The 60,948-nt window shown below is 30.0% G+C and overlaps 2 protein-coding genes across 2 annotated transcripts; both read left to right on the top strand.

Annotated features, from left to right (window-relative positions):
- The first annotated feature begins 18,156 nt into the window (after nucleotides 1-18,156).
- Nucleotides 18,157-20,835, top strand: LOC142241289 (uncharacterized). The gene is made up of 4 exons (XM_075313045.1): nucleotides 18,157-18,323; nucleotides 18,383-18,483; nucleotides 20,212-20,368; nucleotides 20,592-20,835. Exons 1-4 carry the CDS (start codon nucleotides 18,200-18,202, stop codon nucleotides 20,681-20,683), a joined length of 474 nt encoding a protein of 157 aa, XP_075169160.1. The 5' UTR covers nucleotides 18,157-18,199; the 3' UTR covers nucleotides 20,684-20,835.
- Nucleotides 20,836-25,159: 4,324 nt separating this feature from the next.
- Nucleotides 25,160-32,347, top strand: LOC142241220 (uncharacterized). Its single transcript, XM_075312967.1, has 4 exons — nucleotides 25,160-25,353; nucleotides 25,424-25,524; nucleotides 25,585-25,741; nucleotides 31,929-32,347. Exons 1-4 carry the CDS (start codon nucleotides 25,218-25,220, stop codon nucleotides 32,048-32,050), a joined length of 516 nt encoding a protein of 171 aa, XP_075169082.1. The 5' UTR covers nucleotides 25,160-25,217; the 3' UTR covers nucleotides 32,051-32,347.
- Nucleotides 32,348-60,948: the final 28,601 nt, after the last annotated feature.

Raw genomic sequence — 60,948 nt, 5'->3', positions numbered from 1 at the left:
TTGAGTGAAAATGTCCTACATTGTGGCCCTACGTCCCTAGGAGACGCTAAATATTAGAAAAACCCTATATATAGGGAATTTCCCCTACTTCTAGCAACACTGGCTGTGTTGATATTGCACCTACGGAGTTAGTATGCCACTAATATTGAGCCCATTATTAAAAAAGAGAAAATCGTTAAATTAGTATGGGTAATAATACAAATTTGTAAAAATCGAGCAATATTCTTATGTAAGAGCTACAAGTACGTATAAGTACGATCGGCTAGTATATCAAAATTTGAAATTTGAGTAACATTGGTTAATAAATAAGAGTACTATGGCCAAATTTGGGAAAATCGAGCAATGCATATATATGGAAGCTATATCTAAATCTGTACCAATTTGCATAATATTTTGCGGGTTTGATTAATACCATAAAAGGTTACCTTGTACCAGATTTGAGTAAGATCGGTTAAGAAATGAGGCCTGTATGGTCAAACATAAGGTTATTAGGGGCGAATTTTTCAAAATCAGGTGATACATATATGGGAGCTATATCTACATCTGAACCGATTTCGATGAAATTTTGCACATATAGTTAGTACTATAGAGGACTGGATCTAGCCAACTTTTAGTAAGATCGGTTAATAAATAAGGGTTCTATGGCCAAATTTGGGAAAATCGGGCTATACATATATATATATGGGAGCTATATCAAAATATCAACCGATTTCGATGAAATTTTGCACATATAGTTAGTACTATAGAGGACTGGATCTAGCCAACTTTTAGTAAGATCGGTTAATAAATAAGGGTTCTATGGCCAAATTTGGGAAAATCGGGCGGTACATATATATGTGAGCTATAGCTAAATCTGAACCGATTTCGATGATTTTTGCACATATAGTTAGTGCTATAGAAGATTATATTTAGCCAACTTTGAGTAAGATCGGTTTATAAATAAAGGTTTTGTGGCCAAATTTGGGAAAATCGGGCGATACATATATATGAGAGCTATATCTAAATCTGAACCGATTTGGATGAAATTTTGCAGACTTGAAGGGCGATGGAAAAGATTACCTTTTGCCAAATTTGGTGACGATCCGTTTGAAAAAACGCGCAACGTGACCCCATTTGTCGCAATCGGGCGATACATATATATAGGAGCTATATCTAAATTTGATCCGATTTCTTCCAAATTCAATAGCGTTCGTCCTTGTGCCCAAAAAACTCCCTGTACCAAATTTCATCAAAATCGGTTAATAATTGCGACCGGAATCCTGTGAACAACAAATACATGGACAGACGGACGGACGGACGGACGGACACCAAGCGCTAGATCGACTCAGGAGGTGATTCTGAGTCGATCGGAGTATATTTTACGGGGTCTAAAATCAATATTTCTGGTAGGCACATTTTTTGGCCGATCAAACTTATTATACCCTGACCACTATGTGGTTTAGGGTATAAATACATTGATATATTTTGTTGCAACAACTCATATCAAAACACTACATACACATAAAAAAAAAGTATCTGTTGTCTTCCATCACGACATTAATTGGTCCAATTAATTTTTAATTGAAATGTCTTCAATCACAGAAATGATAGTATCAATTAAAAAAATAATTGAAAATCAATTAAAAAATTAATTGATCGAATTAAAAAATTAAATGATACTATTAACTTTTGTGATTGATTTTTGTTTCAATTATCAATAAATTAAATTTTTAACTGAATATTTTGTTAAAACTCAATTAAGACTTTAATTGGAAAAATTTTTCTGTGTAGAAAAAAAATAACACCAACATTTTTGCAATTAAAATTTTAATTGAATTGAATTTGAAAGAAAATATCCGTCGCCAATATGGATATTTGAGTATTAATTTGAATTATTTTTTAATAAAAAAAAATAAATTAACTGAATGAATTTAACTGAATATTTTTTAAAACTCAATTAAGACTTTAATTGGAAAAAATTTTCTGTGTAGAAAAAAAAATACCTCCAACATTTTTGCAATTAAAATTTTTATTGAATTGAATTTGAAAGGAATTTTTCCGTCGCGAATATGGATATTTGAGTATTAATTTGAATTAATTTTAATAAAACAAATAAATTAACTGAATATTTTTTAAAACTCAATTATGACTTTAATTGGAAAAATTTTCCTGTGTAGAAAAAAAAAAATACCACCAAAATTTGAGAACCGACACTTTTTTCAGAACATCGAATTTTTTCAACAACAATAGAACCAGAAGTAAAACCAACGGTATTTTTGTTTTATTATGTATACTCTAAGCAATGATGTAATAAAAAACAAAGATGAAATAAACCGTTAGTGGAAAGAATAGAAGAAGCAGAAAAAAAAATCAGCAGAGCACAACTATTATTTTGAGCGCAACTGTAAAAGTGAAGACATTCCCTAAGCATTATGGCGCGAAACATGTTTTATGTCGATGACAACACTACAATATAATTGAGCAACAATATAGGGGTTCATTTGTATGGATGGTTGGGTGTTGTGTTTGGTTTTTGTCATGCTAGCATTGTTGAAAATAGTTTGAGAGTCATTGACAGCAAGAGAGTGAGCTAAAGCAATGAGAGTACTACAATTGTTTTTTTGTTGTTGTTTATCTTAACGATGGTAATAGATAGGCTGAACTGGGGGAGTGTAGTGGGTGATTTAATGCCATACATATTTTCAAAAGGCTATAGTAGTAGTAATTTTATAAAGTATTATTTTACATATTTCGTTTAAGAAAATTTAAAACAATAAATTATATTGTTTTAACTTTAATTTGTATGTGTTTATTGCTATAGGGATGCAATCTACGTATATGTATGACAAGGTGAACAAAAGACAATTTTGATGAGATTAATAAACCGAATATAGAGAATGATTTAACTGTGATAGTATGATAAACAATCGGACCGAAAAATCGAACTACTCGTATACTTGCCACACAGAAATACATAGGTTAGGTTAGGTTATGTGGCAGCCCGATGTATCAAGCTCACTTAGACTATTCAGTCCATTGTGATGCCATAGTGGTGAACTTCTCTCTTATCACTGAGTGCTGCCCGATTCCATGTTAAGCTCAATGAGAAGGGACCTCCTTTTTATAGCCGAGTCCGAACGGCGTTCCACATTCCAGTGAAACCACTTAGAGAAGTTTTGAAACCCTCAGAAATGTCACCAGCATTACTGAGGTGGGATAATCCACCGCTGAAAAACTTTTTGGTGTTCGGTCGTAGCAGGAATCGAACCCACGACCTTGTGTATGCAAGGCGGGCATGCTAACCATTGCACCACGGTGGCTCCAGAAATACATGGACAGAAAGAGAAAAAAATGAAATCAATTGCAGAAAAGTGTCACAAAAATATTATCGCTGAAAAAATTGTGACAAATGTTAGTGTCACATAATTGCAACACTGGTTCATAGTTGCATTGACCATACTATATAATTTTGTGGTCATGATCGCCTTTACATATAAAGATAACCAATACAATGTTGTAGTTTGAAGGGTATTTGAACAATTTAATTGTGGATATCATAACAGTTGTAAATTGAGCCATTAACGAGAACTTTATAGTGCGGAACAAATTTTGTTGAAATCTAAATACATATATCGTCAGATATGATTTATAAAAAATATGTAAAGTATAGTCTGGGAGTAGCATATTTGTATATGGTCATATCGGTTTTTCAGATTATTTCTTTTTTATGGAATGTAGTACCTATGGATGAATCTAGCTTAGACGGTAAGCAATGCCATATTGGCAATAAAAATAAATATTAATTTTTTTTTTTGTTAATTTGTTAATATTCTCAATGAGAAAAGTTTCTTATTTCTGGGGTACAATTATGGAGATTGGAATCCTGGTCTATTTAATGGTTTGGTTTATTCTATCTAGATTCTTTATGAAGGGAATTGTAGAGGTAGGGAATTACCATATTAATAATATTAGATACTATTGAAAAAAAAAAAAAACTTTACAAATTTTTTTTCGATTTCTTTATTTCCATAGCATCTCCATAGCTATATGTCTCCTTTTGTATATTTGTATTTATTTCATATGATCATATTGGACTTTCTAATGGTTATTGATCTTATATTGACTATGATAAATGGTTGTTCCACAGGATTGCAAATAATTTGCAATTTTCTGCTACTAGGTTGGTTAAATGGATATGTTATTTCGTTATACCATATGAATATGTTAACTTTGAATTTATTCTTTTATAGGATTTTTTCATGTCTGTTGGTATCCAGTAGGCAAGCTGTTTCTATATATGCGATGATATAGAAAGGAAAACATGAAAATAGAAGCTGCGTAATAGAGCAAATAAAATCATTTATAAATTTCTCTAATAATGCACTCAAAAAAAAAAAAAAGTTTACTTGGATCCAAAGATTTTGACGTTCCTTTAAGGTTTTTGGTATTGATTCTGAGCCAAGATGCGGGTTTTTTAAAAAAGGAATTTTTTTTGACATATCTGGCTTTAAATCTAGGAACTATAAAATTAAAATTAGGATACTAAAAAAATTAATATTAATTAATAAAATAAATTAAAAACAAGTAAGTAAAGTAGAAAGTCGGGCGGGGCCGACTATATCATACCCTAAACCACCCTTACTGAATTAGTAAACATAAGCATTTGTGGGGTAACATTAATGTAGGTCTGGGAGATAAATGTCTGGGAGATTATGGGTGCTTTGTATCAATCTGACTATAGCTCATAGTCATTGTTGCCAGGGAAAAATTTCGGTTTATCCTACAACGACAAAAAAAAGTTCCCTACTTTCTCATATATTCCCAAACAATTTTCTCTACAATATTTTTCGTTAAATTTAAACAAATTTTACAAAACAAAAATGGTTGTAAGTACTTTATTATCTTAAAACATGAATATGCAACTTATATAACTTAGAATATAAATTTGTATTACCACCATGGTTGCCACAGTTGGTAGAATTCTACCCAAAATGGTATTTTTTTTTTGTTAAATCTCTATAAAAATAAAATTTTGAAAAAAGTTTCTATAAACAAATTTTTGTGAGAAATTTTTCTATAGAAATAAAATTTTGACAAAAAATTCTATAGAAATAAAATTTTGAGAAAAAATTCCACAGAAATAAAATTTTGAGAAAATTTTTTATAGAAATAATATTTTGACAAAAATTGCTATAGAAATACAATTTTGACAAAATTTTCTATAGAAATAAAATGTTGACAAAATTTTCTACAGTAATAAAGTTTACCACACATTGTTAAAGATCAAGCCTTGCCGGCTTCTAATTTCCTCCTCTAGAGCCACCAAAATGTAAAAATACATATATGGGAGCTATATCTAAATGTGAACCGATTTCGATGAAATTTTGCACATATAGTTAGTACTATAGAGGACTGGATCTAGCCAACTTTTAGTAAGATCGGTTAATAAATAAGGGTTCTATGGCCAAATTTAGGAAAATCGGGCTATACATATATATATATATATGGGAGCTATATCAAAATATCAACCGATTTCGATGATTTTTTGCACATATAGTTAGTGCTATAGAAGACTACATTTAGCCAAATTTGGGTATGATCGGTTTATAAATAAGGATTTTATGGCCAAATTTAGAAAAATCGGGCGGTACATATATATGGGAGCTATAGCTAAATCTGAACCGATTTCGATGATTTTTTGCACATATAGTTAGTGCTATAGAAGATTATATTTAGCCAACTTTGAGTAAGATCGGTTGATAAATAAAGTTTTTGTGGCCAAATTTGGGAAAATCGGGCGATACATATATATGAGAGCTATATCTAAATCTGAACCGATTTGGATGAAGTTTTGCAGACTTGAAGGACGATGGAAAAGATTACGTTTTGCCAAATTTGGTGACGATCCGTTTGAAAAAACGCGCAACGTGACCCCATTTGTCGAAATCGGGCGATACATATGTATGGGAGCTATATCTAAATTTGATCCGATTTCTTCAATAGCGTTCGTCCTTGTGCCCAAAAAACTCCCTATACCAAATTTCATCAAAATCGGTTAATAATTGCGACCGGAATCCTGTGAACAACAAATACATGGACAGACGGACGGACACCAAGCGCTAGATCGACTCAGGAGGTGATTCTGAGTCGATCGGTATATATTTTATGGGGTCTAAAATCAATATTTCTGGTAGGCACATTTTTTGGCCGATCAAACTTATTATACCCTGACCACTATGTGGTTTAGGGTATAAAAATTATTCTCATTTTCATTCTATTTTTCCGGTATATTAATAAAGCTATTCATGTACAAACAAATACCAGTTTAAAAATCCATATTATGACGGATATTTCGAAGTAAAAAATATTTTCTTAATTCCAAAAAAAACTTTAAACCAAAGATGCTAAATCCTCAAAATAAAGGGTGATACGGTCAAAATTTGGTCAATATAAACTTGACGTATTTCTTTCAATTTTGCATTTAAAAAACACAACCCTCATTTTGAATGTTGCTCCTATTTTGATTTTGGAATTCACTCTTCAGTTGTCAAAATGGCGTCCAAGCAAGAAGAGCAGCGTATCAAAATTTTGCTCGCGCATCGCGAAAATCCGAGCTACTCGCACGCAAAGCTGGCAAAAACGTTAAAAGTTGCCAAATCAACCGTTACAAATGTAATTAAAGTGTTTGGGGAACGTTTGTCGATAGCCAGGAAGTCTGGATCGGGGGGAAATCGAAAACCGGAATCCGCTGAGACGACAAAGATAGTTGCCGGTAGTTTCAAGCGAAACCCTAACCTCTCTCTCCGAGATGCCGCAAATAAGCTGGGTGTATCGTCTACAGCCGTGCATCGAGCCAAAAAACGAGCCGGACTATCGACTTACAAGAAGGTAGTGACTCCAAATCGCGATGATAAACAAAATACGACGACCAAAGCGCGATCCCGGAGGCTGTACACGACGATGCTGACGAAGTTTGACTGCGTGGTAATGGACGACGAAACCTACGTCAAAGCCGACTACAAGCAGCTTCCGGGACAGGAGTTTTATACGGCAAAAGGAAGGGGAAAGGTAGCAGATATTTTCAAGCACATAAAACTGTCAAAGTTCGCAAAGAAATATCTGGTTTGGCAAGCCATCTGTACCTGTGGCTTGAAAAGCAGCATTTTCATAGCTTCCGGGACTGTCAACCAAGAAATTTACGTGAAAGAGTGTTTGAATAAACGTCTGCCGCCTGTTCCGTACTGTTTTGGCCGGATTTGGCATCTTGCCATTACGGTAAAAAGGCCATGGAGTGGTACGCCGCCAACAACGTGCAGGTGGTTCCCAAGGACAAGAACCCTCCCAACACGCCAGAGCTCCGCCCAATTGAGAAATACTGGGCTATTGTCAAGCGGAACCTAAAGAAGACAAAAAAAAAACTGCTAAGGACGAGCAGCAGTTCAAGGCAAACTGGCTTTCTGCGGCGAAGAAGGTGGACAAGGTGGCTGTACAAAATCTGATGGCAGGTGTCAAGCGTGAGGCCCGGCAATTCGGATTTGGAAAAGCGAAAGCCTAACTGAATATTTTTCCTGAATTTTATACTAATTGAACTTGAAAAAGAAATTTAATTTGATTTTTTAAATAAACGATTTCACCGATTTACACGCGTTTTCCCTTGACCAAATTTTGTCCGTATCACCCTTTCAGTCTTAGCCTATAATTGAAGCGTTTTTATCTTAAATCTAAAAATTCAATATTTCAGTTAATTTAATGACGATTTCTTTAAATCAAAAATGTGTCTCTTTACTTTATCGAAAATTTGCATCTGTTTGAAGTCATGCAACTTTAACCAGAGATGGTCTGTATCAAACATTTTTAGGTTTGCGACTGTCGCAAAGTTGTAAACGTCGTAAACGTCACATACGCGTCGTAAATGTAGAAAAAGTAACAAAAGTCGCAAACTCAAAGTACTTTAGTCGCGTCAGCTAGGTAGCGAATTCGATGATAGCCAAGACGATGGTATGTGCGAAGAAGTTGCAGTTCTTAGGAATGTTAACAATTTTCGGTTTTAGTCCTCACATTTTCCCTATTGCCTTTTGCACGAGTACAGGGTAACCGTGGATTTTCTCGTCCTTTCTTAGCTTTAAGTTCAGTCTCCAGTCCAATATAACCCCAAGGTATTTTGCACACTCACCAACGGGAATTTCGATACCACCTAAGAAAATAGGCTTGACCATGGAAAAACTTTCACACATTTCTGCAGAAACTAACAGCGAATGCTGTTAATCTAAATTAAAAAATTTTCAGGATTTCTTCTATTCAAAATTTGGTTTTCTACAGTAGGTTTACGACTTTTGCGACATACGTATTATACCGTCGCAAATGTATGTCGCAAAAGTCACAGTTTGTGACAGGCCAACCCTGACTTTAACGAAGGGACGCAAATTTTCAAAATATGTGTCCTAAATATAATGAAAAAAAAATTTTTGAAGCAAAGATTATAAACATTGTTAAACCCTCCACCATAGGATAGGGGTATATTAACTTTGTCATTCCGTTTGTAATACAACGAAATATTGCTTTAAGACCACATAAAGTATATATATTCTGGGTCGTGGTGAAATTCTGATTCGGTCTGAGCATGTCCGTCTGTCCGTCTGTTGAAATCACGCTAACTTCCGAACAAAACAAGCTATCGACTTGAAACTTTTCACAAGTAGTTGTTATTAATGTAGGTCAGATGGTATTGTAAATGGGCCATATCGGTCCACTTTTACGTATAGCCCCCATATAAATTTCCCAAATTTGGCTTGGGGATCCTCTAAGAGAAGCAAATTTCATTCGATCGGGATGAAATTTGGTACATGGTGTAAGGATATGGTCTGTAACAACCATGCAAAAAATTGGTCCACATCGGTTTATAATTATATATAGCCCCCATATAAACCGATCCCCCGATTTGACTTGTGGAGACTCTAAGAGAAGCAAATTTCATCCGATCCGGCTGAAATTTGGTACATGGTGTTAGTATATGGTCTCTAACATCCGTGCCAAAATTGGTCCACATCGGTCCATAATTATATATAGCCCCCATATAAACCGATCACCAGATTTGACCTCCGGAGCCTTTTGGAAGACCAAAATTCATCTGATTCACTTGAAATTTGGTACGTGGTGTTAGTATATGGTCTCAAATACCCATGCAAAAATTGGTCGAAATCGGTCTATAATTATATATAGCCCCCATATAAACCGATCCCCCGATTTGGCTTGTGGAGACTCTAAGGGAAGCAAATTTCATCCGATCCGGCTGAAATTTGGTACGTGGTGTTAGTATATGGTCTCAAATACCCATGCACAAATTGGTCGAAATCGGTCTATAATTATATATAGCCCCCATATAAACCGATCCCCCGATTTGGCTTGTGGAGACTCTAAGGGAAGCAAATTTCATCCGATCCGGCTGAAATTTGGTACATGGTGTTAGTATATGGTCTCTATCAACCATGCAAAAATTGGTCGAAATCGGTCCATAATTATATATAGCCCCCATATAAACCGATCCCCACATTTGACCTCCGGAGCCCCTTGGAAGAGCAAAATTCAACCGATTCGGTTGAAATTTGGTACGTAATGCTAGTATATGGTATCCAACAACCATGCAGGAATTGGTTCATATCAGTCCATAATTATATATAGCCTCCATATAAATCGATCCCGAGATTTGGTTTTGGAGCCACTTGGAGGAGCAAATTTCATCCGAGTCAGGTGAAATTTGGTACATTGTGCTAGTATGTGGCCGTTAACAACCATGCCTAACTAGGTCCATAACGGTCTATAGTTATATATAGCCCTCAGATAAATCGATCCCCAATCGCACAAAAATTGGTCCATATCATAATTGTAGATAGCCCCCATTCATAATTGTAGTTACTCCCATATAAGCGACCCCCATATTTCATTTCTGGCTCTCTACGTGCCGTGCAAAAGTCCATATCGATTCGTAATTATTTGTAGACTTACCTATACATACCTTGTTTGTCTAAGATATACCACGTATGGACTAACTCACAATTTAGAAAACGATGTTATTAAGAAGTTTTAAGATACCACAACCCAATTAATTCGATTGTGGATGACAGTCTTGATGACAGAAGTTTCTACACAATCCATGGTGAAGGGCACATAAGATTCGGCCTGGCCGAACTTACGGCCGTATATACTTGTTTTAATTAAAATTTCATTATTTTAAAGAAATTTTTCCTTAATAGTGTGTAAAATGCGCATCCTAAAATTGAGGTTGCGTAATCTTTAATATCACGTAAATATTTTTTTTTCAGTGTGGGCTGCAAAAGTTTACTTTAATTTGTTCAAATAACAATTGTAAACATTAAAATCTGGCATCACGAAAATTGCAAAATTTTTTAGTATTTGGAATTTTGATTTGCTTGAAATAATTAATATACACTGATAAGATTTTGACCTTCCTTTAAGGATTTTGATACTGATTCCGAACAAAATATGGGGCTTCTTTAAAATTAAAACATTTGCTAGCGACCTAACTGGCTTTAAATGAAGAACTAATAAAATTAAAATTAGGGTACAGATCTCAATTTGCTCCTCCAAGATGCTGCGGAGGTCAAATCTGGGGATCGGTTTACATGGGGCTATATATAATTATGGACCGATATGGACCAATTTTTGCATGAATATTTACGACCATACACTAACAACACGTACCAAATTTCAATCGAATCGGATGAAATTTGCTCCTCCAAGTTGCTCCGGATGCCAAATATGGGGATCGGTTTATATTGGGGCTATATATAATTATGAACCGATATGGACCAATTTTTGCATGAATATTTACGACCATACACTAACAACACGTACCAAATTTCAATCGAATCGGATGAAATTTGCTCCTCCAAGATGCTCCGGATGCCAAATATGGGGATCGGTTCATATGGGGACCATATATATAATTGATCCGGTATGGATCAATTTTTTCAGGAATGTTAAGAACCATATTTTTACAGCACCTACAAAATTTCAATAGGTTCAGATGAAATGTGTTTCTCTATGAGGCTCCGCAAACCAAATCTGGGGATCCGTTTATATGGGGGCTATGCGTTAAAGTGGACCTACATGACCCATTTGCAATACCATCCGATCTACATTGATAACAACTACTTGTGTCAAGTTTCAAGTTAATAGCTGGTTTCGTTCCGAATTTAGCGTGATTTCAACTGACGAATGGACGGACATAGCTAGATCGACTGATAATTTCACCACGACCCACAATATATATACGAGATGGGGTCTTAGACCAATGTTTCGATATGTTGCAAACGGAATGACAACATGAATATACCCCCCATCCTATAGTGGAGGGTAACAAAAATTAATTTAATACATTGAAACGTATATTGTCCTATGACCAAAACTGTTCTGTCAATTGAATTATTGCAATTTTGTTCTGAAAATTTTAAAATTGTGTTTGCCATTTTCTCCCCCACTGTTCGTTACGCTTGTTTTAGGACATTATTTCTATCATCAAACATCGTCATACATATTACGGCTCGAACTTATGCAGATATTTCTAAAGGGTGATTCTTTTGAGGTTAGGATTTTCATGCATTAGTATTTGACAGATCACGTGGGATTTCAGACATGGTGTCAAAGAGAAAGATGCTCAGTATGCTTTGACATTTCATCATGAATAGACTTACTAACGAGCCACAACGTCGAATTTTCAGTGAATGGGCCCTAGAAAAGTTGGCAGAAAATCCGCTTTTTTATCGACAAATTTTGTTCAGCGATGAGGCTCATTTCTGGTTGAATGGCTACGTAAATAAGCAAAATTGCCGCATTTGGAGTGAAGAGCAACCAGAAGCCGTTCAAGAACTGCCCATGCATCCCGAAAAATGCACTGTTTGGTGTGGTTTGTACGCTGGTGGAATCATTGGACCGTATTTTTTCAAAGATGCTGTTGGACGCAACGTTACGGAGAATCGCGATCGCTATCGTTCGATGCTAACAAACTTTTTGTTGCCAAAAATGGAAGAACTGAACTTGGTTGACATGTGGTTTCAACAAGATGGCGCTACATGCCACACAGCTCGCGATTCTATGGCCATTTTGAGGGAAAACTTCGGAGAACAATTCATCTCAAGAAATGGACCGGTAAGTTGGCCACCAAGATCATGCGATTTGACGCCTTTAGACTATTTTTTGTGGGGCTACGTCAAGTCTAAAGTCTACAGAAATAAGCCAGCAACTATTCCAGCTTTGGAAGACAACATTTCCGAAGAAATTCGGGCTATTCCGGCCGAAATGCTCGAAAAAGTTGCCCAAAATTGGACTTTCCGAATGGACCACCTAAGACGCAGCCGCGGTCAACATTTAAATGAAATTATCTTCAAAAAGTAAATGTCATGGACCAATCTAACGTTTCAAATAAAGAACCGATGAGATTTTGCAAATTTTATGCGTTTTTTTTTTTAAAAAGTTATCAAGCTCTTAACAAATCACCCTTTATATGCTCATATTTGAAGTATGAGTTGTGAGTTCGTAATGTTATCGCTTTCCATTAACACCATATTTGAATAATTTGCAAAAGATCAACGATGACAAGTTCAATGACGTATTCCTTCGCAGCATTACGAATTATCGAATCGAATGTTCGCACAGTGAATAAAAACTATCACAAATAAGGAACAATAAAATCAAAATCAAGGCCCGTTTTGTCACTTGACCAAAACGGGGATTTTTTCAACAAACTACTCCTAAGTAATAAACCTGAGAAAAGTATACCCAAAAATAGAAAGTCGATTTTTTTTTGTTAAAAAAAAAAAAACAAAAATATATTTTAGTGGGATTGCCACATTTTTGGCACATTTTTATTTAATATATTTATTAAAAAAATTATTAATGATACTAAATGGGAGTGGTACTAAGAACAAAGGTTTTCGAACTAAAGTCACTTTTTGTTTTGCCAAACAATTGTCAAAAAATTTACATTTTTCTTCCTCTGTTTTTCTATGATGTGACACTTTTGATTGAATTAATTTTTTGATAAACATTTTCGCAAATTTTGAATTTTGAAATTACTGATGTGATCGGTACTTTAATTTTGAGCATTATTTCCTTATCAAGACGTAGTGTAATCAAGTGGACAATTGCGACGCCTGAAAATATGCAACAACTTTTTTTGTATTAAGTAAACTGGATCTTCACATGAAGTGTTAATTACAAGGATTAATTTTCTATCAAATTTATATAAAATGGATTTATTTAGATTTAGTTTAAAAAAAGCAACTATATAATTTCGTAGGAAAATTCTATATAAAAAATTGTTTCAAAATTTTGTGCCTTTCAACGGTAACGCCAATTGCAATAACAGTTGCAACAGTTGGTATAATTCTGCCAAAAACTGGTAGATTTTTTTACTGTTTGGTAGAATTCTTTATGTTTTGGTAGATTTCGAAAAATATTTCTCTCCAACATAGAGGTACAAAATTTTCTATAGAAGTAACCTAACCTAACCTAACATTTTGACTACAATATTTTCTATAGAAATAAAGATTTGACAAAATTTTATATATAAATAAAATGATGACAAAATTGTCTATAGAAATAGAAAGACTTGACAAAATATTATATATGTAAATAAAATTTTGACAACATTTTATATAAAAATAAAATTTTGACAAAAATCTATAGAAATTAAGATTTGACAAAATTGTATAAAAAATAAAATTTTGACAAAAAAAATTATAGAAAATAAAAAATTTTCCATAAACATAAAATTTTCTTCAAAAATAAAATTTTACAAAAAAAAATCTATAAAAAATAAAAATTTTCCATTAAAATTAAATTTTCTATAAAAATAAAATTTGGCAAAATTTTTTACAAAAAATAAATTTCGACAAAATTTTCTATAGAAATAAAATTTTGATAAAATCTTCAATAAAAATAAAATTTTAATAAAAACTTCAATAAAAATAAAATTTTCTATAAAAATTAAGATTTGACAACATTGTATATATAAATAAAATTTTGACATTTTATATAAAAATAAAATCCAGACATAAATCTATAGAAATGAAGATTTGACATTTTTTTATAAAATAAAATTTTAAAAAAATTTTATAAAACAAAAATTTACAACATTTTCTATACAAAATAAAAATTTTCCATAAAAAATTTCTTTTTTGACAAAATTTTGTATAGAAAATAAAAATTTTCCGTAAACATAAAATTTTCTAAAAAAATAAAATTCGACAAAAGAAATGTATAAAAAATAAAAATTTTCTATTAAAATTAAATTTTCTATAAGATTTAACAAAATTTTTTACAAAAACTAAAATTTCGACAAAATTTTCTATAGAAATAAAATTTTGAAAAAATTTTCTATAGAAATAAAATTTTGATCAAATCTTCAATAGAAATAAAATTTTCTATAAAAATAAAGATTTGACAAAATTGTTTATATATACATAAAATTAATTATACAATTATTTTTCGAGCTTTATGGACAGATATAGATTAAGGAACATGGTTAATAGAGCCATTGAAAAGAAAACGCTAGATGCCAATCTATACACGCCTGGACTGTACATGTTTCGGTTCGGGCGAATGAACCTTTCCACAGCCTTTAGTATAGATCTGGCTGGGAGAGATAACTCAATTTTGGGCCCTTTATGCTAACTCCTTATGGAGAAAACATTTGGGAAATTTCCTCTTACAAATTGAATCATCTTTTCTCCCACTGTACATCATCTTTTCATATAACTTACAAGTCCCTTAATCTTATTTTTATTTCGTTTTGTTACATAGTAATGCAACAACACGAAATTTATTTTTAGAAAGCTAATTTGTTAGAATTCATCTAAGTGGTGAACAGTCGAACAATGCTTATTGTTTCTACAGTCAACTACAACATATGACAATTAACAGAAACTGGTTTCCAGGATACAACAACAATTCTAACGCGTACATTAGTCGTGTTTTTCCTAGTTTTACGACGGGCTCATCGTTGCTTATTATATTACATGTTAGCCTGATACCGAAACAGGCAATTGACGTCCAAATGCATTATATCTAATTATACAATTATTTTTCGAGCTTTATGGACAGATATAGATTAAGGAACATGGTTAATAGAGCCATTGAAAAGAAAACGAATTGTTGTTGTATCCTGGAAACCAGTTTCTGTTAATTGTCATATGTTGTAGTTGACTGTAGAAACAATAAGCATTGTTCGACTGTTCACCACTTAGGTGAATTCTAACAAATTAGCTTTCTAAAAATAAATTTCGTGTTGTTGCATTACTATGTAACAAAACGAAATAAAAATAAGATTAAGGGACTTGTAAGTTATAAAGGGTGATTTGTTAAGAGCTTGATAACTTAAAAAAAAAAACGCATAAAATTTGCAAAATCTCATCGGTTCTTTATTTGAAACGTTAGATTGGTCCATGACATTTACTTTTTGAAGATAATTTCATTTAAATGTTGACCGCGGCTGCGTCTTAGGTGGTCCATTCGGAAAGTCCAATTTTGGGCAACTTTTTCGAGCATTTCGGCCGGAATAGCCCGAATTTCTTCGGAAATGTTGTTGTCAAAGCTGGAATAGTTGCTGGCTTATTTCTGTAGACTTTAGACTTGACGTAGCCCCACAAAAAATAGTCTAAAGGCGTCAAATCGCATGATCTTGGTGGCCAACTTACCGGTCCATTTCTTGAGATGAATTGTTCTCCGAAGTTTTCCCTCAAAATGGCCATAGAATCGCGAGCTGTGTGGCATGTAGCGCCATCTTGTTGAAACCACATGTCAACCAAGTTCAGTTCTTCCATTTTTGGCAACAAAAAGTTTGTTAGCATCGAACGATAGCGATCGCCATTCACCGTAACGTTGCGTCCAACAGCATCTTTGAAAAAATACGGTCCAATGATTCCACCAGCGTACAAACCACACCAAACAGTGCATTTTTCGGGATGCATGGGCAGTTCTTGAACGGCTTCTGGTTGCTCTTCACTTCAAATGCGGCAATTTTGCTTATTTACGTAGCCATTCAACCAGAAATGAGCCTCATCGCTGAACAAAATTTGTCGATAAAAAAGCGGATTTTCTGCCAACTTTTCTAGGGCCCATTCACTGAAAATTCGACGTTGTGGCAGATCGTAAGTCTATTCATGATGAAATGTCAAAGCATACTGAGCATCTTTCTCTTTGACACCATGTCTGAAATCCCACGTGATCTGTCAAATACTAATGCATGAAAATCCTAACCTCAAAAGAATCACCCTTTATGAAAAGATGATGTACAGTGGGAGAAAAGATGATTCAATTTGTAAGAGGAAATTTCCCAAATGTTTTCTCCATAAGGAGTTAGCATAAAGGGCCCAAAATTGAGTTATCTCTCCCAGCCAGATCTATACTAAAGGCTGTGGAAAGGTTCATTCGCCCGAACCGAAACATGTACAGTCCAGGCGTGTATAGATTGGTATCTGGCGTTTTCTTTTCAATGGCTCTATTAACCATGTTCCTTAATCTATATCTGTCCATAAAGCTCGAAAAATAATTGTATAATTAGATATAATGCATTTGGACGTCAATTGCCTGTTTCGGTATCAGGCTAACATGAAATATAATATACATAAAATTTTGACATTTTATATAAAAATAAAAGCTAGACGAAATTCTATAGAAATTAAGATTTTGTTTTTTTTTTATAAAATACAATTTTAACACAATTTTATAAAACAAAAATTTAAAACATTTTCTATACAAAATAACAATTTTTCCTAAAAATAAAATTTTCACAAAATTTTCTATAGAATAAAATTATGACAAAATTTTCTATAAAAATAAAATTTTGACAACATTTTCTATAGAAGTACAATTTAAAAAAAAAAAACAAATTATAGAAACAACAGTTTGACAAAATTTTATATATAATTAAAACTTTGACAACATTTTATAAAAAAAATTGACAAAATTTGCTCTCAAAAATAAACATTTTCCATAAAAATAAAATTTTGACAACATTTTCTATAGAAATAAAATTTTGGCAGAATTTTCTATAGAGATAAAATTTTGACAAAATTTTATTTATGAATAAAATTTTGACAAAAATCTGTAAAAATGAAGATTTGACAAAACTGTATATAAAATAAAATTTTGCCAAATGTAAAAAATTAAAATTTCCCATAAAAATAAAATTTTTACAAATTTTTTTATAAATTTTGACAAAATTTTATTTATGAAATTTTGTCAAAATTTTATTTCTATAGAAAAAATTTATTTCTATAAAAAATTTTGTCAAAATTTTATTTTTATAAAACAAAATTGTCGAAATTTTATTTTTATAAAAAATTACTTTATAAAAAAAAGTTTTATGGGAAATTTTAGTTTTTTTTATATTTGGCAAAATTTTATTTTATATACAATTTTGTCAAATCTTCATTTTTACAGATTTTTGTCAAAATTTTATTCATAAATAAAAATTTGTCAAATTTTATTTCTATAGAAAATTCTGCCAAAATTTTATATTGACAAAAATCTGCAAAAATGAAGATTTGACAAAATTGTATACGAAATAAAATTTTAACAAATATAAAAAAATAAAAAATTCCCATAAAACTAAAATTTTGAAAAATTTTTTTATAAAAGTAAAAATTTGATAACATTTTTGATAAAAGTAAAATTGTGACAGAATTTTCTATAAAAATAAAATTTTGTCAACATTTTCTATACAAATAAAACTTTGACAAAATTTCTTATAGAAATAAAATTTGGACAAAATTTTCTATAGAAATAAAATTTTGACAAAAATTTTAATAGAAATAAAATTTTTACAAATTTTTTACAGAAATACAATTTTTAAAAGAAATAAAATTTTGACCAAAAAAAAATTATTTTGTTTGGTAGTTTGGTAGATTAGATTTGGCTCGAGTGGCAACCGTAATTGTGCTTCCTTCTATATTATCTAATGGTTAGCATGTGTTTCCTAGTATATGGTAAGTACACTTCAACAGGGCCCCATTTTCACCCTTCAAAACACTGTGCCCCCAATTTTGTTGTTTTCTTTATAATGTTTGCAAACAAAAACCATTATTTTGGAATTGCATATCATGCCAAAATACTTGTGTGAACTTTTGCAAAATCAAAAATTGAGATTTAGTCTGTCAACGGAATACAAAGAAATCAGAAGACATTTCACAGTGATAAGAAAATGTGTTGGACAAGTCAAAGAAATTTTGGATTGATAACAGCATGGCTGAATATAATACTGTCCATGGGGATATTTATAACGATTTTTGTCTCATGGTTGGTTTACGATTTTCCAGATACAAAGGGTGAGTAAAATTGAATGAGAATTAAGACCTTTTAATTTATTTTTCTTCATTTTTTACAGGAGTTGAAAGTGGGGAAAATATTACTATTTTGGCTTTAGTATCCACATATTTGATAACATGGTTCATCCTGTCGGCTTTATTGCTCAAAGGGATTTTAGATGTAAGTTCACAATAGTTTTCTATTTTGATTTCATTAAATGTTTTGTTATTTTTATACCCTGCGCCACACTGTGGAACAGGGTATTATAAGTTAGTGCATATGTTTGCAACACCCAGAAGGAGACGAGATAGACACATGGTGTCTTTGGCAAAAATGCTCAGGGTGGGATCCTGAGTCGATGTAGCCATGTCCCTCTGTCCGTGAACACATTTTTGTAATCAAAGTCTAGGTCGCAGTTTTAGTCCAATCCACTTCCAATTTGGCACAAGTATATGTTTTGGCTCAGAATATATCCCTATTGATTTTGGAAGAAATCGGTTCAGATTTAGATATAGCTCCCATATATATATTTCGCCCGATATGAACTTATATGGCCCCAGAAGCCAGAGTTTTATCCTAATTTGCTTTAAAATTTTGCACAAGAAGAACAATTAGTACTATAGTCAAGTGTGCCAAATTTTATTGAAATCGGTTCAGTTTTGATATAGTTCCCATATATATCTTTCGCCCGATATGGACTAATACGGTCCCAGAAGCCAGAGTTTTACCCCAATTTGGTTGAAATTTCACACTAGGGGTACAATTAGTAGTGTAGTCAAGTGTGCCAAATTTTATTGAAATCGGTTCAGATTTAGATATAGCTCCCATATATAGCTTTCGTCCGATTTACACTCATATGACCACAGAGGCCAATTTTTAACTCCGATTTAGTTGAAATTTTGCACAGGGAGTAGAATTAGCATTGTAGCTATGCGTGCCAAATTTGGTTGAAATCGGTTCAGATTTAGATATAGCTCCCATATATAGCTTTCGCCCGATTTACACTCATATGACCACAGTGGCCAATTTTTAACTCCGATTTAATTGAAATTTTGCACAGAGAGTAGAATTAGCATTATAGCTATGCGTATCAAATTTGGTTGAAATCGGTTCAGATTTAGATATAGCTCCCATATATAGCTTTCGTCCGATTTACACTCATATGACCACAGTGGCCAATTTTTAACTCCGATTTAATTGAAATTTTGCACAGAGAGTAGAATTAGCATTATAGCTATGCGTATCAAATTTGGTTGAAATCGGTTCAGATTTAGATATAGCTCCCATATATAGCTTTCGTCCGATTTACACTCATATGACCACAGAGGTCAATTTTTAACTCCGATTTAATTGAAATTTTGCACAGAGAGTAGAATTAGCATTGTAGCTATGCGTGCCAAATTTGGTTGAAATCGGTTCAGATTTAGATATAGCTCCCATATATATGTTTTTCTGATTTCGACAAAAATGGTCAAAATACCAACATTTTCCTTGTAAAATCGCTGCTGCTTAGTCGAAAAGTTGTAAAAATGACTCTAATTTTCCTATACTTCTAATACATATATGTCGAGTGATAAATCATAAATAAACTTTTGCGAAGTTTCCTTAAAATTGCCTCAGTTTTAAATGTTTCCCATATTTTTTTACTAACATTGTGTTCCACCCTAGTGCATTAGCCGACTTAAATTTTGAGTCTATAGATTTTGTAGAAGTCTATCAAATTCTGTCCGGATCGAGTGATATTTAATGTATGTATTTGGGACAAACCTTTATATATAGCCCCCAACACAATTTGACGGATGTGATATGGTTTCGAAAATTTAGATATTCAAAGTGGTGCAGGGTATAATATAGTTGGCTCCGCCCGACTTTAGACTTTTCTTACTTGTTTTTTTTTTTTACTTTCAGGAAAGTTATAAACTCATGGCCCCTTGGGTTTATATGACTGCCTCCTTGGTAATAATTTTGACATTCCTAATGATTTATGTTATAACAGCCAGTATTATAACGGGGTTCTCTTTCATTGAGATTCTATTGGAAGTAATAGCATTTTCTTTGCTTTTAAGTAAGTTGTCGAAAACACACAATTTTATTTAAATCCAAGTCAATTTATTTTTATAACATATCTGACCAACAAGTTGCCAGCAAAAAAGAAATTTCTTTAATTGAATTTTTTATAATAATTTGGAAAAGCCAATTTTTAATTTTTATTTACTTTATTGATTGCTTATTACAACAATTTATTTTAATAACATTATTTTTGTATATATTTTTTTCTTCCCATACAGGTGTGATAATGGTTCACTTCTTCCCAGTACTAATGTTGTACATCAAAATTCGTGATGATGCGAATGATATTGAAAAAGGTTTTACCCTTTAAAGGCTGACAAAATATTTCCAAAATATTTCCTTTGTAGTTAAGTATACGATATTTTTGTAAAAAAAAGAAGTATTAAAGATTTATTCCCCCAAAGTGTTGGTAAGCGCAAGATAAAATTTAGTGAATGTGGATTTTATAAGACCAAAACAAAAAAAAAAGAAACATTTGTAAAAAAAAAACTCTTTACAATATTATTAAGTATACTTTGTTAAGAATTAACGATAATAAACTTAATAATAATTTAGATTTTATATAAAATAATACCATTTGTTTCCATAAAGGCTAAAATATACTACCTAGGACGTAAATAACTAAAGTCCATATAAGAAGAGATCACACTCTTTAATACTCCATAAAGATATGAACCTTGAATTTAATTATAAATAACCTTATTAAAATATTCTTTGGTTAATTCCATAAATCTTGAAAAATTTAAGGAATATCTCCCAAATTAACCTATATGCTAATATATACACAAATTAAATAAAACAAATGCAACAAAACTAATATCACGCATAAGCCTAAAATATTTATATTTTGTTCCACATCTCATGCATTTATAAAATAATATTCGTGATAAGAATTATGATTTCCAATTTGTTTTACTTTATTTTGGTTTAGGGAGCCCTTATCAATGTTGACATTTGACAATTAACAAAGTTTCAATGTCAAAATGTTAAAAAAACACAACAACAACAAAAAACTCATTAACATCAGACATTTGGTAAGCTACTGCAGAATTGGTTTATTTGAATTTTAAGCAATGGATAAAACATGGTTTACTTTCGCACCATTGAAAACAAATGTAACTCAAACTAGGATACATAGTGAAACCTCTGAAAGGTGAACACTCAAGGTCCTCTAAATTTTGTCCACATTTGGGAGATGTCCACGTTGATTCTAATGTGTTAATATAGCAAACTTCTCCAGACAACTGGCCACATGTGGGAGATGTCCGGTTTTCAGAGTGTTCAAGTTTGAGAGGTTTAACTGTACCTATAAATTTCGTAATATTCGTTCAATCGCTTTTCTCTCAAAAAAAAAAAAACGCTGTAAAGATTATGTAGGCTATTACTAAGTCTACTCTCTTCGACTAAAACTCTTCTTTACTTTCTTTCTTGTGATTGTTTTATTTAAAAAAAAGAAATATTTATAAACCTATAAATTTAAATGTAATTAAAAATTTGTGATTCTATTGTTGTCTCTTGTTCATTTAATTACATCTTTTAATTATAGTATATACAATAAATTTGATTGCTTGCTCTCACATACTATTTTGTTGTGGGGTATGGTGGCTCTGTGAGTCCTTCACTATTCAATTATCTCACCCTCTCCATATAATTCACCACAATTCCAATCAAAGCAACAGTTGCTCTAGTGCTTGACCCCCTTGTGTGTGAGTGTATGTATGTGTGCGTGTGGAAATTTTGAACTTCGTTTAATAACTGGGATATATGAATTGTTTCATGTTTTCGTTTTGTTCGTTGGTGGCTGGAAACAAGAGAAGAAATAGCATCATAGGAAATTTACCAGAAATGTAAACAAACAGACACTGAGAGAAAATATTTGTAGAATAATTTGAGAGAGACCAAAACAATAACAGATTAGATAAGCTATATACTAAGGAACACTTACTTTTTCAATTCATATAGCCTTTGTTGCGTTGCATTGAATATCTTATATTTGGCTTTTCTTATGCTTGCGTGGAGAAACAATTTGAGAGATTTTAGAAGAGCATCTAAAGCAAGAGTAGAGTCTAGGATTGTTTTCTATATGGTTATATGGAGGAGTAGATATTTTAGGTGTTAATATAATCAGTTTAGTATAGCAATATTTCCAAGAGAGTGAGTATAGCATAAGATTGTATTTTATATGCACATGGGATTGTAGAGAGAGGAGAAATATTTTAGGTGTTGAAATGATCAGTTAGAAAGATATTTTTCCCCCATAAAGTCTAAGGACTACTACTCTTCTAAATTAATATTGCCTTTGTTGTTATTGTTGCGTTACATTGAATAGTTGTTGTTTGGTTGGTTTAGTGTGTGTTGCTTTGTATTTGGTTTTTCTTATGCTTGCATGGTGGAATACTTTGAAATATTTTAGGAGAGCATTGAAAGCCTAGGATTGTTTCCTATATGCATTTGGTGTTATGGGGAGGGGGGATATTTTAAGTGTTAATTTGATCAGTTCGGATAGCAATGATAGCAAGAGAGTGAGGTAGAGCATAGGATTGTATTTTATATGCCCATATGCAGAGAGAGGGCAAGTATTGTTAAAATGAGCAGTTAGTAGGATATTTTCTATAAAAACAATAATAGCTCTGTTCGCGTAATTTAATTGGTTTAAAATCTGTAAATCAGTTCATGGAAAATTGCTACCCGAAGGTTTTAATGTAAATTTCTTCAAAATTTAGAAGATAGTGTAAAATTAATTTTTACTGTTTTGTTTTTACTGGATAATTTTTATTCGAAAAGTAGGCAAACATACCTAATAATTGTAATAGTAAGGTTTATTTATTTTAAGAAAATTTAGAGAAATGATTTACTCTAGACTAAATGCTATTGCAATAGGCATGTCATATAGGGATATATGACCCTTGCAAGATAGTTATATATTGGAGAGGAGGGAAATTTTTTGTATTACCATTTATGAACAATGTAGTTAAGCAGGGCATTTCCTTAAATATGAATGTATTTTCTAACTAACTCGAACTGTAGTAGATTAATGTTCGGAAAAATTTATTCAAGGCCTGTTAAATTATTTAAATCATCCACAAAAAAAACTGTTTTATGGGAAAAATGAAAAACATCTTGTGAAAGCTGCATTCCATGTTTTGAAAAGTATTTATCATTGATTATTATACAAAAAATTAATTCATAAAAGTGTTAAGGCATGGAGTAGATTAATGTTCGGAAAAATTTATTTAAGGCCTGTTAAATTATTTAAATTATCCACAAAAAACTGTTTTATGGGAAAAATGAAAAACATCTTGTGAAAGCTGCATTCCATGTTTTGAGACTTCCACAATAATGTTAACAAAAAAGAAAATTTATTTATCATTGATTATTATACACAAATTTAATTCATAAAAATTTTAAAGCATGCCTTGTGGGGGGGGAGGTAAATTTCGAAATCCACATTTCTGGACTTTCACATACATACATACATGCAATTTTTTTCAAGTGTATTTGAGGGGCATGCAAAAATGTTGATAAACATCCAGATGAAATGGAACAAAAGAAGAAACAAAAATTAACACACACACATTGTGGTTTATGACACACTACTGTCGGCGGATGTCATCGCATTTATCTTAATGTTCGTGTTCGTGGTGTATGTGTCCTTCTAAAGGGTGATTCTTTTGAGGTTAGGATTTTCATGCATTAGTATTTGACAGATCACGTGGGATTTCAGACATGGTGTCAAAGAGAAAGATGCTCAGTATGCTTCGACATTTCATTATGAATAGACTTACTAACGAGCAACGCTTGCAAATCATTGAATTTTATTACCAAAATCAGTGGCAGAAAATCCGCTTTTTTATCGACAAATTTTGTTCAGCGATGAGGCTCATTTCTGGTTGAATGGCTACGTAAATAAGCAAAATTGCCGCATTTGGAGTGAAGAGCAACCAGAAGCCGTTCAAGAACTGCCCATGCATCCCGAAAATTGCACTGTTTGGTGTGGTTTGTACGCTGGTGGAATCATTGGACCGTATTTTTTCAAAGATGCTGTTGGACGCAACGTTACGGTGAATGGCGATCGCTATCGTTCGATGCTAACAAACTTTTTGTTGCCAAAAATGGAAGAACTGAACTTGGTTGACATGTGGTTTCAACAAGATGGCGCTACATGCCACACAGCTCGCGATTCTATGGCCATTTTGAGGGAAAACTTCGGAGAACAATTCATCTCAAGAAATGGACCGGTAAGTTGGCCACCAAGATCATGCGATTTGACGCCTTTAGACTATTTTTTGTGGGGCTACGTCAAGTCTAAAGTCTACAGAAATAAGCCAGCAACTATTCCAGCTTTGGAAGACAACATTTCCGAAGAAATTCGGGCTATTCCGGCCGAAATGCTCGAAAAAGTTGCCCAAAATTGGACTTTCCGAATGGACCACCTAAGACGCAGCCGCGGTCAACATTTAAATGAAATTATCTTCAAAAAGTAAATGTCATGGACCAATCTAACGTTTCAAATAAAGAACCGATGAGATTTTGTAAATTTTATGCGTTTTTTTTTTTTTTAAAAGTTATCAAGCTCTTAACAAATCACCCTTTATAAAGAAATTCCAGTACGAAGAGTTATCCTCTCGTTATGTCGAAAATATCTGTTGAAGGGACTGTTGAACGAATCAAGAGGAAAAAAAAACAAAACCCATGTGGTTTTTGGCATTGGTTAGATGAGCATTAAAACAGTATGTCAGAGCATCACTAACAATCACCGCCATCAGTTCCATGTGTGAATAACGAAAGAAAAATCAGCGGAAATTTTCAATTCATAGGACGCGGTTTTTTTCACAGAATTTCTAATGTGCTGCCTCAGTTTGAGGACTATTAGCCTATTGGTGGGATGGATGCATATTTTATATGCCAGCACTGCCATTTGCTTGGCCATATATTTGGATTATTATGCCAAAAAGAAATTGGCCAAAACTCCAATTTTTGGTGAGTATAAAGATTTTTTAAAAATTTTGTATTGGTTTTAAATAAATATTTGTGGTGTTTTTTCCATTAGATGAATTTGTTCAAGTGGAAACCATTGTCTTTGCCTTATATTTGATGTTGAATATATTTCGTTTGGTTATAGCTGCTTGTCTTATTAAAGGAATTTTAAATGTGAGTCTGATTTTTTTGAATTAATTCTATGAAAAAAAATTATTATTTTTTGTCTCTTAGAATCGTCGTTCATTGTTGGCGCCTTATGTCTATGGCCAATGTGTCATTTTGATATTATTTGTCAGTTTAGTTGTGGTCGATGCCCTCTATGACCTGAAAAATGGTGAAGACTATGTCTACAGTTTTCGGGATTTGGTTTTGGATGTCACTTATGCTAGTAAGTATGAGAAATGTGTACCAAAAGAAAGGATATATTTTTGGCTTTTCTGGAAAAAAGGGAAAATAGTATTACTGTTAATTTTTTGTTAATAATAGAAATTGAAATTAATAGCAATTACAGCAACTATTATCTCAATGGAATTTTATTTGTTTTTAAAGATTTTTTTTTGGGGGAAAGAAGAAAGGAAAATGTGACATAAAATATGAATTTTGCAATTAAGATTTAGGTTTCCTTAAAACTCCTCTTTGTGATTGACTGTTTATCGTTAGGCTGATTAAAAAAACTCCTTTGCATAGTTTTAGGCAGATACAATTAATTGTACCTGTATGAAAGTTGATAGTGGAAAACGTTTCTTAAAATTAATGCAATACACGAAATCTCTTTTATTATTTGCGATACGAATTATAACCGTCATCTTCATGAGCAACGGAATGAAAATACTCAGAAAGTGATGCTGCAAGTGAAAAGTGGGGCTAAATCATTAAGTGGTGGTCAACATTTTTCGGTTTAAGTAAATTATTTTTTTTTTTAATGTACTTAGGATTTTGTAGAAAATGGACATTGCTAGTGCTAAAGTATTAAAGTTGGCTTCAATGGACAAGATCACAAAATTGGGCAAATAGGTTCTTGTCAAAATGGTATTCTTACTATATAATTTATGCAAAAATTCGGAGTAAAATGTTAATATATTCTAAACGGTTTCATTTGAAATGAAAATCGGTTCATTTTGAAGGAAAAATAGGTTTCATGTGAAGTAAAAAAACTAAAGATAAGAAGATATCAGAATATGCATCAATACAGCTTTCCACTTGATTTCTCTGCAATTTTTTTCATCAGGGCCTAACCCACATAGAGAAAATATGCGTTTGGATTTTTGTCACAAATTATATTTTTTCTCCCCAATTTAGAAATTAGAAAATATTGGTCCATTACCGATCTTACTTCTAGAGGTTGTTGAAGCATTAGTTTGAATAGCTGTTGCTTGACTGTTGGTGGTGTGTGCATGTGTTGCTTTACTTTCGGCTTTTTATGCTGGCATGCTGGCAACAGTTTGAGAGGTATTAGGAGAACATAAAAGCAAGAGAGTGAGTAAAGCAAAGGCTGCATATATGTTATGTACATATCAGCGTTGCCACAACGAATTTTTCTTTTGGACCAACATTTTTCCAAAATTCGTTCCAGCGGACCATTTCTCAAAAACTAATATAATTTAAAAGTTAAAATTTGTCCAAAATTTTACTTGGATAGAAAATTTTTATTTCTATAAAAAATGTTGTCAAAATTTTATTACTATAGAAATTTGTGTCAAAATTTTATTTTTATAAAAAATTTTATCAAATTTTTATTTCTATAGAAAATTTTATCAAATTTTTATTTCTATAGACAATTTTGTCGAAATTTTATTTTTATAGAAGGTTTTGTCAAAATTTTACTCCTATAGAAAATTTTGTCAAAATTTTATTTCTATAGAGAATTTTGCCACAATTCCATTTATTTAGGAAATTTTGTCAAAATTTCAGTTCTATAGAAAATTTTGCCAAAATCTAATTTTTATAGAAAATTTTGTCAAAATTTCATTTCTGTAGAAAATTTTGTCAAAATTATATTTCTATAGAAAAGTTTGTCAAATTTTTATTTCTATAGAAAATTTTGTCAAATTTTTATTTCTATAAGATTTAGTCAAAATTTTATTTCTATCGAAAATTTTATCAAATTTTTGTTTCTATAGCAAATGTCATCAAATTTGTATTTCTTTAGAAGATTTTGTCAAAATTTCATTTCTAGAGAAAATTTTGTAAAAAATTTGTTTCTATAGAAAATTTTGCCAAAATTTCATTTCTATAGAAAATTTTGTCAACAATTTATTTCTATAGAAAATTTTGTCAAAATTTCATTTCTATAGAACATTGTCAAAATTTCATTTCTGTAGGAAATTTTGTCAAAATTTCATTTCTCTAAAAGATTTTGTCAAAATTTCATCTCTATAGAAAATTTTGACAAAATTTTATTTTTATAGAAAATTTTGTCAAAATTTCATTTCTGTAAGAAATTTTGTCAAAATTTCCTTTCAATAGAATTTTATTTCTATCAAAATTTTATTTCTATAAAAAATTTTGTCAAAATTTCATTTATTTAGGAAATTTTTTAAAAATTTCATTTATTTAGATAATTTTGTCAACATTTTATTTTTATAGAATTTTTTTTTCAAAATTTCATTTCTATAGAAAATTTTGTGAAAATTTCATTTCTGTAGGAAATTGTGTCAAAATTTTATTTCCATAGAAAATTTGGCAAAACTTTATTTCACTAGAAGATTTTGTCAAAATTTTATTTCTATAGACAATTTTGTCAAAATTTCATTTCTATAAAAATTTTTTTCGAAATTTTATTTCTATAGAAGGTTTTGTCAAAATTTTATTTCTATAGAAAATTTGTCAAAATTTCATTTCTAGAAAATTTTGTCCAAATTTTATTTCTATTGAAAATTTTGTCAAAATTTCATTTTTATAGAAAATTTTGCCAAAATTTGATTTCTATAGAAAAATTTTTCAAAATTTCATTTCTTTAGGAAATGTTGTCAAAACTTCATTTCTATAGAAGTTTTTGTCAAAATTTTATTTCTATAGAAAATTTTGTCAAAATTTCATTTATTTAGGAAATTGTGTAAAAATTTCATTTATTTACGAAATTTTGTCAACATTTTATTTTTATAGAAATTTTTTTCAAAATTTCATTTCTATAGAAAGTTTTGTGAAAATTTCACTTCTGTAGGACATTGTGTCAAAATTTTATTTCTATAGAAAATTTGGCAAATCTTTATTTCTATAGAAAATTTTGTCAATATTTTATTTCTATAGACTATTTTGTCAAAATTTCATTTCTATAAAAAATTTTGTCGAAATTTTATTTCTATAAAAGGTTTTGTCAAAATTTCATTTCTATAGAAAATTTTGTCAAAATTTTATTTCTGTAGAAAATTTTGTCAAAATTTCATTTCTCTAGAAAATTTTGCCAAAATTTCATTTCTATAGAAAATTTGGTCAAAATTTCATTTCTATAGAAAATTTTGCCAAAATTTCATTTCTATAGAAAATTTTGTCAAAATTTCATTTCTGTAGGAAATTTTATCAAAATTTCATTTCTATAGAAAATTTTTTCAAAATCTCATTTCTATAGAAAATTTTGTCAAAATTTCATGTCTACAGAAAATTTTTTTCAAAATTTCATTTCTATAGAAAATTTTGTCAAAATTTTATTTTTATAGAAAATTTTGTCAAAATTTTTTTTCTTTGACTAAACTACAAGTGTAGCTTAACCAACAGAGGAAAATTTCATTTCTGTAGAAGATTTTGTCAAAATTTTATTTCTATAGAAAATTTTGTCACAATTTTACTCCTATAGAAAATGTCGTCAAAATTTAATTTCTATAGAAAACCTTTTCAAAATCTCATTTCTATAGAAGATTTTGTCAAAATGTTTTTTCTATAGAAAATGTTGTCACAATTTTACTTCTATAGAAAATGTCGTCAAAATTTTGCCAAAATTTCATTTCTATAGAAAAATTTGTCAAAATTTCATTTCTATAGAAAAATTTGCCAAAATTTCATTTCTATAGAAAATTTTGTCAAATTTTCATTTCTATAAGATTTTGTCAAAAGTTTATTTCTATCGAAAATTTTATCAAATTTTTATTTCTATAGAAAATTTTGTCAAAATTTCATTTCTATAGAAAATTTTGCCAAAATTTCATTTCTATAGAAAATTTTGTCAAAATTTTATTTCTGTAGAAAATTTTGTCAAAATTTCATTTCTCTAGAAAATTTTGCCAAAATTTCATTTCTATAGAAAATTTGGTCAAAATTTCATTTCTATAGAAAATTTTGCCAAAATTTCATTTCTATAGAAAATTTTGTCAAAATTTTATTTCTATAGAAAATTTTGTCAAAATTTTATTTCTATAGAAAATTTTGCCAAAATTTCATTTCTATAGAACATTTTGTCAAAATTTCATTTCTATAGAAGATTTTGTCAAAATTTTATTTCTATAGAACATTTTGTCAAAATTTCATTTCTATAGAAAATTTTGTCAAAATTTAATTTCTATAGAAAATTTTGTTAAAATTTTATTTCTATTGAAAATTTTGTCAAAATTTCATTTTTATAGAAAATTTTTGTTAAAATTTCATTTCTATAGAAAATTTTGTCAAAATTTCATTTCAATAGAAATTTTTTTTTCAAAATTTTATTTCTATAGAAAATATTGGCGAAATTTTATTTCTATAGAAAATTTTGTCAAACTTTCATGTCTATAGAAAATTTTGTCAAAATTTCCTTTCTATAGCAAATTTTGTCAAAATTTCGTTTCTATAGAAAATTTTGTCAAAATTTCATTTCTATAGAAAATTTTATCAAAATTTTATTTCTATAGAAAGTTTTGTCGAAATTTCATTTCTATAGAAAATGTTGTCAAAATTTTATTTCTATAGAATTTTTTAAAAAATTACCGATTTGACGAAAATGGACCAAAATCAACCAAATTCCATTTGGGCCAATTTTGGTCCGATCGGACCAAAATGCCAACCCTGGTATACATATGCATTTGTGGCTGTGGAGAAGGGAATATATTTAAGGCATTAAAATGATCATTTAGTTAGGCAATTATAAAGTAAGGAAATTCAGAGAAACGAATTACTCAATTGTATTTCAAAAGAGATGGCATATAAGGATATGTGTTTTTTACAATACAGTTATATTGTCACTAATGGAAAATTAGCTCGATTACTCTCTATGAGCAATATGGAAAAATTTGAGAAGCAGCGGGTTTCTTTAAATTTGAAGTTATATTCTCTCTAATAGGAACTGAAGTAGACTAATATTCGGAAAAATTACTTTTAAATTAAAATTTTTAATTTTAAGGTGGGTACTAAGTTCGAGTTTAGCCGCTAAAATCGCTAAAGTGAAAACTAAATCAGTAAGAAAAAGGCATAAAATTATAAATATTTGTTGCAAATTTTTTTATAACTTGATGGGGAAAAGCCCAAAGCTAGTTTTCACAAAGTTTGTATTCCTTAAAATGGATTATTAAAGAAAAGTAATCATGAAAAATGACGATTTTAGCGGCTAAACTCGAACTTATACCCACCTTTACGGAAAAAGATAACAACACCGTGCGAAAGTTGAACTGGCATTCTGGAAATATTGCACTGATTTTTATACTCAAGTTTAGCTCATAAAAATCTATAACATACATTAGAATTGGGAAAAATTCGAAACTTATATTTTGCATACAAATCATATGAGAGGTGCAGTATGAAGTGATTTGCCTAAATTTTAAATAATTTGTATTAGGAACGTCAAGTAGATGTAAGGAAAATGGTTATTATTGTGCCATATTGACAATAACAATTAGGCAATACAGCCAAAATTTCGGTCAGAAATGTGTAGGTGTTGTAATAGTAAATCGGAATAAATCGGTAATCAACCATTAAAGATTTAAATTATGTGGTTTATTTTTGCCCAGTCCTCAATATTTTGTATTAAAAAATTAAATAGATACAATAATTAACCGTTTCACTTCCAAAATAAACCTGATGTTAGAAACTTTAATTTTTTATCTATTTTTACTAGTACTTACAGCATGTAGAACAAAAATGGTCATTTTGAGAACCTACCTCAATTACTTCAAGAGCTATATGAGTTTGTTCTAAAAACTTGATTCTTGAATTGTGACCTAATGGCCTTACGAAAATAAGCTCTATTTGGCCTATAATATCTTTTAAAGTGTGAAAAATAATACAAAAACGATCCCGAAAAAGTATCAGTTATAGTTTTTGAATGAATGTCCATTTACTAGAAACATACATTAGAAAAATTGTCTCAAAATTTCATATTTTTCGTTTATTGTTAAAGAAGTTTATAAAAATGTATTTTAGTGCTCACCAATATAGAAAATATTTATAGCTTATTTAGATTAAAGCCTCTACCTTAAAATAACATCAAGAAATAAATCGAAACTAAGTGGAAAAATAGAACTTGGTGTCTTTTTCGAATGTCCTTCTAAGTGGACATCGGCAGTGAAAGGGTTAAAAAAAAAAAACAAAAATACGATACTTTAGATCGTCTATATATACGAAAAACATGCCTTTTGCCTATTTATTAAAGTATATATGTATCTTCTTTGTAGCCCTTACCACTTTATTCCTTTGGCCAGTTTATGCCCTCTATCAGAAAATGGATTATTCTCGTACTGGCAGTACATACATCACAGATTCTACGGCCAATCATGTACAGAGCACAGAAGTTTAACTAAATGTTGGCTAAGTCAAGTCAACTTCTAAAAAAAGTTGGTTTTTATAAAACATTTGAATTTGATATGATAAAGAGGAAGATTTGAATAACAAAAAAAAAAAAAAAACAACAAAACATCAGCCGTCCTTATTATATTGGCCCATTGTCGACCCATTAAAACATTAAGACAACTAAAAAGGCCTATTTCAGAAATCTATACCCTCCGAAAAAATGGCTCAATTTATATTTAAGTATTCTATACAGGAATGTATCAATAGTTACCCAGGTGTACCGGAAACTTTAGGAAAGACCAAAGCCCATGCGAAAAAATTGTTAAAATTTTGTTAAAAAATTTACTATAATTAAATAAGTGTCTATAGAATATGCCTTAACTTAAATAACTATTTCGTAATATTTTTTTTTTGTTTTAAATAAAATATATGAATTTTTGTAATCATAAGATTTCACTATATATCTATAAACTTTTTTATAATCTAAATATTTTTGTTATATAAAATATATATGTATTGACTGATAAGAACCGACCATTGTTTCGTGTAACGAACTCTTAAAGAAATCAATAAAATAAAAAATAAAATTAAAACTATATAAGTTAATTTTTTTAATATAATTTTTGTGGTGGATCATACAAAATATTGGACAAGGTATTGTAGAATATCATAAAATTTGTTTTTTTTTTTATTATTTTAGTGCATTGATATCCTATTACCTGGACTGTTAATGTCAATTTCCCATGATATACCCAGCAAAAAAAGAGCTTCCAAAAAAGTAGTTTGGATCCCCAATTTGTGATCCGGAAGTAGTGCAAATTTGGATCATCTCCAATGAAATTTAACATGGGCTTGTCATAAGATGGAAGTACTCCATCTTCGGATCCTTAGCATTGCTTTAGAAATTTTGCCTTGGAAGTTTATTTGGATAAAGAATTTTAAAAACTAAAAAAAAAAACAAAATTTTATTTTCCAATTTCACCACTTTTTATTTTTATCAGTATTTTTTGTAACATTTTTATTTTTTTATTATGTAAGTTTTACAAATTGAAAATCTTCTTCGCATCCACCGGGGGTTGAACCTGGATCTGTTGGCACCATAACATAACGCCTTAGCACACTCAGCCACAAAGCCATTGAACACGATGCATCAAAACGTCTATTTAGATGTTTGTGATATGAACCTCGTATAACACCACGGCATGACAATCTAACTACTTCCTGAGATGTTCTTTATTATTATGAATGAAAAAAATAAAGAACGCTAGTTCAAATCTCACTAACGGCAATTTTTTATTAAATATTTATCTAATAAATTATTTTTATACCCTTCACCACTACTGTGGTACAGGGTATAATAAGTTTGTGCATTTGTATGTAACGCCAAGAAATATTGGTCATAGACCCATCTTTTAGTATACCGATCGGCTTAGAATTAAATTCTGAGTCGATTTAGAGATGTCCGTCTGTCTGTCTGTCCGTCCGTCCGTCTGTCTGTATATGTAATTTTGTGCACAAAGTACAGCTCGCACTTTAAGTCCGATCATCATCAAATTTGGCATAGGGCCGTTTCTTGGGACAGAGACAATCGCTATTGGTTTTGGAAAAAATCGGTTCAGATTTAGATATAGCTGCCATATATATTTATCTCCGATGTGGTCATAGTTAGTGTGTTTATCAACCGATTTTCTTGAAATACCGTACATCGAAATATTTTATGAATCTCGAAAATCTTGCAAAATATCAGCCAAATCGGTTCAGATTTAGATATAGCTACTATATATATCTTTCGTCCGATTTGGACTCATATGACCACAGAGGCCAAAGTTTACTACCGATCTTCGTGAAATTTTGCACAGAGGGTAGAATTGACATTCTACCAATGCTTGGTAAATTTGATTGAAATCGGTTCAAATTTAGATATAGCTCCCATATATATCTTTCGTCCGATTTGAACTTATATGGCCACAAAAGCCAGAATTTTGCCGTGATTTGCTTCAAATTTTGCACAAGGGGTACGTTTAATAGTATCGTTAAGTGTGTCAAATTTTGTTAAAATCGGTTCAGATTTAGATATAGCTCACATATATATCTTTCGCCCGATTTGGACTTATATGGTCTCAAAAGCCAGAGTTTTGCCCTGACTTACTTCAAATTTTGCACAAGCGGTACTTTTAACGATACTATTGTATGTGCCAAATATGGTCAAAATCGATTCAGATAGCTCCCATATATATATAGCTCCCATATATATTTCGTTCGATTTAAACTTATATGGTCTCAAAATCCAGGGTTTTGCCGTGATTTGCTTCAAATTTCGCATAAGGGTACGTTTAGTAGTATAAGTAATTGTGACAAATTTGGTTGAAATCGGTGAAACGTGAAATCTTGCAGAGATTGCAGAATTATTACTCTAACTATGCGTGTCAAATTTAGTCAAAATTGGTTCAGATTGTATATAGCTCCCATATATACTTACACCAGAGTTGGGGAAATATGGTAGACTGTTTCATATTTTAGACCCATTTTCAATGGGATTTTCCTCCAATTGACTGGATAGTTTCCTCAGAGAATACAAATATGGCCAAAATTCTCACAGTTTACACAAAATTCTGTGATGATTTCCCCATATCTTAGCCATATCCTACATACTGGAATGCCAAAATTTCCACAGAACGGATGAGTTTTAAATAAGGCTCCAAGTCGCCCGACTAGTCCAAATAATATATCACAACCCACACTTGACCACATATCTTGGCGAGATCTAACCAATATCCTTGTAAAATCGCCACTGCTGAGTAGCAAAAATTGTAAATATTACTCTAATTGTCCTAAAGGGTGATTTGTTAAGAGCTTGATAACTTTTTTTAAAAAAAAAACGCATAAAATTTGCAAAATCTCATCGGTTCTTTATTTGAAACGTTAGATTGGTCCATGACATTTACCGCGGCTGCGTCTTAGGTGGTCCATTCGGAAAGTCCAATTTTGGGCAACTTTTTCGAGCATTTCGGCCGGAATAGCCCGAATTTCTTCGGAAATGTTGTCTTCCAAAGCTGGAAGAGTTGCTGGCTTATTTCTGTAGACTTTAGACTTGACGTAGCCCCACAAAAAATAGTCTAAAGGCGTCAAATCGCATGATCTTGGTGGCCAACTTACCGGTCCTTTTCTTGAGATGAATTGTTCTCCGAAGTTTTCCCTCAAAATGGCCATAGAATCGCGAGCTGTGTGGCATGTAGCGCCATCTTGTTGAAACCACATGTCAACCAAGTTCAGTTCTTCCATTTTTGGCAACAAAAAGTTTGTTAGCATCGAACGATAGCGATCGCCATTCACCGTAACGTTGCGTCCAACAGCATCTTTGAAAAAATACGGTCCAATGATTCCACCAGCGTACAAACCACACCAAACAGTGCATTTTTCGGGATGCATGGGCAGTTCTTGAACGGCTTCTGGTTGCTCTTCACTCCAACTGCGGCAATTTTGCTTATTTACGTAGCCATTCAACCAGAAATGAGCCTCATCGCTGAACAAAATTTGTCGATAAAAAAGCAGATTTTCTGCCAACTTCACATTCACTGAAAATTCGACGTTGTGGCTCGTTAGTAAGTCTATTCATGATGAAATGTCAAAGCATACTGAGCATCTTTCTCTTTGACACCATGTCTGAAATCCCACGTGATCTGTCAAATACTAATGCATGAAAATCCTAACCTCAAAAGAATCACCCTTTATATCTCGAATACATATGTATCGTCTGAAAAATCATAAATCTCTTTTGTACAATTGCATTAAAATTTCTTTACATAGTGGTGAAGGGTATAATATAGTCGGCTCCGCCCGACTTTTGACTTTACTTACTTGTTTTTTACTAACATTGTGTTCCACCCTAGTGCATTAGCCGATTTAAATTTTAAGTCTATAGATTTTGCAGAAGTCTATCAAATTCTGTCCAGATCGAGTGATATTTAAATGTATGTATTTGGGACAAACCTCTATATATTCAAAACCCAACACATTTGACGGATGTGATATAGTATCGAAAATTTAGATATGCAACGTGGTGCAGAGTATAATATAGTCGGCCCTGCTCGACTTTAGACTTTCCTTACTTGTTTTCACAATAACAAAATTTGCTTCACAAACTAATTGACTTACAGACGTCATATTTTGACTCGAATCATTTGAAGGTTGGTACTATATAAAAATAATATGCATTTAATACTAGCGACGCCATCTATATGTCAGACCGGGGACTTATCAGCCAACCTGTTATATTCTGGGTTGTGGTAAAATTCTGAGTCGATCTAAACATGTCCGTCCGTCCGTCTATTGAAATCGCGCTAACTTCCGAACGAAACAAGCTATCGACTTGAAACTTGGTACAAGTAGTTGCTATTGATGTAGGTCGGATGGTATTGCAAATGGGCCATATTGGTGCACTTTTACGTAGAGCCCCCCTATATACTGACCCCCAGATTTGGCTGCGGAGCCTTTGAGAGAAGCAAATTTCATCCAATCCGGTTCAAATTTGGTACGTGGTGTTAGTATATAGTCTCTAACAACCATGCAGGAATTGGTTCATATCGGTCCATAATTACATATAGCCCCCATATTAACCGATCCCCAGATTTGACCTCCGGAGCATCTTGGAGGAGCAAAATTCATTTGATTCGGTTGAAATTTGGTACATTGCGCTAGTATATGATCGATAACAACCATGCCGAAATTGTTCGTATCGATCTGTAGTTATATAGCCCCCAGATAAACCGATCCCCAATCACAGAAAACTCACGATTGCTACTCGAGCCAAAAAAAATCTACCAAAATTTTATTTCTATAGAAAATTTTGTCAACATTTTATTTCGTTAGGAACATTTTCAAAATATAATTTCTATACAAAATTTTGTCAAAAAATTTCTATAGAATTCTATAGAAAATTTTGTCAAAAAATTGATTTCTATAGAAAATTTTGTCAGAATTTTATTTCTGTAGAAAATTTTGTCAAAATGTTATTTCTACACGCAAAGAAAAAAAAGTTTGGAAAACGTGTACCGAAAACGTTTTTCTTTTGTTAGAGATTTTTGAATTGCTTCGAAAATTTTAAACTTTTGTCACCAAAAAAATTAGTTTGTTACAAAATTTTTATTTTTTCAATAAAAAAATTATTTTTGAAACAACAACACAGTCCATTTCGTTTATATCAAACACTGTTCTTTTCTAACTTTAGGTCTTTAATAACACACATTTTACAGTTCAAAATTTAATATAGTACTATGTAATGTTGAATATTTTTTCGGAATCTTCCGAACATATCTGGAATATATGTAAAAAAAACAAAAAAAACTTTGGTCGAAGCAGGGATCGAACCTACGACCCTTGGCATGCAAGTCGGACGTAGCAACCACTGTTCGACGGTGCCAAACTAAATGTTTGTTTCTGTTAAATAAACTTTGTTTATTCGGTTCGTGGTCGCCGCAAGCTATGCTATATAAATATAACTTATATGGATAATTATCTATTGATGACCATAACAGGCACATAGCTCAGTGGTTAGTGTGTTGGCTTACAAAGTGCATGGTCCGCGGTTCGATTCTCCGTCCAGGCGAAAGGTAAAAAAAAAAATTAAAATTTATAAAATCTTCTACATTGTTTGTATTACAGGAAAAGGTGTTAAGAACTAAAAAACCTCGTGGATGTGAGAAAGATGTGAGGTAAAATGCAATTAGCAAGAAAACAATGTTTTTTTTTTTTTTTTGAGTTAGTCTTTATGAAATTGTTTTTACATCCTGAAAAAGAATAAACGTTTATCACAAAAAGTATATACTTTTCTTCGAAATACACTTCCTTACAGCGAAAAAAAAAATGAGAAACGAACTCTGTTTGTCTAAAATTTCGTTTGGGAGGAAAGAATTATTTTTTTGTGTGTATAGAAAATTTATGAAGCACCTCTTGGTTGGAGAGGAATATGTTGCAAAATCTTCCAAAACATAAAGAATTCTACCAAACAGTAAAAAATCTGTCATTTTTGGTAGACTCGTGTTCATAATTGTATATAGACCCCATATAAAGCGACCCCCATATTTCAATTCTGGCTCTATATTTACCGCACAAAAGATCATATCGGTTCGTAATTATTTCTTCTCTATATATACCGGTCAAGAACTGAATATATACGTATGTAATCGACCTTTCTGGTGTGTAATATATACCCCGTATGTACTAACTTACAATTTAGAAGACGATGTTAAGAAATTTTAAGATACCTTACCATCGGTAAGTATTAACACAGCCCAAGTAATTCGACGTAATCTATGGTGGAGGGTACATAAGATTCGGCCTGGCCGAACTTACGGCCGTATATACTTGTATGTTTTTTTTTATTGATTTATTTTCGATTTTAGCGGGTAAACTCGAACTTAATATTCACCTTTAACTCGAACTTAATACCCACCTTAGGCGCAAATTAGCACAAAAAAATGAAAGAAATTTTAATAATACAATTTAATTTATTGTTTATTGTTTGTTATTTATTTTTCAGTCATTTTATTGTTATTTAATTACATTTAACTCAATTTAATTTAATTTATTTTGCTCGTGTTATGGATACATAGATTTTGTAAAATTGTTATCATCATAAACTAAAGCATAGTTTTAGGCTGGAGTTTAGCATCGATTCTACAGTTAGGGGTTTCCAATAAGAGGTGTTATTTTGGTATACAAATAAAAATGTAATCTTTTGAGACAAATGCTCAAATATTTATTTCATAATAAATAGGATTTCATGTCGTTAATAACAAATGACCACCACAGCCACTCTTTCAGGACCATGTCGTTTTTACGAAATTTCCCAAAATTGTTCTCCAATGTCACTATGTTGTTTATACTCAGGGCAAATGACACACTAATTCAGGCATAAGGTTATGACATGAATATAGTTTCAGTATGGTCTCATGCGTATGTTCCTAACTGAAACTTGCGAACAACAAATACATGGACAGACGGACGGACGGGCACCAAGCGCTAGATCGATTCAGGTGGTGATTCTGAGTCGATCGGTATATATTTTATGACTATTATGTGGATATTTTTGATGCCGAAATTTTCTTTAGGACTATGCTATAGACTGTTTACATTGTTATTCATAAGAAACTCAAGGCAAAACTACCATATTGAGAAGAAAGAAGAATTTTCACTTTTCACGATGCAAACAGGGCTTTATGGGGAAAGATTGTGGAAGTGATTTTAAATACCCACTATAATTAAAAATAATGTAATTAAATTTCAAATTGTTATTTTTATTTAATTACATAACAATTTAACTTATTTTAATTTATATGGATTTTCTTATCTTACTTTCCCACAAAATTAAAGCATATTTTTAGGCTGAATATATAGTTCCAATTGTTAATGCCAATTTGTAAATAATTCAGCAAAATAGCGAATGCTCATTCGTCATGACTGTAATTTTTCCTATTAACTACTATGTAGCGATGGCATCATTAGACATCTTCAATTATTGCGGCAAATACTATCTGGAAAACTACAATCAGAGTTTGAGTAGAAAATGTGAACAAAGAGGGACAACGAATTTCCAAAATATGATAACGCACAACTATTCATTCAAATGGTAAGAGGTTAGATGGTATATTCCAGGATGCTCTTCTTAATAAAGTTCTAAGAGATTTCATTCAATAGTATTTCAACCTTTGAATCGTATTGACGAAGACAAGCTATTCTATAGCCAAGCACCCACTATGAGTTGCTGCAGTTGTCGTACCTACAGTTTGGTTGTGGGAATTATGGAAATAATTTTAAGTGTTATTCTTATTATTTCATCAATTATTATCATATCGTTGCACTGTGTTTTATCTCAAGATGATAATAAAAAGACTTTTAATACCAGTATTAGTCTTTTGGGAACCGAAATCCATGGAAGGGATCTATCATATGATGAGCTATCGAAAAATATTACCAAGGATACGGAATTGGAAAATGCTTATGAAGATGGAAGTTTAGTGTCCTTGCTACTGGTTTGTTTGGGATGTGTCATAACATTAATTTTGGCTGTTCTCTTGGTGATAGGTATTTTAAAGGTAAATTGGTGAAATTTATTTTGTTTTGGGTTTAAGATGGAAATAGTTTTTCATTTTTTTTTGTATTTTAAACCACCTAGGAACGACCAAATCTTGTGCGTCCTTATATTTATATGGATATACTTGTTATTATTCTCATGATTGTAAGTGCTTTTGTGGAAGGCATTTCATTCATAGGAGAAGGCAGACAATTGGATGGAATTATTTATTATGCGCTAACGAGTATAATATCTATTGGTAAGTTTGAAATTTCTATACAACGCTTGTCAAATCTTATAAATAAATATTATAAAATATTTTTATGGGAGATATGTACCTATTGGTACAAAGCCATCGTGGTGCAATGGTTACCATGCCCGCCTGGCATACACAAGGTCGTGGGTTCGATGCCTGCTTCGACCGAACACCAAAAAGTTTTTCAGCGGTGGCTTATCCCACCTCAGTAATGCTGGTGACATATCTGAGGGTTTCAAAGCTTCTCTACGTGGTTTCACTGCAATGTGGAACGCCGTTCGGACTCGGCTGTAAAAAGGAGGTCCCTTGTCATTGAGCTTAACAAGGAATCGGGCAGCACTCAGTCATAAGAGAGAAGTTCACCAATGTGGTATCACAATGGATTGAATAATTTAAGTGAGCCTGATACAACGGGCAGCCACCTAACCTATTGGTACTTTTTCATACATTACACACAGAAAAAAGTGAACTGTTTTATGGCAAGAATGAACTACGAAGTGCCAAAATTGAATTCCATTTTTGTATTGTATTCCATTTTTTGCGATTGCCATAATGCGTTCTTAAAATAACGAGAACTTTCTATAGGTTTTTTAATTTGTAACTACCATTTACGAAATTCTTCCTTCCCATAAAAGGGAAAATGAAACTAAAAAAAAAAAAAATATTTTTAATTTGTTGATATAGGAAATGGCTCTCAACATTTGTCCAGTTTTAAGAACGTCCAAGTTTGCGATGTTTTAGTGTATTGTGTTGCTTTTATGTCGTTAAGTTTTACAACCACTGCTTTGATATTTATTACTCTATTCGGTAGAATAAGAGACTGATAGATAAACAAAACTAGGAGATAGTAAAATAGGAGAGCAATGAGGCATATGTTGTCTTTGTGCTTATATATTTTACGAATGAAACCAAGGGCTTTTTTAAGCCTTACATACATTGATTTGATTTTCATCTTACTATCTCAGAGAATACGATACAAAACTACAAACCAAATCAAGGAGAGGCCACAACAAGAGAACCAATAACATAGCTCTTGTTGAGTACCAAGAATTATACTTACTCTCTCTTATCTTAATCACTCGAAGATTATTTTACTCTCTCGGAGATTAGGAGACAACATTAAGATAGATAAACAAAACAAGGAGAGCCACCAGACAATCATGCCATGAGGATTTATTTGTCAAGAATGGGAAGGGAGCTTCTTCATGCTCATAGTGATACTCTCTGGGAGAGTAAGAGAAAGTACTAAATTAAGACTATAACTGTATCAGGGATGGAAAATGTACTTTTTTCAATACTTTTACACCCTGGTCAGATACTAAATCATTTAGTACCTTCTGTGTAGACATTTTAGTGCCGATATCAGATTTATCGTACACTAGTTTTGACAAAATATTTTAATATTTTGAAAAAAGTCTTTAATAGACTTATTAAAACTACAAAAAAATATTATTTATTTAGCAAAAATGTTGTCAAAATTTGATTTCTACCGAAAATGTTGTCTTTTTTTCACTTTTCGAAAATTTTGTCAAAATTATATTTTGTTTTTGTCAAAACTTTATATCTATAGAAAATTTTGTCAAAATTTTATTTCTATAGAAAATTTTGTCAACATTTTTTTCTTTGGAAAATTTTGTTAAAATTTTAATTTTATAGAAAATTTTGTCAAAATTTTATTTCTCTAGAAAATGTTGTCAAAATTTTATTTCTATTAAACATTTTGTCAAAATTTTAGTTCTATAGAAAAATTTGTCAAAATTTTATTTTATTTCTATAGAAAATTTTGACAAAATTTTATTTTTATGGAATTTTTGTTTAAATTTTATTTCTGATGAAAATTTTGTCAAAATTTTATTTCTATAGAATATTTAGTCAAACATTTATTTCTGTTGAAAATTTTGTTAAATTTTATTTTTATACAAAATTTTGTCTAAATTTTATTTTTATACAAAATTTTGTCAAAATTTTATATCTATAGAAAGTTTTGTCAAAACTTTATTTCGTTATAAAATTTTGTCAAAATTTTATTTCTATACAAAACTTTGTCAAATTTTTTTTCTAATGGAAATTTTGTTAAAATTTTATTTCTATAGAAAAATTTGTCAAAATTTTATTTCTATAGAAAATTTTGACAAAATTTTATTTTTATGGAATTTTTGTTTAAATTTTATTTTTGATGAAAATTTTGTCAAAATTTTATTTCTATAGAATATTAAGTCAAACATTTATTTCTGTTGAAAATTTTGTTAAATTTAATTTTATACAAAATTTTGTCAAAATTTTATATCTATAGAACGTTTTGTAAAAACTTTATTTCGTTATAAAATTTTGTCAAAATTTTATTTCGTTATAAAATTTTGTCAAAATTTTATTTCTATAGAACATTTTGTTAAAATTTTATTTCTATACAAAACTTTGTCAAAATTTTTTTCTAATGGAAATCTTGTCAAAATGTTATTTCTATAGAAAATTTTGTCAACATTTTATTTTTATAGAATTTTTGTTTAAATTTTATTTCTGATGAAAATTTTGTCATAATTTCATTTCTATAGAATATTTAGTCAAACTTTTATTTCTGTTGAAAATTTTGTTAAATGTTATTTTTATAGAATATTTTGTCAAAATTTTATATCTATAAAAAGTTTTGTCAAAACTTTATTTCGTTATAAAATTTTGTCAAAATTTTATTTTTATAGAACATTTTGTCAAAATTTTATTTCTATACAAAACTTTGTCAAATTTTTTTCTAATGGAAATTTTGTCAAAATTTTATTTCTATAGAAAAATTTGTCAAAATGTTATTTCTATAGAAAATTTTGACAAAATTTTATTTTTATGGAATTTTTGTTTAAATTTTATTTCTGATGAAAATTTTGTCAAAATTTTATTTCTATAGAATATTTAGTCAAACATTTATATCTGTTGAAAATTTTGTTAAATTTTATTTTTATACAAAATTTTGTTAAATTTTATTTTTATACAAAATTTTGTTAAATTTTATTTTTATACAAAATTTTGTTAAATTTTATTTTTATACAAAATTTTATATCTATAGAAAATTTTTTCAACATTTTATTTCTATAGAAAATTTTGTCAAAATTTTATTTCGTTATAAAATTTTGTCAAAATTTTGTTTCTATAGAACATTTTGTTAAAATTTTATTTCTATAGAAAAATTTGTCAAAATTTTAGTTCTATAGAAAATTTTGACAAAATTTTATTTTTATGGAATTTTTGTTTAAATTTTATTTCTGATGAAAATTTTGTCAAAATTTTATTTCTATAGAATATTTAGTCAAACATTTATATCTGTTGAAAATTTTGTTAAATTTTATTTGTATACAAAATTTTGTTAAATTTTATTTTTATACAAAATTTTATATCTATAGAAAATTTTGTCAAAATTTTATTTCTATAGAAAATTTTGTCAAAATTTTATTTCGTTATAAAATTTTGTCAAAATTTTGTTTCTATAGAACATTTTGTTAAAATTTTATTTCTATAGAAAAATTTGTCAAAATTTTATTTCTATAGAAAATTTTGACAAAATTTTATTTTTATGGAATTTTTGTTTTAATTTTATTTCTGATGAAATTTTTGTCAAAATTTTATTTCTATAGAATAGTTAGTCAAACATTTATTTCTGTTGAAAATGTTGTTAAATTTTATTTTTATACAAAATTTTGTCAACATTTTATATCTATAGAAAGTTTTGTAAAAACTTTAATTCGTTATAAAATTTTTTCAAAATTTTATTTCTATAGGAAACTATGTCAAAATTTTATTTCGTTATAAAATTTTGTCAAAATTTTATTTTGTTATAAAATTTTGTCAAAATTTTATTTCTATAGAAAATTTTGTCAAAGTCGAACGATTTTGAATTTTGAGAAAAAAAATAATATAAATGTAAATAAAACTCTCATAAATAAAATAAACTTTTGCAGGTTTAGCGAATAACGCTTACTTGATCAAACATCTTAAGCTAATTTAAAGATCAATAAAAATAAAGTAAGTACATTGGCTACAGCATGAATTCTCAGGAAGTGAACGTAAAAGAAAATAATGACAAGTTAATGTCTTTCTTTATGTTACGTAAAGTCTTAGGCAAACGTAGAGAAAATTGATGGATGGCTGGGGTTTCGAAAAATTTAATTAGTTCAACAAAAGGAGGGGTTCAACTAGTAAAGAAAGCTATGGTGGTTCAGTGGTTAGCATCCCCGCCTTGCAAGAAAAGTATCGTGGATTTTATCACAGTTTCGATTAAACACTAAAAAGTTTTCAGCAGTGGATTATCACCTCTCAATAATTTTGATATCATTTCTGAGTGGAACGTTCGGATTGGCTATAAAAAGGAGGTCCTTGTCATTGAGGTAAACATAGAATCGGGCAGCATCAATTGATAAGAGAGAAGTTCATCACTTCTGGTATCACAATGGACTGAATAGTCTAAGTGAGTCCGAAATAACAGGCTGCGAATATAGCTAACCTAACTTAACACAAAAAGTGGAATTTTGTATACACAAATAACGGGCAAAAGTTTATGTTTTAGGCAATCCTAACAGACTTTAGCACTATGTAACATATCTTTCTTATATTTATTTCTTTTCTTATATTTCCAGGTTTTACAATTTTATTATTTACCCCCATATACTTTCATTATCGTCGTATGTGGGACGATCATGATCAATCGGAGACGTTAGCCTTGAGAAGCGGTACAGGTCATAATCAAATCAGCTATGTGCATGGCGGTGATGTCTAAAAGAAGTCATCAATGTAAACAACGGTTTTCCCATAAGAGGTGTTATTTTGAATCTTCCAGGATCGCGGTAGTTGATTATCATTTCAAAAGTTCAAAAATTACTAAAAATTGACACCATTACTAAAGTTTAAATTATACACGCTTCAAATTATTCCAAATACCTTAATATTTTAAATTTTAAATCAAACAGGCAAAATTAATCATCTCGAGTTCAGGAAACCAAGAGCCATTGCTGAGAAGTCTGTATATTTTTTATGTATAACCGTTTGTTGCTATTTAAAGTCCGGACTTTTGGAAAATGAGACTGAGTCGAAGCTTCATTATGAAATAAATGCCCTATCATTTATTTCAAAACACGATATTTTTCCTTTGAATATAAAAAGAACACATCTTATTTGAAAACCCCTTATTTAGGTGATACATTTAACAAACTTAAAATATTCGAAAATATTAAATGAAATTATGTATGTTAATAACTTTTTATTAGCTGAGTTTAATATACAAGTGATCCTTATCTTAATTATTAATGTTTGCCGTTATAAATAAAAGCTTTAAAATAAATATGAATATCCAATTTTCTCGCAAAAAAACACCTTTTACTAAAGAGTCACATATCCATGCGTCAATTTGACCACATTTGTCAATACGGAGAAAGTGGCCTTTAAAATGCATATATATTGGTTGTCTTATGATCTCTTTGATAATTTTATAGATGAGTACCATGCTCATTAACAGACAATATTAGAAGCTCTCTTTGATTTTTATCTATTACGACAGACAAATAGTCCGCAGCAACTACTGCATGTGTCAATGTTCTCACAATGCTGTGTGGTGCAATTGGCCTTCAAATGAACATACATTGATTTTCTTACAATAAGAAGACAATAACACAACAACTATATTCACATCTCTCCTGATAATTAAGCAGATGAGTACCATGCTCATCATAAGAAGATTATTAGAAGCTCTCTTTAACTATTATCTGTTACGAGAGATAAATTCCCCACACCACTTGTGGGTGTATGTGTGAGATATCTGCCTCTGTCCTTTAATGTGGATAAGGGTGACGTATACTTTATGAAATGTGAAAGGCGAAAAAATGATACGCCACCTGAAACTCAAACATCTAATGGACAAAAACAACTTTTCATAAGAGCCAATACTAAGTTTGTGTTTCAAAGGTAAAAAAGTCACGATTACTTTTCTATGATATTTTAAAGGAAGAAAAAATTTTTGGAATTAATAAATTAGATAAATTGTTAGGTTATGCAAAGAAAAGCATATCAACAAGTGCTATATAGAGAATATAGTAGTGGAAATATTTTTTTCTGTTAAATACTTTAGAAATTTTGTAATAAAAAAATTAAGTTCAAGTATAATCATCAGTTTTATATCCTACATCATATAAACAACATTGATTGTGTAAAAATCGGCCTACCGATAATATGTACTGGTTATTGATTTCGTCCGTCTGTCTTCCCATTTACATGTCTATCTGTATTAAGATGCATGTACAGGGTGAAATATTAAAATTTCTCAGCAAAAAAAAAAAACTCGTCGCGAACAAAAAGTGAAAATGTTCTTTAAGGGTCTGGAAGTGGTGCCAAAATGGCCGAGAAGCGATGAATTTAGCAGTAGGAATGGCGTAGGAAGGATGTCCAACATTTCAACAGCCGATTGCAATTTAGTTTTTTGGATGTGTATTAAACAATTTTGTGATATATTGCTAAATAAATATATTGTTTATTTTTTATAATTTTGGATGCATTCCATCGCTTGTCTGAAACGTTTGACCTCAAATGTTTTGAACAAATCACTATTTTCCGAGAACTTATTTAGAATTTTTTCGACAAAATTTCAAAAAAAAAAAAAACTTGTACCATTTTATTAATTCTTACTCTGTTTTTCACCTATTTGAAACAACAAAAGTTAAAATTTTATTTCTGTAGAAATTTTGTAAAAATTTTATTTCTATCGGAAATTGTCAACATGTTATTTCTTTAGAAAATTTTGTCAACATTGTATTTCTACAGAATTTTTTTTCAAAATTTTATTTCTATAGAAAATGTTTTCAAAATTTTATTGCTATAAAAATTTTGTCAAAATCTTATTTCTATAAAAAATTTGACAAAAATTTTATATCTAAAGAAATTTTTGTCAAAATTTTATATTTATAGTGAATTTTGTCAAAATTTTATTTGTATATAATATTTTGTCAAAGTTTTGTTCGAATAGAACATTTTATCAACTTTTTATTTTTATAGAAAATGTTGTCATAGTTTTATTTCTATAGAAAATTTTGTCAAAATTTTATTTCTATAGAAAATTTTTCAAAAATTTATTTTTATAGACAATTTTTTTTTTCAAAATCTTATTTTTATGGAAAATTTTGTTAACATTTTATTTGTATATAATATTTTATCAAAATTGTATTTCAATATAAAATTTTGCCACAATTTTATTCCTGTAGAAATTTTTGTCAAAATTTTGCGTCTATAGGAAACTTTGTCAAAATTTTACTTTTATAGAATATTTTGCCAAAATTTTATTTCAATACAAAATTTTGTCAAAATTTTATTTCGTTTTTTTTTTATCTCAGCTTAAAGCCATTCATTGACTATTATTGTTGTTTTTGATCTCAGCTTAACCCTTTTTCGCGAGGTTCAAGTGTAGTTCACTTTGGGTTGAGTGAATTTGACACGCATACTTTTCCTCTGTTGGTTAAACTACACTTGTAGTTTAGTCAATGCATGGCTTTAAGCTGAGATAAAAAAAACCACAATAAGAGAAGCCAACAATAACAAGCAAAACAAAATTTTATTTCTATAAAAAATTATCTCAAAGTTTTATTTCTATAGAAAATTTTGTTAAAATTTTATTTGAATATAATATTTTATCAAAATTTTATTTCAATAGAAAATTTTGTCAAAATTTTATTTCTATAAAAATTTTGTCACAATTTTATTCCTGCAGATAATTTTGTCAAAATTTTATGTCTATAGGAAATTTTGTAAGCTATTTGAAACAACAAAAGTTAAATTTTTTATTTCTGTACAAAATTTGTCAAAATTTTATTTCTATCGAAAATTTGGTCAACATTTTATTTCTATAAAAAATTTTGTCAACATTTTATTGCTACAGAAATTTTTTTCAAAATTTTATTTCTATAGAAAATGTTTTCAAAATTTTATTGCTATAAAAATTTTGTCAAAATTTTATTTCTATAAAAATATTTGTAAAAAATTTTATTTATAAAGAAATGTTTGTCAAAATTTTATTTTTATAATGAATTTTGTCAAATTTTATTTCTATAAAAATATTTGTAAAAAATTTTATTTCTAAAGAAATGTTTGTCAAAATTTTATTTTTATAGTGAATTTTGTCAAAATATTATTTGTATATAATATTTTGTCAAAATTTTGTTCGAATAGAACATTTTGTCAACATTTTATTTTTATAGAAAATTTTGTCAAAATTTTATTTCTATAGAAAATTTAATTTCTCCAGAATTTTATTATTTATTTTATTATATTTATTTATTACAATTTTAAAAACTATAATAAAAATTAAAGCATTATCTGCAAAGGCTATCGGCTTTTCTCTAGAATATTTTATCAAAATTTTATTTCTATTGGAAATTTTTCAAAAATTTATTTTTATAGACAATTTTTTTTCAAAATCTTATTTTTATGGAAAATTTTGTTAAAATTTTATTTGTATATAATATTTTATCAAAATTTTTTTCTCAATAGAAAATTTTGTCACAATTTTATTCCTGTAGAAATTTTTGTCAAAATTTTGTGTCTATAGGAAACTTTGTCAAAATTTTATTTTTATAGAATATTTTGCCAAAATTTTATTTCAATACAAAATTTTATTTCAATATAAAATTTTGTCAAAATTTTATTTCTATTGGAAATTTTTCAAAAATTTATTTTTATAGACAATTTTTTTTTTTCAAATTCTTATTTTTATGGAAAATTTTGTTAAAATTTTATTTGTATATAATATTTTATTAAAATTTTATTTCAATAGAAAATTTTGTCACTATTGTATTCCTGTAGAAAATTTTGTCACTATTGTATTCCTGTAGAAATTTTTGTCAAAATTTTGTGTCTATAGGAAACTTTGTCAAAATTTTATTTTTAGAGAATATTTTGCCAAAATTTTATTTCAATATAAAATTTTGTCAAGATTTTATTTCTCAAAAATTTATTTCTATAGAAAATGTTTTTAAAATTTTATTTGCATATATCATTTTATCAAAATTTTATTTCAATAGAAAATATTGTCAAAATTTTATTTCTACAAAAATTTTGTCACAATTTTATTCCTGCAGATAATTTTGTCAAAATTTTATATCTATAGGAAATTTTGTAAAATTTTATATCTATGGAATATTTTGCCAAAATTTTAGTTCAATAGAAAATTTTATCAAAATTTTATTTCTATAGAAAATTTTATCAAAATTTTGTAGGTACAGAAAATTTTGTCAAGATTTTATTTCTATAGAAAATTTTGTCAAAATTTTATTGCTATAAAAAATTTCTCAAAAATTTATGTTTATAGACAATTTTTTTCAAAATTTTATTTCTATAGAAAATTTTGTTAAAATTTTATTTGTATATAATATTTTATCAAAATTTTATTTCAATAGAAAATTTTGTCACAGTTTTATTCCTGTAGAAATTTTTTTCAAAATTTTGTGTTTATACGAAACTTTGTCAAAATTTTATTTTTATAGAATATTTTGCCAAAATTTTATTTCAATATAAAATTTTGTCAAAATTTTATTTCAATATAAAATTTTGTCAAAATTTTATTTCTATAGAAAATTTCTGAAAAATTTATTTCTATAGAAAATATTGTTAAAATTTTATTTGCATATCATATTTTATCAAAATTTTATGTCATTAGAAAATTTTGTCAAAATTTTATTTCTATAAAAATTTTTTCACAATTTTATTCCTGCAGATAATTTTGACAAAATTTTATGTGTATAGGAAATTTTTTAAAATTTTATTTCTATGGAATATTTTGCCAAAATTTTATTTCAATAGAAAATTTTATGAAAATTTTATTTCTATAGAAAATTTTATCAAAATTATATTTCTATAGAAAATTTTATCTAAATTTTATTGGTATAGAAAATTTTGTCAAAATTTTATTGGTATAGAAAATTTTGTCAAAATTTTATTTCTATAGAAAATTTTGTTACAATTTTATTTGTATGTAATATTTTATCAAAATTTTATTTCAACAGAAAATTTTGTCAACCTTTTTTATAAAAAATTTTTGTCAAAATTTTATTTCAATAAAAATTTTGTCAAAATTTTATTCCTGTAGAAAATTTTGTAAAAATTTAATTTCTATAGGAAAATTTGTCAAAATTTTATTTCTATAGAATATTTTGCCAAAATTTTATTTCTTTTGACAAATTTCATTGTTTACAAAAGCATTTTGATCTTAAGCATTCAGAAATAAAGTTGGTCTTGTTATCATCATTTAACTGTGAATAAATCATTTGTTTTGCACACTATTGCCACGGTAATGGGCAATGTTGCCTCGCCTCCATAAAGTGGACCAAAGAAACAAAGCCAAAAATGATCCCAAAAGTGGGGTCTAACTTTGATGTAAATCCTTGTCTCAATGGTAGAACATTTTCTTTTGTCAGCTGAAAATTTTGCGAGAACGTATGCCGAATATATTGAAAAATTTCCTATAAATAACTATGTAGCAATGTAGACAGTAGACATCTTTAATTATTGCGTCAAATACCATCTGGGAAACTGCAATATTTTCAGAGTTTGAGGAGAAAATGTGAACAAAAGCAAAGAAGGGCAGAGAATTTTGCAAAATCTGCGAACGCACAACTATCATTCGACTGGTAAAAGGTAAGATGGTATATTCCAGGATGCTCTTCTTAATAATGTTCTAAGAGACCTCATTCAATAGTATTTCATCCTTTGAATCGTATTGACGAAATATCTAAGACAAGCTATTCTATATCCTTCAACCATCATGAGTTACTGCAATTGTCGTACCTATAGTTTGGTGGTGGGAATTATCGAAATAATTTTAAGTATTATTCTCATTATTTCATCAATTATTATGATATCATTGAACTATGGCTTATCTCAAGATGATAAGTTAACCAGGACTGTTAATAGCAGCATTAGTGTTTTGGAAAATGAAATCCTTGGAACGGATCTATCATATGATGAACTATCAAAAAATATTACCATGGATTCGGAAAGCGATGAAGATGAAAGTTTAGTGTCTCCATTACTGATGTGATTGGCATGTGTGGTAATATTAATTATGGCTGTTCTCTTGGTGATTGGCATTTTAAAGGTAAATTGGTGAAAATTGTTTTTTATTTTGGCGTTTTTTTTTTTTTAGGGAAATATTCTAATTTTTCTTTTTTGTATTTTGAACCACCTAGGAACGACCAAATCTTATGCGTCCTCACATTGTTCTTGCTTTAGTAGTTGTATGTATTTTTGCCGAGGGCATTCCATTCATAGGAGATGGCCAAAATCAGGATGGATTTATGTACCATTTGCTAGAGGCTATCATATCTTTTGGTATGTTGGAAATCGCTTTAATATTATTTATCAAACTTTGGAAAATATGAAGAAAAAAAAATATTTATGAATTTTTCTTTACATCCAATATGGGTGCCTGCACAGAGAAAAATATTTGTTGTCTTCAATCACGAAATTCTTCAATCAAAAAAAAAAAAAAAAAAAAAACAAGTATATATGGCCGTAAGTTCGGCCAGGCCGAATCTTATGTACCCTCCACCATGGATTGCGTAGAAACTTCTACGAAAGACTGTCATCCACAATCGAATTACTTGGGTTGTGGTATCTTAAATCGTTTTCTAAATTGTGAGTTAGTCCATACGTGGTATATAATAGCCAAAAAAAAAATATGTGTAAGTAAGTCTACAAATAATTACGAATCGATATGGACTTTTGAACGGTACGTAGGGAGCCAGAATTGAAATATGGGGGTCGCTTATATGGGGGCTATATACAGTTATGATCTTGATATGGACCAATTTTTATGTGTTTGGGGATCGATACACAGAAAAAATATCACCAAAATATTTCCAATTAAAAAGTTAATTGAATTTGAAATTTTTTTCAATTAATAAATTAATTGGTACAATTAACTTTTTAATCAAGATAGAAACATTAAGTTAATTAAGTCAATGATTGAAAATTTTAAAATTTTTAATTAAAAAGTTAATTGATACAATTAACTTTTAATCAAATTCGGAAGACTAAGTCAGTTTATGATGATGATGAACATTTTTTAAATTTTTAATTAATTTTTTTTTTCAAACAATCAATTGTTAATCCAAATAAAAATTCTAAGCCAATTCAGAATTTAATTGAAAATAGTTACCTTTTTTTAATTAATAAATTAATTGAGTTTTGCAATCAACATCAATTAAATTTTTAATTGAATCAATTAAAAAATTAATTGAAATATGGCAATGATATCAATTAATTTTTTAATCAAGAATTTTTTCTATGCCCAATTAAAACTGTGATTGATACTATCATTTTCGTGATTGAAGACATTTCAATTAAAAAATTAATTGGATCAATTAATTTCGTGATTGAATCAGAAAAATTTTTTTTGTGTGTATATCTAAGGCTATATATAACTATAGAGCGATATGGACCTAGTTAGGCATGGTTGTTAACGGCCATATACTAGCACAATGCACCAAATTTCAACTGACTCGGATGAAATTTGCTCCTCCAAGAGGCTCCAAAACCAAATCTCGGGATCGGTTTATATGGGGGCTATATATAATTATGGACTGATATGAACCAATTCTTGCATGGTTGTTGGATACCATATACTAACATCACGTACCAAATATCAACCGAATCGGATGAATTTTGCTATTCCAAGGGGCTCCGGAGGTCAAATCTGGGGATCGGTTTATATGGGGGCTATATATAATTATGGACTGATATGAACCAATTCTTGCATGGTTGTTGGATACCATATTCTAACATCATGTACCGAATTTCAAGCGAATCGGATGAATTTTGCCCTTCCAAAGGGCTCCGGAGGTCCAATCTGGTGATCGGTTTATATGGGGGCTATATACAATTATGGGCCGATGTGAACCAATTTCATTCATGGCCATTAGAGAACATATACCAACACCATGTACCAAATTTCAGCCGGATCGGATGAAACTTGGTTCTCTTAGAGGCTCCACAAGCCAAATCGGGGGATCGATTTATATGGGGGCTATATGTAATTATGGACCGATATGGACCAATTTTTGCATGGTTGTTAGGCACCATATACTAACACCATGTACCAAATTTCAGGCGGATCGGATGGAATTTGCTTTTCTTAGAGCAATCGCAAGCCAAATTTGGGGGTCTGTTTATATGGGGGCTATACGTAAAAGTGGACGCTATGGCCCATTTGCAATACCATCCGACCTACATCAATAACAACTACTTGCACCAAGTTTCAAGTCGATAGCTTGTTGCGTTCGGAAGTTAGCGTGATTTCAACAGACGGACGAACGGACGGACGGACATGCTCAGATCGAGTCAGAATTTCACCACGACCCGGAATATATATACTTTATGGGGTCTTAGAGCAATATTTCGATGTGTTACAAACGCAATGACAAAGTTAATATACCCCCATCCTATGGTGGAGGGTATAAAAAAATAAAAAATTAATTGAAATTAACCCTCTAATGCCCAAGCCCGCCTTTAGGCGGTTTTGATTTAATAAGGAAGCTTTTGGTAAAACACACCTTAAGACAACAAAAATGAGCAAAATAAAAAGAAAACTTATTTGAAACTATTGAAGAAGCTTTGCAGCATATGCTGAGTTTTACCGTATAAATTTTTCTTGCTTAGTTCTCTTGCTTTTGTGTCGTTAACATTGAAAATTGAATCAGCTGGCAAAAAAATTGGGGCATTATAGGGTTAATTGAAATTCAATAAAAAATGTATTTATCCTATTAAAAATTAATTGATACTATTAATTTTTGTTTCAATAAAACCATTTTTTGAATGAATTAAATATATATTTGGATATTTTTTAAAACTCAATTAAGACTTGAAATTGGAAAATTTTTCGTGAATTTTTTTAGGGTGTATCAATCATCAATGTCAATTAAAAAATTAAATGATCCTATTAATTTCTGCGATTGATTTTTGTTTCAATTAAAACAAATTTTTGAACCAATTAAATTTTTGATTGAATTTTTTGTAGAATTCAATTAAAATTCTAATTAGGAAAATTTTGGTGATATGTTTGTGTGTGGCCACAGGAACATACAAGGGAACTGAAAAGGGAGGAGTTAGGAATAACTTACCTAATCCAAGGGAACTAGAATCTGTTGGTATGCCTCTGCAATGTTGCAAGTTCTAACTGCTTGAGAAGGCTGTTATGATGGCAAATGCCCAATGGGAAAATAACTAGCAAAAGAATCATTTTAGGCAACCCTACCAGACTTTAGCACTATCTCAGATATTTTTCTTATATTTATTTCTTTTTCTCTATATATTTTTAGGTTTTACAATTTTATTATTTTGTTTATCGTCGTATGTTGCTGGCCAATGATAATCAATCGGAGACGTTAGCCTTGAGAAGCGGTACAGATCCTAAGCAAATTAGCTATGTGAATGGGGGTGATGTCTAAAGGGAATGCAAGTAATGGAAATTGGTGTGCAACAAGAGTTGTTATTTTGAATCAACCGATAGCTGTCATATTATAGCTTTTATTCGTTTTATTATTATTAATTAAAATTATTAAAATTTGCAACGAAAATGATAAAACTTTTGAATCTTGATAAAAAACAAAACTATCTCAACCCCTAAATGCGCATTGTGTCTTTTAAGATACAAAAACAAAAAAAATCTTACGTCTTAACATGTTAACCTAATTCTATGAAATTAAGTTTGTTGCCTTTAATACATCATAACGCTATTTTTAAAAATATACAGTCAAAATTCTAAATGAAATTTAAACCAAAAATTAAAAAAAAAAACTACAAATGGGAAGTTCAATAATACCAGATATCACGGTAATGTTGGTTAAAAACTGTGTAGTGTAAAAATATATCTATTCTGTACTAAAATAAAATTGTTCATTTGCAAATAAAAACTTAGTTTAATACGCATACAAATTGTTTTTTTTTTTTTTTTTTTGAAAAAATGTGGTATACACATGTTCGGAGGAATCGGTGATCTTGTGCATTTAAGGGGTAACAAATGATGTCCATGCATTCCAGCTAGGTGGCTATATCACCAACGTAGAAAAAAAACTGAAACCAATATTTTTTAAATTAAACCTTAATTGAATTTGTAGAAAATTGAATTGATTTATTTAAGTTTTTCGTGAAAATAATAATTAATTACAAAAATTAATGGGAACACTTAAATTTTGTATACGGCTTCGGAAATTTGTCGCATCTGGATTCTATCGATATTTAACGTATGACTGGTTGCTTAGATTCAGTTCCTAGGGGGGTCATTAGAGCTTTCATTGTGGAAAATGACATTATATCGACAGCTACACTAGAGATGGTTAAATTTTTCACCTGGATTTTACTGATCTGGCCATTTTTTTTCTCTTAGGAACAAAACGGAGATACGTACCCCACAAGCAACTATATGGCTCTGGATCATGTTATCACAATTGGCTATCCAGATCTTATGATTTAAAAGTAAGGCTTACGCCCGATATCGATTCAAAATCTCAAAAAGACACTTTTACCAATTTTGCAAAACTCGAATATTCGATTTTCGATCCTTTGGACATGTCTACAAATTCTAAAGGGTGATACGGTCAAAATTTGGTCGTATTTCTTTCAATTTTGCATTTAAAAAACTTGAACAACCCTCATTTTGAAGGTGTGTGTGTGTAAAATGTTGCTCCTATTTTGATTTTGGAATTTACTCTTCAGTTGTCAAAATGCCGTCCAAGCAAGAAGAGCAGCGTATCAAAATTTTGCTCGCGCATCGAGAAAATCGAGCTACTTGCACGCAAAGCTGGCAAAATCGCTAAAAGTTGCCAAATCAACCGTTACAAATGTAATTAAAGTGTTTGGGGAACGTTTGTCGACAGCCAGGAAGTCTGGATCGGGGGGAAATCGAAAACCGGAAATCGAACCGACGCTCAGATTTGGCTTGCGGAGCCTCTTGAAGGAGCAAAATTCATCCGATTCGGTTGAAATTTGGTACATGGTGTTAGTATATGGTCTCTAATAATCATGCAGGAATTGGTCCACATCGGTCAATAATTATATATAGCCCCCGTATAAACCGATCCCCAGATTTGACCTCCGGTATATTTTGGAGAAGCAAAATTCATCCGATCTGATTAACATTCGTTACGATCCCCCGTTTTGGTTTGCGGAGCCTCTAAGAGAAGCAAATTTCATCCGATCCGGCTGAAATTTGGTACATGGTGTTAGTATTTGGTCTTTAACAAACATGCGAAAATTAGCCCACATCGGTCCATAATTATATATAGCCCCCATATAAACCGATCCCCCGTTTTGGTTTGCGGAGCCTCTAAGAGAAGCAAATTTCATCCGATCCGGCTGAAATTTGGTACATGCTGTAAGTATATGGTCTCTAACAGCACCATCTCTCTAATAGCGCCCATATAAACCGATCCCCTAATTTAACCTCCGCAGCCTCATGGATGAGCAAAATCCATCCGATTCGGTTGAAATTTGGTACTTGGTGTTAGCCTATTATCTCTGACAACCATGTAGGAATTGGTCCCTATCCGTCCATAATTATATGAAGCCCCCATATAAGCCGATCCCCAGGTTTAACTCCGGAGGCCCTTGGAATTCACCAATTCACCCGATCCGGTTTAATTTTGGTACGTGGTGCTAGTACTACGAATACTAACACCACGTCTCTAACAACAATGCAAAAATTGGTCCATATCGTTATATATAGCCGATCCCCAAAAATAATCTACCAAAATTTTTATTACTATAGAAAATTTTGTCAATATTTTATTTCTATAGAAAATTTTGTCAAAATTTTATTTCTATAGAAAATTTTGTGAAAATTTTATTTCTGTAAAAAATTTTGTCAAGTTTTTATTTCCATAGAAAATTTTTTCAAATTTTATTTCTATAGAAAATTTTGTCAAACTGAATTATTTACGTATTTAATCGGCCTTTTTTGTTTAATATATACCCCGTGTGGACTAACTTACAATTGAGAAGACGGTGTTAAGAAGTTTGGGAGCCACCGTGGTGCAATGGTTAGCATGCCTGCCTTGCATACACAAGGTCGTGGGTTCGATTCCTGCTTCGACCGAACACCAAAAAGTTTTTCAGCGGTGGATTATCCCACCTCAGTAATGCTGGTGACATTTCTGAGGGTTTCAAAGCTTCTCTAAGTGGTTTCACTGCAATGTGGAACGCCGTTCGGACTCGGCTATTAAAAGGAGGTCCCTTGTCATTGAGCTTAATATGGAATCGGGCAGCACTCAGTGATAAGAGAGAAGTTCACCAATGTGGTATCACAATGGACTGAATAGTCTAAGTGAGCCTGATACATCGAGCTGCCACCTAACCTAACCTAAGAAGTTTTAAGATACCTTGCCATCGGCAAGTGTTACCGCAACATAAGTAAGTCGACTGTGAATGACAGTCTTTAGTACAAGTTGCTATGCAATCCTTGGAGGAGGGTACATAAAATTCGGCCTGGCCGAACTTACGGCCGTATATACTTGTCTTACAATAAGAAAATAACCAATGTGTCAGTCTCCTACAACCACTATAGTATTTGGATCTCTTCCGATAATTTACCAGATGAGTACCATGGTCATCATAAAAGAAGCTCTCTTCAATCACTATCTATTACGAGAGATAAATTCCCCACATCACTTGTGTGTGTGAGATATGTGCCTCTGTCCTTTAATGTAATTATGGGTGACGTATACTTTATGAAATGTTAAAGAGAACAAATCATACGCCACCTGAAACACAAACATCTATTGGGTAAAAACTATTTTTCATAAAGGCCGATATTAAATTCGTTTTTCAAAGGTAAAAATTAAAAAAAAATTGTTTTAAGGGAAAAAAGTTTTTGTATTAATAAATTTGGACCCTTCCCTCCATGTTATGTTAGGTTTTGCAAAGAAACGCCGTAACTTTATTATTATTTTGTGCTTATAATTTTTTTTTCCATTAAAGAAATACGAATTTAGTAACTGCCTTAAATTGAAAAAAAAAGATATTATTATCTTTTTTTTATAAATAGAAAACATTTCTTATATATAGTTTTACTATATATTACAGCCAGTTTTACTATATATTACAGTTGGGTTTCATAGCGACCCAACTCCAAAAGGGCAAACACTTTAACAAGAAGACAAATTTAAAAGAAACATCTTCAAGGCAAAATCTTTGATTTTTGTTATTCTACTTCCAATGTTTGTCTTTACGAGTTGTCTTTGGAAAATTCTTGTTTATATTTTTCTTGGTGGAAATCATTCCAATGCGATTGTATTGGAAATTTTTTTACGCAGAAAGCAAAAGTTGTTTGACTTTATCCTCACTATAGCATACAATTGTTACATTTGATGTTAACATATCATTCATTGATAAATGTTGGACGTTGAAAAAACAACACAAACAAAAGTAATGATAACAAATACATAAAAAAACATGAATTTATCAGTGGAAATGTTTTCATTGTTAAAGGCTCTTGAAATTTGAAACAAACGAAACTATGTAAAATTGAAGTATCGTCACCAGAAATATATCTTACATTATATTGATTGTGTGAAAATCGGCCTAGCGAAATATGTACTGGTGTGTGACTCAATTTTACATTTACTTTAGAAAAAAAGATAATGGAGTTTGCTTTAGCTGTCTGTCCCGCTAACGTTTTTTTTTTTACATTAAATAGTTTGATTTTATTTCGGAGATTTGCTATGAGCAACAAAATTGTCTGTCTACTCAGATCACCCGTTATCAAATGTTGGTCAAATATTCTATAGGAATAAAATTTTGATCAAATTTTCTATAGAATTAAAATGTTGTCAAACTTTTTTATATTTAATAATAAAATATTAATCAAATTTGCTATGGAAATAACATTTTCTATAAAAATAAAATTTTGAGAAAACTCTTTAATAAAGCTAAAATTTAGACAAAATGTTTTATAAAAATAAAATTTTGACCCCCCTTTTTTTACGGCAATGAAAATTTTCCAAAATTCCTAAAAAAAAAAGTTTTGCCAAATTTACTATAGACATACAATTTTGACAAAATGTTCTATGGAAATAAATTGTTGACACAATGTTTTATAAAATAAAATTTTGACCCTATTTTTTACAGCAATTAAAATTTTCAAATATAATTTGAAATGTACCTTTTCAACTAAGAGGTACATAAATTTTCTATAGAAATATAATTTTAACAAAATTTTCTATAAAAATAAAATGTTTACAAAATTTTCTAAAACATTTTTTCACAAAATTTTCTATTTTGTTTGTTTGCCAAATTTACTATAGAAATCAAATTTTGACAAACTTTTCTATAGGAATAAAATATTGACAAAATTTTCCGTAGAGATAAAATTTTCTATAGAAATAAAATTTTGACAAAATTTTCTATAGAAATAAAATTTTGACAAAATTTTCTATAGAAATAAAATTTTGACAAAAGTTTCTAAAGAACAATCGATTTTGACAAAGTTTTCTATAGAAATAAAATTTTGACAAAATTTTCTATAGAAATAAAATTTTGACAAAATTTTCTATAGATATAAAATTTTCACAAATTTTTCTATAGAAATAGAATTTTGACAAAATTTTCCATAGAAATAAAATTTTACAAAATTTTCTATAGAACAAAAGATTTTGGCAAAATTTCCTATAGATATACAATTTTGACAAAATTTTTTATGGAAATTAAATTTTGACACATTGTCTGTAGAGAAAAAATGTTCTCAAAATTTTCTATAGAAATAAAATTTTGACAAAATTTTCTATAGGAATAACATTTTGACAAAATTTTCTATAGAAATAAAATTTTGACAAAATTTTCTATAGAAATAAAATTTTGAAAAAATTTTCTATAGAAATAAAATTTTGACAAAATTTTCGACAGAAATAAAATTTTGACAAAATTTTCTATAGAAATAAAATTTTGACAAAATTTTTTTTATAAATTTTCTATAGAACGAAAGATTTTGGCAAAATTTCCTATAGAAATACAATTTTGACAAAATTTTTTATAGAAATTAAATTTTGACAAAATTTTCTATAGAAATAAAATTTTGACACATTGTCTGTAGAGAAAAAATGTTAACAAAATTTTCTATTGAAATAAAATTTTGACAATATCAGGTACTCAGGCTGTCATAGGTGATTTGGGAGGGTAAAATGTACCTTGATAACATATGACAAACCACCCTGTTATATCCACCAATGTATCGATTCAGGACTTTATTTTCATTTATATACCTTGAACAATTATCTTATTCTGGAATATAAATCTTTATGGCATGGATATTTCACAATATGCTTACGCGCCACGAACACCGGTCCAGGAACCAATCTAACCTGCATGAGCTAGTCAGGGGACCATCTTTCCATGCCTCAATGACTCTGTGGATATGTTCTATAACCAAATATGTTTTCTTGTGCCAGTGGCATTTAATATACGGCGCGTAACATAGATGACAGAATTTTGACAAAATTTTCTATAGAAATAAAATTTTGACAAAATTTTGTATAAAAAGAAATTTTGATAAAATATTTCATAAAAATAAAAA

Source organism: Haematobia irritans, chromosome 5 (assembly GCF_050003625.1).
Source record: "Haematobia irritans isolate KBUSLIRL chromosome 5, ASM5000362v1, whole genome shotgun sequence".
Lineage (NCBI taxonomy): Eukaryota > Metazoa > Arthropoda > Insecta > Diptera > Muscidae > Haematobia > Haematobia irritans.
This window is presented reverse-complemented; position numbering and strand designations above follow the sequence as displayed.

Excerpts from the sequence above, each read along its gene's own strand:
- LOC142241220 (XM_075312967.1), top strand. The coding sequence starts at position 25,218 with ATGTGCTGCCTCAGTTTGAGGACTATTAGCCTATTGGTGGGATGGATG. Across the intron at positions 25,354-25,423 it reads GGCCAAAACTCCAATTTTTG|ATGAATTTGTTCAAGTGGAA; the intron begins GTGAGTATAAAG and ends TTTTTCCATTAG. Across the intron at positions 25,525-25,584 it reads TTATTAAAGGAATTTTAAAT|AATCGTCGTTCATTGTTGGC; the intron begins GTGAGTCTGATT and ends TTTGTCTCTTAG.
- LOC142241289 (XM_075313045.1), top strand. The coding sequence starts at position 18,200 with ATGTGTTGGACAAGTCAAAGAAATTTTGGATTGATAACAGCATGGCTG. Across the intron at positions 18,484-20,211 it reads TGCTCAAAGGGATTTTAGAT|GAAAGTTATAAACTCATGGC; the intron begins GTAAGTTCACAA and ends TTTTACTTTCAG. Across the intron at positions 20,369-20,591 it reads AGCATTTTCTTTGCTTTTAA|GTGTGATAATGGTTCACTTC; the intron begins GTAAGTTGTCGA and ends CTTCCCATACAG.